The following is a 60948-nucleotide window of genomic DNA, read 5'->3' on the forward strand; positions in this document are numbered from 1 at the left end:
TTACTTAACACTAGTGATTCAGCTAGTATCAACTGGGTCTAACATTAATTTGAATCGAGTAACTGTTACATTTATTAAGAATCATTTCTCAGATATTCTCTTTTACTGGATGGATCTGTAAAATTAGCACTTTATGTGGTACAAAGTAAGTATACATACATTTAGCTGAACTTCCTTGGCTGTTGTTTTATTAAATGATCTCTGGGACCTGAGGAGGGATGATGGGCTCTGTGGGTATCCTAGACTCTCTAACAGTTTATCCTGCTGCCTCAGCTCTCCCCAGACCTTTGGTGTTTAATTTATTAAATTTGTTTTCCATACTGAGATTCCTTGTTTAGTTTTTATTTACTAATCTGCATCCTAAGAAGCATTTCAAAGCTTTATTGAAAGAATAATAAGACAATACAGAATAAAGGACAGTTAAAAAAAAAAAAAGAAATCAAAGAGGACACCAGGAAATGGAAAGACCTTCCATGTTCATAGATAGGTAGAATCAACATTGTAAAAATGGTCATACTGCCAAATATGATATACAAATTCAATGCAATCCCCATCAAAAACCCAATGATGTTCTTAATGAGATAGAGAAAATCCTTCAAAATTCATATGGAATAACAAAAGACCTAGAATAGCCATAAGAATTCTAACCAAGAGCTGGGAAGGTGGCTCAGTGGTAGAGCACTTGCCTTGCATGCCTGAAGCCCTGGGTTTGATTCCTCAGCACCACATAAGCCAAAAGAAAAAAGCTGGAAGTGGCACTGTGGCTCAAGAGGTAGAGCGCTAGCCTTGAGCTGAAGAGCTGAGGGACAGCGCCCAGGCCCAGAGTTCAGGCCCCATGACCAGACCCCCCCCCAAAAAAAAAAAAAAGAATTCTAACCGAAAAAAGCAATGTGGGTGGTATCATAATAACAGATTTCAAACTCTACTACAGAGCTATTATAACAAAAACAGTTTGGAATTGGCACAAAAATAGACCCGAAGATCAATGGAACAAATTAAAAGAACCAGAAATAAAACCACATCTTACAGTCATCTGATACTTGACCAAGGAGCCAAAGACATACAGTGGAAAAAAACATAACCTCTTCAACTATTGGTGTTGGGAAAACTGGGCAACCATATGTAGAAAACTAAAAATGGATCACTATGCACTAATATCAATTGAAAGTGGATCAAGGATCTCAATGTCACACCCAAAACTCTGAAACTACTGCAAGTGAGAGTAGGAGAAACATTAGAACTTATTAGGTATAGGCAGGAACTTCCTGAATGGTCTCAGGGGCACAACAGATAAGGACATAGTTAATAGACTACAAGGACAGCCAACCAACTGGGGAAAGATCTTTACCAACAATATATCAAACAAAAACCTAGCATCCAATATATACAAGGAGATCACAAAACTAACCCCTCCCAAACTTAATACGCCAATTACTAAATGTGCAAGGGAGCTAAGAGACTTCACAGAAGAAGAGATAAAAATGGCAAAGAAACACATGAGGAAATGCTCATCATCCCTGGCCATAAAGGAAATGCCAACCAAAACAATCCTGAGATACCATCTTATACCAGTTAGGTTGGCCAACATTTTGAATTTGAACAACAACAAATGCTGGTGGGGTTGTGGAGGAAAAGGAACCCTACTGGGAATGTAAACTAATACAACCACTCTGGACAGTAGTCTGGAGGTTCCTCAAAAACTAAACATAGACCTTCCCTACAACCCAACCATACTAATCCTTGGCATCTACCCTGAACTCCATGAGCCAGGATATGATAAAGACTCCTGCACATCCATGTTCATTGCCACACTATTCACAATAGCCAAGATAAGGAAACAACCCAGATGCCCCACAATAAATAACTGGATCCAAAAGATGTGGTACCTATATACAATGAAATTTTACACAGTCATTAGAAAGAAGAAAATAATGTCATTTGCAGGAAAATGGATAGAACTAGAACAAATCATGTTAAGTGAAGTAAGCCAAGATCAGAGAGACAAACAGCACATGTTCTCCCTGATATACAGAAATGCACTCGGATATGGCAAATTACACAGGATTCTAGATAGTTAGATTCAGTAAGACAAAAAGAGGATAGATAGTCTTAGGAGAGAATCACAAAGGTGCAATACCCAAGCACCTCTTCATATGTATATAAGATAATATACATACTGAAACAAATTCCAAAGATATGGAAAGAAAGGACATTTTTCTTAATTTATTTTTTTTTCATTTTCTGATGACTCTGTATTCCTTACTTTATATACAGTGTATTCACATACACATGTGGTAGGGTTGGGAAGAATGAAGAATCTGAGATAAAAAGGTGAAAAAGTGGAGCAGTGGAGCACACTGAACATTGGTGAAAGTAAACTATGCAACTCATGGGTGGAGATGGGAGAAAGGGAATAGGAGAGAATGAGGGAACAGATGACAGTATATGCAAGGAAATGTACTTATTCCCTGATGTATGTAAATGTAACCCTTCTGTATATCACCTCTAAAATAATAATAAAGTAAAATTTAAAAAATGTTTTCAAACAAGAACATATTTATGCAGACAATTTCCAATGTTTATAGTTTGTTTCCAAGTCAACAACAGTGAGTAGATTACCAGGGGCTGGGAAGGTGGCTCAGTGGTAGAGCACTTGCATGCATGAGGCCCTGGGTTTGATTCCTCAGCACCACATAAGCAAAAAGAAAAAAGCCAGAAGTGGCACTGTGGCTCTAGTGGTAGAGTGCTAGCCTTGAGCTGAAGAGCTGAGGGACAATACCCAGGCCCAGAGTTCAAGCTCCATGACCGGACCAAAAAAAAAAAAAAATGTGAGTAGATTACCAGTGTTTCTGTCAGGTTAGTTTTAGAACAGATCACATTTTACCCTTTTAGTCTTCCTCCCCTTCCATTCTTTCTGTGTTGTATGTCCTTTCAAACAGTTATTGATAGCTCCTGTAATTAGCATTTCTTTCTGAGTTTCTTTTTATACTTCTTAAGGCTTTTTATTTGGAGGGCTATAAGGAGACATAGTCTCACTATATAGCTCAGGCTGGCCTTGAACTCACTATCTTTCTACCTCAAGCTTCTAAGTGATGGTATTACAGGTGTATAAAATACTCGGCTATTTCTTGTAACTTTTAAGGCTTTAAAGAAAAGTATGATAGGGCAGCCCTAAAATCTTAGCACTCAGGAGGCTAATGCAGAAGGATCAAATATTTTCAAAGGAAAGGGAAGGAAAGAAGGAAGGAAGGAAGGGAGGAAGGGAGGAAGGAAGGGAAGGAGGGAGGGAGGGAGGGAAGAAGGGAGGGAAGGAGGAAGCAAGGAAGCAAGGAAGGAAGGAAGGAAGGAAGCGAGGGAGGGAGGGAGGGAGGAAGGAAGGAAGGAAGGGAAGGAAGAAGGAAGGAAGGGAGGGAGGAAGGAAGGAAGGGAGGGAGGGAGGAAGGAAGGAAGGAAGGAAGGAAGGAAGGAAGGAAGGAAGGAAGGAAGGAAGGAGGGAAGAAAGGAAGGAAGGGAGGAAGGAAGAAAGGAAGGAAGGAGGGAAGAAAGGAAGGAAGGGAGGAAGGAAGAAAGGAAGGAAGAAAGGAAGGAAGGAAGGCAGGTAGGGAGGGAGGAAGGGAGGAAGGAAGGGAGGAAGGAAGGGAGGGAGGGAGGGAGAACAAACGCTCTACCACTAAGCCAGCCAGGAATCTTATTGTAGATTTTAGTCAAGCCTACAGGTGGAAATGGTTGACTGACGCCTTGATGTCAGCCCTGTGAGACCCTGAGCAGAAAACTCCACTATACTTTGCCCAAATTTCTGACCTAAGAACAGGAGGTTCCATTTGCAGTAATTTTATGCAGAAATTTAAAAAATAGCTCATATTAAATCTACAAAAAATAGCATGTAGAAATTTTAGACTTAAATTTTAAAAGACTAATTTTCAGACAGGCACTAGTGGTGTATGCTTGGTAATCCTAACTAATCAGGAGGCTGAAATCTGAGCATCAGGTTTGAAGCCAACCTGGGCAAGAAAGTCTGTGAGACTCTTATCTCCAATTAGCCACCAAAAAAGCTGGAAGTGGAGCTGTGGCTCAAGTGATAAAGTACTAGCCTTGAGCAAAAAGCTTTGACACAGTATCTAGGCCCTGGGTTCAATCCCAGCACTGCACAAAAAAAGATGAATTTTTAATTTTTAATTTAAAGAAAAAGTAATTTCAGAAATTCATATTCTATAATAGATAAAGAATCACCAGGAGACAAGCACAGAAAATAATATATCAGGAATAACTATTGGTGTTGGAGGAACAGGAATCAGAAAGGAATAATGTAGAAATGTGGAGATGGAAAATGATTGCTTTCAACATTAACAACTGTAAAATAACATGATGGTTTTCATGGACTCACTGGATGATTAAAATCATAGTGGGTAGCCGGGTGCTGATGGCTTACGCCTGTAATCCTAGCTACTCAGAAGGCTGAAATCTGAGGATCATGGTTCAAAGCCAGCCTGGGCAGAAAAGTCCATGAGACTCTTATCTCCAATAAACCTCTCGAAAATCGGAAGTGGCGCTGTGGCTCAAGTGGTAGAGCATTTGCCTTGAGCTGAAGAGCACAAGGACAGTGCCCAAGCCCAGAGTTCAAGCCCCATGACCGACCAAAAAAATAAAATAAAAAAATCATAGTGGGTGGGCATAACTTAATCAGGTGAGTCCATAAAAGAAACTAACCATGATCAGTTGAACTTGGGAAAATCTACCATACCTTTCTATGTATAGATGTCATTGACTCTTATTTCAGGGTTGAGTATTCATTGAGTCTAGAAAATCCCTCTGAATTCACTTACCTAGTACAATACTGTCTTCTTTTCTATACCCATATCCTTTATTGATTTAGAACCCTGTGCCTTTCTTCTTATTGTCTTTATTCCTTTATTCTGTTTTCACCCATCAAACATACAAGAGATGTTTGTCATGTAATTATAGGACAGTGCAAACTGAACCAGAAACTTTAAAAGACTCTTGTAGAAAGTTCAGCATGACTGATCATCATTAGGTTTTCAGACATTCTACTAAGATTCCCTTAAATCTACAGTGGGCACAAAGAAAAGCAAAACTCATGTGTTCACAGTCTGCTTTTGTCAATCAAATCATATGAGAATCACATTACTTGCAATAGGATATCAAGTTCACTATACCAGCATCCCTAGAATTCATGTAGTGGAAGTAAGCAAGTTTCCAGAGGTAAAAACCATAAAGGAAAAGATTTGTCTACATAAAATTTGTAAATGTGTATTGTCAGGTCAAAATGAAACTCTCTTGTACAAAGGACAGTAATAAAAAATGTGCAAAAAACTTTTTTTTATTGTGAACACACCATATAGAGGGGTTACAGTTACATGGGCAAGATAATGAGTACATTTCTTATCAAGCATTGTTGCCTCCTCCTTTGTTTCCCCTTCCCATAAAACTTCCAAATGTGAAAAGATGAGAGGTTAGTATTGTAGCTCAGTGGTAGAGTCCCTTGCCTAGCATGAATGAGACCCTGAGTTTGAACTCCAGTATTGTAATTAATTAATAAAAAATTAATTAATTAAAGAAAATGAAAACAAACAAAATGAAAATGCAAGCTGGACATTAGTGGCTCTGCCTGTAATCTTAGCTGTTGAGGAGGCTAAGATCTGAGGATACCAGTTCAAAGCCAACCCCAGCAGACAATTTGTCAGATTCGTTCTTATCCACAGCTAATGCTGGAAGTGGAACTGTGCCTTAAGGGATCAAAAAAGGGATAAAAACTGAAGGCCCTGAATTCAAGCCCTAATACTGGTATGAGAGTGGGATGGGAGAAAAGAAATGGCAATAAATTGGTAAAGAAATTGTATAGGACAAACTGTTAGTATCTTTAATTATATATAATAACTCTTCAAACTCTGTAAGAAAAGATAGAACAAGCCGGGCACTGGTGGCTCATGCCTGTAATACTAGCTACTCAGGAGGCTGAGATGAGGATCACTGTTCAAAGCCAGCCCAGGAAGGAATGTTCATGAGACTCTTTTTTTTATTTTATTTTTTGTCGTGGGGCCTGAACTCTGGGCCTGGGTACTGTCCCTCAGCATTTCAGTTCAAGGCTAGTGCTCTACCACTTGAACCACAGCACTACTTCTGGCCTTTTCTGCTTATATGGTGCTGAGGAATCAAACCCAGGGCCTCATGTATGCAAGGCAAACACTCTACCAGTAAGCCACCTTCCCAGCCCTCCATGAGACTCTTATCTCAAATTAACCACCAGAAAACTGGAAGTGACATTGTGGCTCAAGTGGTAGAGCACTCACCTTGAGCTGAAGAGCTCAGGGTCAGTACCCAGGCCCAGAGTTCAAGACCCATGGCTAACAAAAGAAAGAAAGAAAGGAAGGAAGGAAGGAAGGAAGGAAGAGAGAGAGAGAGAGAGAGAGAGAGAGAGAGAGAGAGAGAGAGAAAGAAAGAAAGAAAGAAAGAAAGAAAGAAAGAAAGAAAGAAAGAAAGAAAAGAAAGAAAGAAAGAAAGAAAGAAAGAAAGAAGAAAAGAAAGAAAGAGAACAAGAAAATAGAAAGGGGCTGGGAAGGTGACTCAGTGGTAGAGCACTTGCCTTGCATGCCAGAGGCCCTGGGTTCGATTCCTCAGCACCACATAAGCAAAAAGAAAAAAGCCAGAAGTGGAGCTGTGGCTCAAGTGGTAGAGCGCTAGCCTTGAGCTGAATTGCTCAGGGACAGCGCCCAGGCCCAGAGTTCAGGCCCCATGACCGGACCCAAAAAAAAAAAAAAAAAAGAAAATAGAAAACAAATAGGCAAAAAGTATGAAAAAGTCATAAAAATAATTAACAAATTATTTTAACTTACATTAAAATAATGAAGTGCCATTTTCCTTTCCAAATTAATAAAAACTTGAAAAATGTATACATTACCAATTATTCCTGAGAATCTGGTAATGGCATTATTCTATACAATTAATGGTGGTGTAAACTGGCCCATTTGTAAAGAACAAAATTAGAACATATTTTAATTCTTGGATCTATTACTAGGAATTTATCCTAAAAGAATAATTGTGTAATATTTCAAATACTTAAACTAAATTATGTAAAGGCTAAATATGATAGCACACACCTATAATCCTGAAACTTAGGAGACTAAGGTAAGATTTTGAGTTCTAGCCCAATCTGGGTCACAGAGCAACATCCTGTCTCAAAAATAAATTAATTGCTGGGCACTGATGACTCACACTTATAACCCTAATACTCGGGAAGCTGAGTGTTGAAAGCCAACCTACTCAGAAAGTCCATGAGACTCTGGAAGTGTAACTGTGCCTCAAGTGCCACCCTTAAGAAAAAAGCTAAATGACAGTGCCTAGGCCCTGAGTTGAAGCCCCAGTACCAGCGCAAAAATAGATAAATGGATAGATAGACACTAAGGAAATTTTTTTAAAGGTTTGAATGGTAGCACTAATTATTCTAGTGAAACAGAAAAAAAAAACAATAAAGGATTTACTAAGTAAATTGTGAATCATCATCCAATGAAATATACTTCAAGTATAAAATACAAAAATGAGGACTGGGAAAAATTATATTAAGTGAAGTAAGCCAGGCCCAAAGAAACTTAGGTCCCATGGTTTCCCTTATTTGCAATATCTAGTATATGTCTGAGTCAAGCAGAAAAGGTCAGATAAGTTGATGTTAGGGAAATGAACCCTAAGATATGTATTCAAATGTTTTTTTTTCTTTCATGCAATTGTTTCTAACACATTTATAAGATTATTTCTTTGTTGCTTTGTATGTCCCTCCCCCACGGTATAATCCCTGCTTTCACTGTATTTGATTTCAGTATAATTTGTGGAGGGGAAGGCGAAAAACAAATCGTTTAAATAGAGATACAGATGGACCCATTGCAACAATGAGAGTACAAGTGGTTATGTTGAAAATGAACTTTACAACTTTGGTGCAGGGAGGGTGGGGAGGATGGGAAGGGATGGGAAGGGGAAACAAAGGAGGAGGCTACATGCTTAATAAGAAATGTACTCATTATCTTACCCATGTAATTGTAACCCCTCTGTACAGTATTGTCACAATAAAAAAAAAATGAGGGCTGGAGTGTTGGTTAGAGATGGAATGTTTGTCTAGCATGCATGAAGCCCTGGCTTCTGTTTCTAGCTCTGAAAAAAAAGAAAAAAAATTAGAAAGAGAAAGCCCCCTATGTTCTGATAAGAGCTCTAAAATCATTAAATTCAAAAAAAAAGCAAGACATATGACACTCACCTTTCATATCACAAAAGAAAAAATCAGAATATCAATATAAATACATATATATACATGTATACATAGTTTATATAGAATATGTATACTGTAAGCCCGGCACTGCTGGTTCACACATGTAATCCTAGCTACTCAGGAGTCTGAGATCTGAGGATCGGGATTAAAACTAGCCTGGGGAAGGAAAGTCCATGAGACCCTTATATCCAATTAATCACAGAAAAAGCCAGAAGTGGCACTGGCTCAAATGGTAGAGAGCTAGCCTTGCACAAAATGAGCCGAGAGACAGTGACCAGGCCCAGAGTTCAAGCCCCAGGAATGAAAAAAGAAGAATATTATATATATATATATATATATATATATATATATACAGATATATATACTATATATATAGAGAGAATATGTTTATATAGTATATATATGCATACATATACACATGTATAAGGAAACTCAAAAGTGTTTTGGAAATATAGAATGGGCTAAGGGTGAGACAGTGATGTTTGTTGTGTATTATTGCAAATATTTTAAATTCCTGTATATGTACGTGCATAGCCTATTCAAAATAAAACAAGCATATTTACAAATATAGAAAATATTCACTATAAATTAAGTAAAAATTTAAATTAAAAATACAAGTGGGCTGGGAAGGTGGCTCAGTGGCAGAGCACTTGCCTTGCATGCATGAGGCCCTGGGTTTGTTTCCTCAGCACCACATAAGCAAAAAGAAAAAAGGCAGAAGTGGCACTGTGGCTCAAGTGGTAGAGCGCTGCTGAGGAACAGCGCCAGGCCCAGAGTTCAGGCCCCACGACTGGAACACCCCTTCAAAAAAAAAAAAATATATATATATATATATATATATATATATATATATATATGTGCAATAGTGTAATTAACTTTTTGTTTTTGAAGGTCTATTTGAATATACTAATATTCCTATACTAATAGTTTAGAAATATGTATATATATATATATGATTATATTAAATGGACTTTTACATCAGACTTCTCCAAAGCTAATTTTTATCACTCTGAGGAAAAATAAGAAAAGCACAACAGCTTTGCTACCCAGGTAAAAAGAGGAAATTAAGGAGAGGAATCTAAGAGGGGTTCCAACTTGGCCAAATGCCATGGTCCAAATGTGCTACCCCAAATTCATGAGCTGCTGCTTAATGGGAAATGTGATAGTCTGAAGACATTTTTGAGCATGTTCCAGCCATGAAGTCTCTGCATACTCAAAACAATAGATGAGATTAAAAAATAGAGCTTGGGGAAAGGATTCTCTCTTCTGCATTCTGAATGGAATGATACTGTACTCTTTTCTGTGCCCTTCTGTCTCTTCCAACATAGAAGGATGCAGCAAAAAGGTCATCATTACACATTAATATCTTGGTTTAGACATCCCATCCTCCAAGGTGTAAGGAAAAGGTATCTGTTCTTTTTACTGTGTAGTATGATAGTGCTATAGCACATATTTCTCTTTCTATCAGGAGGTGCCACCATCAGAGAAATGTGCCTGGAGGTTGAGCTCTCTGTAAATGAAGCAGGGAGAGGGTGATGGAGTACCAGCTGAAGTATAAGTAAGTACCATCAAGGGGTACCAGCTGAGATATAAGTGAAGTCTACTGGCAGAGGTGTCCCTAGAAATTACATTCCTTCCTGCAGATGATAACAGTTGTATGCCACAAAGTAAAGCAACACAACTTCATTTTAACACATAACAATGTATGTTAAATATATAACCACTAAATATAACCACTATAATAATTATAGGACACAAACTTAATTTCAACATATTTTTTGTGAATAAAATAATTTGTCTAGTCCACTATTAGGTTGCTTTGAGAGCCTATAGTTTTATTTGTTTATTTTTCTTAAATATCTTTAGTACTGATAAATCTTTGTCCCTCAAAGAGAAAATTGGTGTGTGTGTGTGTGTGTGTGTGTGTGTGTGTGTGTGTGTGTGTGTGTGTGTGTGTGTGTGTGTGTGTGTTGGCATTGGGGCTTAAACTCAAAGCTTATATCTGACTTTTTTTTTTTTTTGTCGGTTGTGGGGCTTGAACTCTGGGCCTGGGTGCCATCCCTCAGCTCTTCAGCTCAAGGCTAGCATTCTACCACTTGAGCCACAGTGCCACTTCCAGTTTTCTGAGTAGTTTATTGGAGATAAGAGTCTCATGGGCTTTCCTGCCCAGGCTGGCTTTGAACCATGATCCTCAGATCTCAGCCTCCTGAGTAGCTAGGATTACAGGCATCAGCCACCAGTGCCCAGCTCTGTATCTTGATGTTTAAAACAACAACAAAATTGCAGGGTGCTGGTGGCATATGCCTGTAATTCTATAATACTCAGAAAACTGAGATCTGAGAATCATGATTTAAAGCCAACTCTGTCAGGAGCGTCTGTGAAGCTTTTATCTTCAATTAACCACCAAAAAGCTGGAAGTGGAGCTAAGGCTCAAGTGGTAGGACACTAGTCTTGAGAAAGAAAAAAAATTGAAAAAGCTCAGGGACAATGTCCAGGCCCTAAGTTCAAGCTACAGGACCAACACATAATATATATTTACTCATGAAAAATTTGAACTATATGGTGATATGCTGATTATCTATTGCTGTAAAACAAACTATCAGTATTATCCCCACCTTTGGTCCCCAGCTCTACCCAGAACCAAGCTCCTCCCAGCCCTAGAGTTCTCACCATACAGCTAGCCACTCCCTCTCTCCACCTACACCCACCTGCACACACATTTACCTCACTTCTGCCCTCTCTTCTTCCCCAGACTTGCCTGCCACCTGAATAGGGGCAGATGCTCTGTGCTTCCTCTCCCGAGAAGATATGGCCCCTCTAATAAACCTTATAATAATCTTTCTCCTGTGCCTGCCTGCCTCTGCATGGTCCACTGGGATGGTCATGAAGGATTCTTACACTAACCACCCTAGAATAACAGCTACATATTTATTGCATGATTATGTGAACTGGCAATTTGGGTTGTGTAGTGGGTGGTTATTCTTTTTTTTTTTTTTGGTCCGGTCGTGGGGCCTGAACTCTGGGCCTGGGCGCTATCCCTCAACTCTTCAGCTCAAGGCTAGCGCTCTACCACTTGAGCCACAGTGCCACTTCCGGCTTTTTTCTTTTTGCTTATGTGGTGCTGAGGAATCGAACCCAGGGCCTTGAGCATGCAAGGCAAGTGCTCTACCACTGAGCCACCTTCCCAGCCCGTGGGTGGTTATTCTTGTTTGTCATGGCTCACCCATTAGTCTGCAGAAGCTGCTAGTGTGCTGGTCAGGTAGTCTGAGGGCAGGCCTCACTGACATGCCTGGCAGTTGATTCAACCTTTGAGTTGACAGGGAAGACAGACCATGTGTCTCTGATAATTTAGTAGACTAGCCTGGGTTGTTTACATGGCAGTTCAACAGGTTCCAAGGAGAAGGCTGAAGCCTGCCAAGTTTTTTTGAGGGCCACACTCAGAACTGGAACTTTATTCTGCATACTCTATTGGCCAAAGCAGCATGCAGGACCAAACCAGACTCATCAGATGAAAAACAGAATATATGTGTGTGTATATGCCTGTGTGTACATGTATACACATGTATATATAGATATATACATGTGTGTATATATATAATGTGTTTGGGGTTTTGCTTACATGCTGAACTGAAATCAAGGTTATGCAGATTTGTAACTTTTTAGGTTGCCTGGTTTATTTCACAGTAAAGAATTTGATTCTTTGGACTGAGATGTAGTTCAGTGGCAGAGTGATTGCCTCTCATATACCAGCCCCTAGGATGTATCCTCAGCACTGGAAAGAAAAAGAAGAGTGACTATCTTTTATGTTTGAGTATGTATACATATATACATATGTGTGTGAGTGTGTGTGTGTGTGTGTGTGTGTGTGTGTGTGTGTATTTTCCCCCCTGGGTTTGAATTTTGTACCTGGATTCTGTGTCAGGTTTGTGCTTAAGGCTAGTGCTCTACCACTTGAACCACAGTACCACTTCTGGCTTTTTCTGAGTAGTCTCATGGACTTTGCTGCCCAGGCTGGCTTTGAAACATGATCCTCAGATATCAGCTTCCTGACTAGTTAGGATTACAGGCATGAGTCAGTGCCCAGCTTTGACTTCATACACACACACACACACACATACACACACACACACACACACATACATTTTACATCTTTTTTTGTCTGTCATGGGTCTTGAACTCTGGGCCTGGGCATTGTCCCTGAGCTCTTCAGCTCAAGGTGAGCACTCTACCACTTGAGCCACAGCCCCACTTCTGGTTTTCTGGTGGTTAAATGGAGATAAGAGTCTCATAGATGTTCCTGCCTGGGCTGGCTTTGAACTGCAGTTCTCAGATCTCAGCCTCTTGAGTAGCTAGGATTATAGGCGTGAGTCACTGGCACCCAGCTTGACTTTTTATTTTAATGAAGGTTGGGGGACACTGCAAAGTCACATTGTAAAAGGGTATGAGTATAGAAAGGGATGGGAAATTGTGCTTATTTTTATAAGCTGAAATAAGCATAGCAGCTGATTAATATTGCTTTGGGTTTTAGAAAACCTGAGTCTAAAATCTAATATTTGAGTTATAACTAGTGATTGAACACTTACCTAATAGTGTGAGACCAAGTATCATTTAAAATAATGATGATGATGATGATAAAATTAAATAAAAAGTTGAATACAGGAGTTCATGAATGCTAAGCCCACACTCTTAGCTCTTACCACTGAACTATATTCCTAGCCCCCTTTTTTCCTCTTCTTGAAACATTTTTTATTTTGCTTATGTGCCAAACTGAAATCAAGGTTATGCAGATTTGTAACTTTTTAGGTTGCTTGGTTTATTTTGTAGTAAAGAGTTTGATTTTTTTTTGTCGGTCATGGGGCTTGAGCTCTGGGCTTGGGCGCTGTCCCTCAGCTCTTCAGCTCAAGGTGAGTGCTCTACTGCTTGAGCTACAGCACCACTTCCGGTTTTCTAGTGCTCTAATGGAGATAAGAGTCTCACAGACTTTCCTGCCTGGGCCGGTTTTGAACCTTGGTCCTCAGATCACAGCCTCCTGAGTAGGTAAGATTATAGGCGTGAGCCACCAGTGCCCGGCTAAGAGTTTGATTCTTTGGGCTGAGATGTAGTTCAATGGCAGAGTACTTGCCTCTCATATACCAGCCCCTAGGATTGATCCTCAGCACTGGAAAGAAAAAGAAGAGTGACTAACTTTTATGTTTGAATACTGATACTTTCAAGCCTTTCCCTTTCTTTTCCCTTTCTGCCCCATGCCCCACACCTGGACAAACTTATAAGAAAAGAGACATGATCTCTATGGTTCATACTATTTAGAAAATGCTTCAACTCTGACCCATCCCCTAACCATTATAAAAGTCCCCAAGCCAATCCCCTTCTCTGATCTCTCAAGTCAGTATCAAACCAGCATGGAAATACTGCCCTGCTGTTTCCAGAAAAACTCATTAGATAAATAATAAAAATGTCATATTTTAGTTGGGTTCAGGTGGCTTATGCTCACTAACTTGTTCTTTAAACTATGATCCTCCTGTCTCTGCCTCTCACTGAGGAGGTATATATCACTATGCCTTAGCCCATAAGACCCTTTGATTGACAAAATCACCCCAGACTCAACGTCTATTTTTTTTTTTTTTTTTGGTCAGTCATGAACTGAACTCTGGGCCTGGGCGCTGTCTCTCAGCTCTTCAGTTCAAGGTGAGTACTCTACCACTTGAGCCACAGTGCCACTTCCTGTTTTCTGGTGGTTAAGTGGAGATAAGAGTCTCACAAACATTCCTGGCTGGGCTGGCTTTGAACCACAATCTTCAGATTTCAACCTCCTGAATAGTTAGGATTACAGGCATGAGCCACCAGCACCCAGCTAGACTAATGTCTTAAAGCTTGTGTGATAATACCTGTATTGCAACAACAGAATGATTGAAAGTTATCGGATAGCTAAAACACAAAGAAACCACGGATTTGGGGAGTAGGTAAGCTAAAGTACTTAATCTATTGTATCTAGTATAAACATCCCTAATAAATGCCCTCTGTACACCTATCTATGCGTGTAAGTGCTTCGTGCATTTCTCTCCTTTCTTGCTTCTCTTTGCCTATTAAAATTTACTTTGTGAATCATCTTGAAGTTCTTTTCTTTTTTTTTGGTCAGTTGTGGGGCTTGAACTCTGGGCCTGAGTGCTGTCCCTCAGCTCTTCAGCTCAAGGCGAGCGCTCTACCACTTGAACCACAGCTCCACTTCCAGTTTTTAGGTTGTTAATTGGAGATAAGAGTCTCCTGCCGGGGATGGCTTTGAACCTAGATCCTCCTGAGTAGCTAGGATTACAGGCATGAGCCACCGGCACCAGGCTGAAGTTCTTTTCTATAATGCATTCAAGAACCATGGGGGAAAAAGGTAATGAGACAAGAATTTTTTCTCTGTCATAAACCTCCTTAGGCTGAGGGTGTGGTTGAAGTGTAGAGCACTTTACTCCAAAGTCCGAGGTCTTGAGTTCAAACCCTCATTACTGCCTAGATAAATAGATAGATAGATAGATAGATAGATAGACAGACAGACAGACAGACAGACAGACAGACAGACAGACAGACAGACAGACAGACAGACAGACAGACAGACAGACAATTAGTGCCAGTCCTGAGCCTTAAACTCAGGGCCTGAGCACTGTCCCTAAACTTTTGTGCTCAAGGCTAGCATCCTACCACTGGAGCCACAGTTCTAATTCTGGCTTTAATGGTTAATTGGAGATAAGAATCTCACATACTTTCTTGCCCTTTCTGTCTTCAAACTGTGATCCTCAGATCTTAGCCTCCTAAAGAGCTGGGATTACAGTGATGAGCAGTCAGCAACTGGCCAAAAATAAACTTTTGTAAATACCTCCTAGTAGGCTGGTCACACCTACTGGTGTGGCTCACACCTGTAATTCTAGCTAGTCAGAAAGCTGATATCTGAGGATCACAGTTCAGAGCCAGCCCAAGCAGGAAAATCCATGAGACTCTTATCTCCGATTAACCATCAAAAATCCAGAAGTGGAGCTGTGGCTTAAGTGGTGGAATGCTAGCCTTAGTTCAAACTGAACAACTGACAAAACAAAACAAACCTCCAAGTAATAAAAAAAAAAAAAGAAAGAAAACAAAGGAAAACATCCTCAGTCTTCTTTCTAGTGATAATAACATATACAAAAAAGCACAAGAGCAGAGTTTCTGAGCAGAAGCTAGTATCATTCAACATATGTGTTTGTATGTATGTCATTCTTTCTGATGGAAGCATAGAACTCTATTGTGTATATATACTACGTCTTCTTGAGCCATTCATCTATGGAGGAGCAGCTGTGTTGGTTCCATAATTAGCTATGGTAAATAATACTGCAATGAATATGGCTGTGCTGGTAGCTTTAGTATGGCATTGTTTGTGGTTATATGGGTAAATGCCCAGGAGTGGGATTGCTGGGTCATAGGGAAGCTCTATGTTTAGTCTTTTGAGGAACCTCCATACTGCTTTCCAGAGGGGCTGAACCAGTTACATTCCCACCAACAGAGTAGTAGCATTTCCTTTTGGCTAAATACTGGGCAACATCTGTTATTAGATTTCTTGATAATGGCCATTTTAACTGGGGTAAGGGAGAATCTTTTTTTTTTTTTTTTTTTTGGGTCCGGTCGTGGGGCCTGAACTCTGGGTCTGGGTGGTGTCCCTCAGCTCTTCAGCTCAAGGCTAGCACTCTCCCACTTGAGCCACAGTACCACTTCTGGCTTTTTTTTATGCTTATATGGTGCTGAGGAATCGAACCCAGGGCCTCAAGCATGCAAGGCAAGCACTCTACCACTGAGCCACCTTCCCAGCCCTTGATCTTTTTTATTTGCATTTCTTTCATGGCCAGAGATGTTGAGCATGTCTTCATGTATCTATTGACCATTCTTATTTCCTCTCCAGAGAAATCTCTCTTTTAAGTCTTTAGCCCACTTGTTAATGAACACTTGTTTCTTTGGGGATTTGTGTTTGGGGGGTTAATTTTTTGAGCTCCAAGTATATGTTATATATAAGCCCCTTTTCTGTTGTATGACTAATGAAGATCTTCCAGTCTGTGGGCTTTCTGTTTATCTTGCTAGTTATGTCCTTGGAAGAAGCTCTGCAGTTTAATGCAAGCCATTTGTTCAACCTTTCTCTGATTTGTTGTTTCTGGGTTTTTTTTTAAGAAAGTTTTGACCTGTAACAAGGAGTCCTAGTGTTTCTCCTATTCCTTCCTGTAATATCTTCAGGGTAAAATATTTTCAGGTAAAACATTGAGGTCTTTGATCCATTTGGAATTGATGCTGGTGCAGGGTGATATATAAGGATCTAACTTTAGCTTTTACATATGTTTAGCCAATTCTGTCAGAACCATTTGTTGAAGAGGTGAGCACAGATTCTTATGCTTGCTAGGTAAGACCCTACCACTCAACTCCATCAGCCCTTTTGCTTTAGTCTTCCTAGTATTTTTAGGGTCCATCTAGCTTTGCCCAGGTTAGCTTCAAACTGTTGGTCCACTTACCTCCATTTCCCTAGTTGGAATTATAGTCATGCATCACCACACCCTGCTTTTCTTTAAAGAATTTTTACACTTGGGCTGGGTAGGTAGCTCAGTGGTAGAGTGCTTGCCTTGCATGCATGAGGCCCTGGGTTCGATTCCTCAGCACCACATAAGCAGAAAAATAAAGCCGGAAGTGGCACTGTGGCTCAAGTGGTAGACCACTAGCATTGAGCTGAAGAGCTGAGGGACAGCGCCCAGGCCCAGAGTTCAGGCTCCACAACCAAAAACAAAAACAAAAAAAAGAATTTTTACACTCAACTTATTGCACAATGAAGCTGTGTGTAGTGGTGCTTCTCCATACCCAGCTACTCAGAAGGCAGAGGCAGGAAAAAATCAGGAATTTCAGGCCAACCAGGACAAAATTAGCACAATGCTGTTTTATGGGTGCGTGCGCGCGCGCACACACACACACACACACACACAGATTAATTAGCTAATTAACTAATTAATTTAAAAGAACCAGGCACCAGTAGGTCACTCCTGTAATCTTAGCCTCTCAGGAGGCTGAAATCTGAGGATCATGCCTTAAGCCAGCCAGTCCAGGAAAATCTATGAAATTCTTATCTCCAATTAACCACAAAAAAGCCAGAAGTGGTGCTGTGGCTCAGTAGTAGAATGCTAGCTTTGAGCACAAACAAAAAGCTCAGTGGCAGTGCCCAGGCCTTGAGTTCAAGCCCCAGGACTAGCACAAAAAAAAAATAGCTGACAGTGTAACACAAGTGGAGAGCTGTATAAGGCCCTGGATGGAAGAAAGGGAAGGAAAGGAAAGTGGGAGGGACTGACTAACTTGACTGACTTACTGAGCAACAAAACATACCAACCATGGTTCTTGGTCTGTTGTACAGGTCTACACATGACATTTCCTTTAAGCTGGTAGAGCATAATAGTTATTGCATTGTTTATCTCCCATTTCTAAGCAAGGCAATTCTTGGTATTAGTGGTAAGCCACATTCATTTCTCAAGGTGTGGCTGTCCCATTCTGGAATCCAATGACTGGGAAACCCAGGCAGGGTTGAGCAAGCAGGCCTCCTGTAGTTGGGTCTTTGAAGGAAAATGTCATGTGTTTTCCACAGTGCCTGTACAGTAATATTCACTACACACTAGCTGTTACTGATGATCTCAGCAGGGGAGAACAGCCACAGCACGTGGCTTTTAGAGAAATAGTCACAATTAACATTTAGAACTTTATCCTGCTGAGAAGAAAGATAAAGGAGTTCTTGGGCTGGGTTTGTAGCCACTGCTCCAGCACCTATTTGGTACATGTGCATAAGGCCCTTGATTCATCCCCAATATCACAAAACAAAAGCCATCCTTTCAGAAAGGATGGCTTTCTAGACAAGGAAGGTTATTCACTCCTTGCCCTTCTCAAGAAAAGACTATCAAATAATCTTTGATTTGCTGAAAGAAGATTTCAAAGTGGGATCTGCTTTCATAGGTGAATCAAACTACAGTCATTTATCTCCTTATGGAGATCGGTCTAAAGTGTATTTTACTGCATTTTCTATTAGAGGAAAAGAGGTTTCCATCACGAAAGCCAAGAGTCTTCTAGAATTCTTCTGTGTATTTTCCCAGTCAGACCTGAGCAACTTGTTTCTTAGTAGGGAAAATGTGCCAACTAAGTTCACAGCTAAACCACAGCTAAAGTAATGTCTTCATTTCTTTGACCTAGAAACTGTAATTCAAAGCGACTCTTCTCACAATTTCTAGGTATCTTTTCCTGAATCATAGAAGAAAGCTAATGACTTCAATGCTGATGCTGCTTGCCAGCTGCTGGCTTCTGAGTCCCCTGTGAGCTCTTCAATTTCAGGATATTTTGAAATGAATTCTTTCTGTTCTAAAGAAAATTTACATTTCTTTTCTTCTCTCCTTTCTTCCTTCCTTCCTTCCCCTCTCTCTCTTTCTCTCTTTTCTTTTTTTCTTTCGTTCTTTCTCTTTCTCTTTCTTTCTTTCTTCCCTTTTGGTACTGCTCCTAAGACTTAAACTCAGGGCCTGGTGCTGTCCCTAAATTTTTTTTTCTCTCAAGTTTAGCACTAGTTGAGCCACAGCTCCACTTCTGGCTTTTTGTTGGTTAATTGGAGATAAGTTTCAAGGACTTCCCTGCCCAGGCTGACTTCGAACCATGATCCTCAGATCTCAGTGTCCTAAGTAGTTAGGACCATGATCCTCAGATCTCAGTCTCCTGAGTAGTTAGGAATATAGTCATGAGCTGCTAGTACCCAGCTTGAAATTTTCTTTTGATTTAACAACTTCTCTTAAAAATTAAATTCAAAACTTGATTCAGCTTTGTGGAATGTCTCCAAAGACTTTCTTAAAGTTAGGAGGTTAAAGAAAATAAGCTGGCTACTGGTGACTCACACCTGTACTAGCTACTCAGGATTCTGACATCTGAGGATCATACCTTCAAGCCACCCTAGGCAGTAAAGTTCTTGAGACTCTTATGTCCAAATAACCAACTAACCACTAAAATGCTAGAAGTAAAGCCGTGGCTCAAGTGGCAGACTGTTAGCCTTGAGCATAAAAGCTCATGGACAGCACTCAGGTCCTGAGTTCAAGCCATAGGACTGGCACATCCACACAAAAAAAAATTGATTCAGAAAGTGAATCAATTTTGTGAATTTTGTGAATATTTTTAAAGTAGATTGAACAAAAATCTTTGTTTTCTTTTCATTTAAAAAACTGATTGGGGCTGGGAAGGTGGCTCAGTGGTGGAGGGCTTGCCTCACATGCATGAGGCCCTGGGTTTGACTCCTCAGCACCACATAAGCAGAAAAAGCTAGAAGTGGCACTGTGGCTCAAGTGGTAGAGCACTAGCCTTGAGCTGAAAAACTGAGGGACAACCCCTAGACCCAGAGTTCAGACCTGAAAAAAAAAAGCTGATTATTCCTTCAAGAAGGGAAAGTTAGAGAGAAAACACTGGGCTCTTGATTTTTTAAAAATGGTGTATTTTAAATAAGTAAAGTTCTGTATTAAATTATATTTAGTATTTGTGCAGCCAAATATACTACACTAGAAACTAAACTATATCCAAAACTGTTTTAAACCAGCATTGAAGTCAAATACCAATGACTCACACCTGTAATTTCATCTACTCAGGAGGCTGAGATCAGAGGATTGCAGTTCAAAGCCAGCCTGGGCAGGAAATCCTATGAGACTCTTGTTACCACAAAAAGCCAGAAGTGAGGCTGTGGCTCAAATGGTAGAACAATAGCCTTAAGCAAAATAAGCTCAGGGACAGTGCCTAGACCCTAGACCCTCAGTGCCTAGGTGCTCTAGTTCAAGCTCCAGGACCACTACAAAATATATATGTATGTTTTCAAGCAGAAAAGGTCAGTCAGGTAAGTTGATGTTATGGAAATGAACCCTAAGATATGTATTCAGATGTTTTTTTTTTCTTTCATGCAATTGTTTCTAACACATTTATAAGATTATTTCTTTGTTGCTTTGTATGTCCCTCCCCCCCCCCCCCCCCCCGTATAACCCCTGCTTTCACTGTATTTGATGTTGGTATAATTTGTGGAGGGGAAGGGATAAAACAAATTGTTTAAATAGGGATACAGGTGGACCCATTGCAACAATGAGATGTTCAAGTCCTTATGTCAAAAATGAACTTTGGCTGGCGGGGGGGGGGGTGTTTAAGGAGGATTGGGGGGGCAGGGGGAGGATGGGAAGGGGTGGGAAGGGGAAACAAAGGAGGAGGCTACATGCTTGATAAGAAATGTACTCATTATCTTGCCCATGTAACCCCTCCGTACAATATTTTCACAATAAATAAAAATAAATAAATAAATGTTTAATTATTAAACATCTTATTGTTATTATAACAGTGATTACAGAAGTTTAGGATTTCATAAGTCAGGTAATAAGTACGTTTCTTTTTGAACAATGTCACTACTACCTTCAGTTTCTCTTAGTTTTTCTCTCCTGTCCCTGCCCACAAGTTGTTTAGTTCATTTTCAACAGAGTCTAGTGAGTACCAATGCTGCATTTGTTCACTCTTTGTCTCTCCATTTCTATGTCTCCCTTAACAGATAAACAGACAAGACAAATAAACAGACAAGACAAAAAGAAAAGAAAATATTATTGTTTCCATTTCCTGGACTTGATTTCAATAAATATTGCTTTATATGATCAGAGGCACAGAGGCATTGTGCCTTTGTGTTCCTCCCCTGAGAATATCTTCCTTTGTGTGATTGCCTAGAGTTCTGTATCATTTATCATGTCCTAATGTATTTTAGATCTGGCTTCTGCATATGAGAGAAAAAATGAACTGTTGGCTTACCTCACTTAATATGATTTGTTCTAGGTGCATCCATTTCCCTGAAAATGACATAATATTATTCTTTCTAATGGCTGTTTAAAATTTAACTGTGTCTAGGGGCTGGGAAGTTGGCTCAGTGGTAGAGTGCTTGCCTTGCATGCACAAGGCTCTGGGTTCGATTCCTCAGCACCACATACGCAAAAAAAAGCCGGAAGTGGTGCTGTGGCTAGAGTGCTAGCCTTGAGCTAAAAAGCTGAGGGATGGTGCCCAGGCCCAGAGTTCAAGCCCCATGAATGACAAAAAAATATTAACTATGTCTAGGTACCACTTTTCTTTAATCTACTCATCTATTGTCAGGCATCTGGGCCGTTTCTTGGCTATTGTGAATAGTGCAGCAATGAGCATGGAGGTTACAAATGTCTTTATGGTATCCTGGCTTGTGATGTTCTGGGTAGATGCCCAGGACAGGGGGGTATGGCTGGGTCATAAGGAATATCTATGTTTTTTTTTTTTTTTGAGGAATCTCCAGACTGGTGTCCAGAGTGGTTGTACTAGTTTACATTTCCCTAACAGTGCAATAGGGTTCCTTTTCCCCTACATTCCAGCCCCATCTGTTGTTCAAATTCATAATATTGGGGTGAGATGGAATTGCAGGATTGTTTTGATTTACATTTCCTTGATGGCCAGAGATGATAAGTATTTCCTCATGTGTTTCTTTGCCATTCTTACTTTTTCTGTGAAGTGTCTCCTTAGCTCCTTTGCCCATTTACTGATTGGTTTATTAGCTTTGGGAGAGGTTAATTTCTGAGCTCCTTGTATATTTTGGATATTAGGCCTTTGTCAGATGTACTGCTAGTACACATCTTCTCCCAGTCCATTTACTGTCTTTCTAGTTTAGTAACTCTGTCCTTTGCTCTGCAGAAAGTTTTTATTTTTATGTAATCCCGTTTGTCAAGTCTCTCTTCTGTCTCCTGTGCCTCTGGAACTCTTCTCAGAGTGTTTCTGCTTATGCCTAAATTCTAGTGTTTCTCTCATTCCTCTTGAAGTAATTTTAAAGTTTCAGGTTTGATGTTGAGGTATTTGATACACATTTTTATAAAAGCAATATTGGAACTGTATACAGGTAGCTCATGCCTCTCATCTACCTACTCAGAAAGTGTAGGTAGGATCTGAGGATAGCCGTTTGAAGCTAGCAGACCAGAAAGTCTGTGAGACTCATCTTTAATTAACCACCAAAAAGCTAGAAGTGCAGATGTGGTTTGAGTGGCAGAACACCAACCTTGAGTAAGAAAGCTAAAGGACAACACTGAAGCCCCGAGTTCAAGGGCAAATACTGGAGTACATACACATCCATGCACAGGCTGTACATGGATGATGGATGTGTGTGTGTGTGTGTGTGTGTGTGTGTGTGTGTGTGTGTGTGACAGAGAGAGAGAGAGAGAGAGAGAGAGAGAGAGAGAGAGAGAGAGAGAGAGAGAGAGAGAGAGAGTGCACATAGGCTGATAGGAATAGATGTTAGAATTATCTTAAAGCCTAAAATTCTCTGTGCTATTTGGGGTTCTCTGCCCATCAAATCCTGATACTCTCAAATTCTCTGAACAACTCTTCTGACTTGTTCAAATGTGAATTCATGTCTGTTTTCCTCTACAGGAAGCCAGGGATTCCAACCAGTCTCCAGGCTCTGAAGGTCACCACAGCATAATTACTACTAGTATAACTCCTAGTGTTCAGGAGGCTGAGATCTGAGGATCAAGGTTCTAAGCCAGCCTTTTCAGAAAATTCCAACTAACTACCAAAAATCTAATTAACTACCAAAAATGCCAGAAGTGGAGCTGTGGCTCAGGTGGTAGAACATTAGCCTTGAGCAAAAAAAAAAAAAAAAAAAAAAAAGTAAAAAAGAAAGAAAGAAAGAAAAAGAAAAAGCTCAGAGACAACAGGCAGGCCCTGAGTTCAGGCCCCAGGACCAGCACAAAAATAAAATAAAATAAAGGTAACTGCTCTTCCATGTTCACTTCAGTATTATTAACAACAGCCAAGATAGAGAATCAACCTAAGCCTCCATCAATGGACAAAATGTGATGCGTGGCTGGGCACCGGTGGCTCATGCCTGTAATCCTATCTGCTCAGGAGGCTGAGATCTGAGGATTGTGGTTCAAAGCCTGGGCTTTGAGACTCTTTTGGGGGACTCTTATCTCCGATTAACCACTAGAAAACCAAAAGTGAAGTTGTGGCTCAAGTGGAAGAACACTAGCCTTGAGCTGAAGAGCTCAGAGACAGTGCCCAGGCCCAAGCAAACAACAACAAAAAATGTGGTCTGTGTATATGTACACACAACGTACTTAAGTTTTTAACTCCAGTTTCCTGCATGAGGGACGATTTTATTAAACTCCTTCCTTTAAAAGAAGGAGGAGGAGGAGGGAGAAGAGGAAGAAGAAGAGAAAGAAGAGGAAGAGGAAGAGGAAAGGGTGCAAAAAGGGAGGAAAGAAGAGTGAACACATACAATCATACTATTCAGAATATACTATGTGGAAAATGAGCTGTATAACTTGCAGGCAGGGATGGAAGGGGCAGACTGGGAAAGTGCAAGAAGGGGTGACACTGTCCAAAAAAAAAAAAAAAAAGAAAGAAAGAAAGAAAGAAAAAGAAAAAAGAAATGTGCTCATTACCTGACTTCTGAAATGGTCATCTCTCTATCTCTCTACACATAACCTTAATAATAATAAAATTATATATTGAGGAAAAACTCCTTGCTTTGCCACTTTACTTTTGTATGTATGTCTTCAATTCTTTGTTGGAGATGCAAAAATGCCATAAACCAGGCACAAAGACAAACACAGCTCTAACCTTGGCTTTATTTAATCTATTTCTTTATTGTTCTTATTTTAAAACAAGGTATAGCCAGGCATCAGTAGCTCATGCCTGTAATCCTAGCTACTCAGGAAGCTATGATTTGAGAATCATTGTTCAAAGCCAGCCTGGACAGGAAATTCCATGAGATTCTTGTCTCCAATTAACCACCAAAAAGTCTGAGTGAAGCTGTGGCTCCTGTAATAGAGTGCCATCCTAGAGCAAAAAAGCAATTCAGGCCAGGCTGAGTTCTGGCTGAGTTCAAACACCAGGCCCAACACACACACACACACACACACACACACACACACACACACACACACACACACACACACACACACACACACACACACACACACACACACACACACTCTCTTTACTGGCTCCTGCTCATGGACTGCAATTCAGGCCAGGCTGAGTTCTGGCTGAGTTGAAACACCAGGCCCAACACACACACACACACACACACACACACACTCTCTTTACTGGCTCCTGCTCATGGACTGCAATTCAGGCCAGGCTGAGTTCTGGCTGAGTTGAAACACCAGGCCCAACACACACACACACACACACACACACACACACACACACACACACACACACACACACACACACTCTCTCTCTCTCTCTCTCTTTACTGGCTCCTGCTCATGGACTGCAATTCAGGCCAGGCTCAGTTCTGGCTGAGTTGAAACACCAGGCCCAACACACACACACACACACACACACACACACACACACACTCTCTTTACTGGCTCCTGCTCATGGACTGCAATTCAGGCCAGGCTGAGTTCTGGCTGAGTTGAAACACCAGGCCCAACACACACACACACACACACACACACACACACACACACACACACACACACTCTCTTTACTGGCTCCTGCTCATGGACTAATGTCAGTCTCCTATAACTTGACATGAGCTCTTTCTATAATCTCCCTGTTTCCTGGCCCTGATAGTTGCCTTTCTGTACTAAGCCAGGCATATTCTGCTTTAGGGCCTTTATGGGCCCCACTGCCTGAGAAATTCTTTTTTTTTTTTTTTTTTGTTGCCCATGGGGCTTGAACTCTGGGCCTGGCCCCTGTCCCTGAGCTCTTCAGCTCAAGATGAGCACTCTACCACTTGAGCTACAGCGCCACTTCCGGTTTTCTGGTGGTTTATTGGAGACAGGAGTCTCACGGTCTCTCCTTTGAACTCCTTTGAATCGCTTTGAACTGCGATCCTCAGATCTCAGCCTCCTGAGTAGCTAGGATTACTGTTAGGTTTTTAAAAGAGGTAGCCGAGTAAGAACAGCACCAGGACGCACGTGGTATTCAGGTAATGGGCAGGTTTATTCAGTAGACTTGCTGGGACCAGGCAAGGTTGGCCCTCCACATGGCTGGGAAAGAGAGAGAGCTAGGAAAGAGAGGAAAGAACTAGAAAAGAGCAGAGAGAGCAAGAAAAGAACAGAGAGAGAGCAGAGAGGAACAGACTGGTTCGCAAAAGGCCGTCAGAACTGTGGGTATTCCTCAGAGCAAAAAGGGAAAAACAAACAGAAAAAGAGGAAACAAAACAGAGAGGAATCCCAGCTATCCTGACTTTAAGCCCTTTATCTGAGTCACAGCACCATTTATGTTAGGTTTTTAAAAAGAGGTAGCCGAGTAAGAACCGCACCAGCACGCACGTGGTATTCAGTTAAGGGGTAGGTTTATTCAGTAGGCCTGCTGGGACCAGGCAAGGTTGGCACTCCACATGGCTGGGAATGAGAGAGAGCTGGAAAAGAGAGGAAAGAGCTAGAGCAGAGAGAGAGCAGAGAAAGCTAGAAAAGAACAGAGAGAGGTAAGAACAGAGAGAGAGCTAGAATAGAACAGAGAGAGAGAGAGCTAGAAATGAACAGAGAGAGCAAGAAAAGAGCAGCAAGAGAGCGCTAGGCCTTATGTAGGGTATGGGCGGGGAAAGGTGTGGCCACATCAGGTTAAGATGTGACCTCAGCGGATGCAGATGTGACCTCTTCCAGGTGTCCCAGTTGCCTAGGTAACGCAGGTACTGGGTGGAGACTTTGCTGAGAGGAGGGAGGAGTCTGCTAGACATCCAGGAGTGGACCTTACAATTACAGGCGTGAGCCACCAGTGCCCCGCTGCCTGAGAAATTCTTTTTCTTCTATGTCCACATAGCTAATTATCTCATTTTCTTTAGATCACTGTGAGGCAGGATAGACTAGGGAAAATGAAGCATGGTAAATGGCTGCCAGGAATTCAAAAAACTTAAGCTTACAGTAAATACAGGAGATATTCAACTACTTCCCTTAAGCTTAAGGGAAAGAAGTCATTTTAGGGGAAAATGAAGCCTGGTAAAGGCAATTCCGAAACAAGGTATTTAAAAATATAGCACTATCTTTGCTTCAAAGAGAGACAACAGGATGCACTCCTTCCTTAGAGATGCATTTCTCACACCAAGAATTAACATTTGATTGGTGGGATGTATGCCTTCCTGAGACAAATGCCCCCCCCCAAATGTAAGCACCTTCCTACCCAAAATGTAGACAACAGGATGCCTTCCTTATCTCAAGGACAAGCATCTGTTTTATGGCAGGATGCATTGTTACCTGGAAGAAATGCCCCAAACACCCAGGAACTCAGAAAGTGTAACATCAGGAGTGATTAAAGCAAAGAAAAACTCTTTTCCTATCTTTAAGTCAGACCCCCAGCCTTTACCATATAAATAATACCCCAAGAGCCAAAGAGCTGTGTTTCTCTCTTCCTTTGAGAGCACCTACACTCTATTGGAGTGAGCCTTCTCTTTCTTGCTTGTCTGTCTGCTTGCCTACTTACTTGCTTTCTCAATAAAGCAAGTTACCATTGTAACTTGTCCAGGAATTCTTACTATTATTGAAGTCAAGGACTCTACGTGAAAAATCCCTACTTTTAGAGGGAAACTTCACAAATCTTCACATGGTGTGGTGGAATTAGAAATACTAGAAACAACCCTGCTGCCCCCTCAGAGGTAATAGTTAACTACTGCTGGTTTAGTACTAGTTTAGTTACTGCTAGGAATTCAGTTTTATCCACTGATCCAAATTCTACATTTTTTCCTTTCCCCCAAGTACCAGCAATCATCAACTTTTGTGGTCCTGACATCTCATAAGAACCATCAGCACTTCTGTGAATCTCTGAACAATATATTATCTTACTTCACTTACTATGTAAATTCAAAACTGAAGACAGAGCACAGTGCTGGTGGCTCAAGTCTATAATCCTCATTGTATCAGGAGGCTAAAATTTGAAAATCATTGTGTGAAGCCAGCCTGGGCAGGAAAATCCTTGAGACTCTTATCTCCAATTAACCAACAAAAATCCAGAAGTGGAGCTGTGGACCAAGTGATAGAACATTAACTGTGAGCACAAAAGCTCAGGGACAATGCCCAGGCCCTGATTTGAAGTCTTAGGGCCAGCTTAAAAATTTTTTTAAAAATTAAAGGCAGGAAAAAAATTTTCTAAGCTTCTTGAGTGATCTATACTGGGTAAACATGTAATGGACTACATTACATGGAAACATGTAATGGATTACATGTTTCTATACTCAATTACTTGTGAACAGTAGGAATGGCCTTCAAAAATAAGGCAGTTAGGGCTAAGAATGTGGCTTAGTGGTAAAGTGCTTGCCTAGCATGCATAAAGCCCTTCATTTGATTCCCTAGTACCACATAAACAGAAAAGGCTGGAAGTGGTACTCTGGCTCAAGTGATAGAGTGCTAGCCTTGTATAAAAAGCAGTTCAGCGACAGTGCCCAGGCCCTGAGTTCAAGCCCTAGGACCTGTCAAATAAGTAAATAAATAAAAATAAGGCACTGTTATTTTATATAGTCTTTATCTCCCTTCTCATCCCACATAGTTTTGTAAATTATGAAAATATAGGAACTGAACATGTAAACCTGGAGACCTCTGAAATTACCATCCTAGTGAGAACAGCCCTCAGATGCCCTGTGACTCAGCATTTTATGGTGGCGTGAAATGAGATAAATGTCTTTTCTCCTTCATGGCCCTAGCTAAGTAATGAGCTTTTAAGTTTAAAAAATGCTAAATGAGTTACCCCCAAAACACAATCAGTGGCACTGAAGTGTTACAATTCTCACACTGACATAGGTTTAATTCAAATCTGTGAAGACAAAGAGGAGAGCCTGTGTCACGGGAAGCACAGAGCTGTTCTGAAATAACTCGCTGGCCTACAAAATTAGCAAATAACTACAGTTTGGAAATGTGTAAAGTATTGTAAATAAATGAGAGAAAGATTTTAAAATAGAAACTGGTTACTGGTTTATAATTAATATTAAGAAATAGGGCTGGGAATGCTTAGTGGTAGAGTGCTTGCCTAGCATGCATGTAGCCTTGGGTTCAATTCCTCTGTGCCACATAAACAGAAAAGAGCTGGGAAGTGGCCCTGTGGCTCAAGTCATACAGTGCTAGCCTTGAGCCAAAGAAACTCAGGGACAGTGCCCAGGACTGGAGTTCAAGCCCCAGGACTGGCAAAATTAAAAATTAAAAAATAATAACTTTTAGAGCTAAGGAGTAAATCTATCCAGATACTGTTCACTAGATTATCAGAAACTAAAATTAAATCAATTGAGGGGTTTTCCTTTTGGGGGGGGGGAAACTAAAAAGGAAACAAAGAAAAATTCAGCTCTTTCAACAGTTTATCAACAGAATATAACAATATGAAAGTTGTAACAGAGTCTTCAGTTCATACTTCCTCCAGCAGAAACTGTAGAAGAAATGAGAAAATTATATTGCCAAGCAGGGAGATATAAGAAGACTGAGGGACATTCCATACAGAGAATGGATGTATTTGGGGAATCCTAGGAGTTAAGCCAGAAATGTAAGAAAATTAAGAGAATGGGAAAAACCCAATGATGTTCTTTACTAAAATAGAGAAAATAATCCAAAAATTCATATGGAACAACAAAAGACTTACAACTGCCAAAGCATTCTTAGGCAAAAGAAACAACACAGGACAGATCACGATACCAAATTTTAAGCTCTAGAATAGAGCCATAATAACAAAAACAGCTTGGTATTGGCACAAAAACAACCTGAAGACCAATGGAATAGATTAGAAGATCCAGAAATGAAGTCACACACATTATAGTCAGCTGATACTTGACAAAGGAACCAAAGACATACAGTGAAAGAAACACAGCCTCTTCAACTATGCAGGGGGGAAAATGGGCAGCCACATTCAGAAAACTGAAAGGGGACCCCAGCCTATCACCATGCACTAACATTAACTCAAAATGGATTAAAGATCTTAACATCAAACCTGAATCTCTGAAACTACTGCAGGACAGAGTAGGAGAGACTATAGGCACTATACTATTCCTAGAGGCACAGGCAGGAACTTTCTGAACAGAGTCCCAGGGTCACTACAAATTGGAGAGAGACTCGATAAATGGGACTACCTTAAAATAAACCCAACTAGAAAGACAGCCAACTAACTGGGAAAAGATATTTACCAGCAAAATATCAGACAAAGGGCTAATATCCACTATATACAGGGAACTCAAGAAACTAATCCCCCCCAAATCTAACAAACCAATCATTAAATGGGCAAGGGAGCTAAAGAGAGACTTCTCAGAAGAAGAGATAAAAATGGCAAAGAAACACATGGCTGTAAAGGAAATGCAACTATGGATCTGAGGGCGATCTGGCTGCGACATCTGTCACCCCATTGATTGCCAGGGTTGATCTGCGCACTCGGTCGAAGAGGATGACCATCCCCGATAGAGGAGGACCGGTTTTTGGTCAAGGGTATACGAGTAGCTGCGCTCCCCTGCTAGAACCTCCAAACAAGCTCTCAAGGAAATGCAAATAAAAACAACACTGAGATACCACCTTACCCCAGTCAGAATGACCCATATCCTAAATTCAGCCAACAATAAATGCTGGTGGGGATGTGGAGAAAAAAGAACCCTATTGCATGGCTGGTGGGAATGTATACTAATATAATCAGTCTGGAAAGTAGTCTGGAAGTATCTCAGAAAGCTAAATATAGACCTCTCTCATGACCCAGCCATACTACTCCTAAGCATCTAGCCTGAGCAACAGAGACCAGGATACAAGGTGTGAAGCCTGAACAAAATATAAGATAGCCATTTTAGGTTTAGATTCCATCCTGTTAAGGCACTATAACTGAAACTCCAGGAACTGTATCAGCAACTCCCCTTGAGCCCAAACTCAAGGAACTATATCAGCAACTCCCCTTGAGCCCAAATTCCAGGAACAACCTTCTTTACAGTAAATTCCACTAACTACAGCTAAGTTCCAAAAGCTCCTGCAAGATAAAGACCACTTGGTCACAGCTCAGATCATCTGCTTTAGCCAATCATTTTGAAAAGCATCAGCCCCATGAACCAGCCAACCCCCAGTCCCTGGTTGGGTAAGAGGATCATCTTTTAAAATTACTTTATGAATTTCCCGAGGTATGATATGATTTGCTAAGTGATGCTATGGTGTATAGAATGCCCCTGAAACCCTATAAAAACCCTGCTGAAGGAAGGGTCTTGGCTCTCCACTCTGACCTGCTGCATTGGTGATGGCTGTGAGTCCAGGCTCGAGCTTGTAATAAATGACTTTCATGTGCTTATATCGGAATCGCCTCCTTGGTGGTCTTTGGGATCCTTATCTGGGCATAAGATCTGGGGGCTCGTCTGGAATCCCTCAGACCCCAGGATTCACGAACCGGAGAGTTGGACCCCGATCGGTGAGTTGTGTCTGTCTGCTTTTGCTTCTGTGTGGTTGTATTTCATTTTTGGGACCCGAATCTGAGAATTGGAAAATCTGTTCAGGTTGACATAAGACCTAGGCGGATGCACTGGAGGGTCATCAGTCAGGGGTCCTCGAAGACGCTTCAGGCCCTTCTGAGAGGGCATGGAAGCCTTCTATACCTTTGGAAATTCTGATTGGATGAGGCGGTCGCTCCTGTGGACTGGCCTAGGGCCGGCATTCTGGTTTCGTTTCTGCCTCAGGTCCACAGGAGGGATTTGGTTTGTTTGTCAGTTTTGCTTTTGTGTTTGTCAGTTGCTTTGTATTTCTGTGTGACTGACAGTATGGAACAGACTCAAACCACTCCCCTTTCACGTTTTTTTTTGGGGGGGGGGGCCCGTTCGTGGTGCCTGAACTCTGGGCCTGGGAGCTGTCTCTCAGCTCTTCAGCTCAAGGCTAGCGCTCTACCACTTGAGCCACAGCGCCACTTCCGGCTTTTTACTTTTTTTTGTTTATGTGGTGCTGAGGAATCGAACCCAGGACCTTATGTATGCAAGGCAAGCGCTCTACCTCTGAGCCACCTTCCCAGTCCCTCCCCTTTCACTTTTGACTGACCATTTTAAAGAGGTTAAAAGGAGAGGACAGGACTTAAGTGTGGAAGTCAGAAAAGGGAAACTATATTCTGTAGTGCAGAGTGGCTCCAACAGGATCTTAGCCTTAGGCCTTGGCCCAGGGTGGGGTCTGAGCATGGGGGAGAATCTGCCAGTCTGAAGGGAGGGCCGCTAGGGACTTATTTCCCTTGCCCCAAGATGCCTTGGATGGTCCCTGGGTCAATGTTTGCAGGAATCTAAAAGAAAAATCCTCCGGAGGTAAGTAGAGGGGGTTGATGGGATTTGAGTCCCACTTGTAAATGATAGCGAGATGTTGCCCCATTCACTGAGACCTGATTTTATCTTTGTGGTCTCTTGTCTGTCTTGTTTACTTTGGTGTGTTTTCTGTTCTATTTTCAGAGGTAGAAGTTCTGGATAAGTGTGGCAGGCTCACTCAGCCTACTCTGGATTCAGCTTGCTGAGTGAGAACTGCGCAGAGTTCTGGTAGGGATGAGCTGGGGGCCCATTAGTCCCCAACTCAGCCTTTGGTTGTTGTCTTGTCTTGTTCTGTTTTAGAATTGGTACCAATTTTAAATGTGGATCCTTGGTTTTTGTGTTGATTTGGTTTTTTGTTATTTATTTGAACATCTTTGGGGGAATAAAAGTTCCAGCCTCCCCCTGGGACCAGTCAGAGACCTGCTATCTCCCCCTCCCTGTGGGGCATGGAAAGTTACTGGACTAGTTTGGTCCTCTTCAAGCCTCAGGCTCTCCTTGTGGAGGCTGAGAGAGGGGAGGGTATAGAAGGCTGTGTGCCTGGTTCTGACTTTTCAGCTGGTCCTGACAATGTAACATTTTGTAAAGTGCTCTTGTCTAAAATTGGGTAAAACACAGAATCAGGCCAGTTTAGTTTCAGGTGACTTCCCGCCCTCCCCCCCCCCGCCCTCCCCCCCCCGCCCCCCCAGCCTTTCTCCAACTGAAGGTATTCAATTGGTAAAATGCATGGCTAAACAAGCAAGCCCTGAGAAAATACAGCCTAGAAGAAGTGCTTTGTTAAAGTCTTGTCTTAAATTTTTGTCATCTGCAAGAGTAAAATTGTCAAAAAGAAAAAAAAATTCTCTTGCCACTGAATTTTAGAAAATGTACATTTTTATTTATTTTCATTTTTACATGCTTTAAGATCTGTGTGAATGTGTTTTGTATGTGTTTGTGAACATGTTCAAGATAAAAATTGTCAGCATGCTGTAACAATTGGGTGAGTTTAAGTTTAAAATTAAAAAGGTTATGAGGTTTGGACATTACCAAAAATTTTAAAAGAATTTTCACATTATTTTAAAAGGCTTTTAAAGGATTCTTTTAGTTGAAAATTAGAAAATCTGATATTTTACAATCTGGTATTTTAGAATGTGTAAGACTGTTTACACTGTAACCAAGTTATCTGGCTTAACAAAAAGGCATTGGCTATTTGGGATTTCGTTTCTTCTGCTAAAATTTGGGGTAAATAATAGAAATTTGAGGTTTGTTTAACACTGTCAAAGACTTTACCTGTTTTGTCTGTCTAAAATTGTGTATTTCACTCAAGAACCAAGAGAAAAGAAAAGGAAAAAACTTAGAAGCCAACAGAAGACCTATCTTTAGGGGTGAGGGTGAACAGGCAGAAGTGCAGTTCAGCTGATCATGCATGGTGGGGACAGACCCTGGGAGGAGTCCACGCAAGGTGAAAGAGGGCACAAACGCAGTTTATCTAACCCTAAAGAGTCGGACTGGGTGAGTGCCCATTCCATAGGAGGGGCTGAGTGGCCCATCTTTGTTCTGTCCCTTTTCCCTGCAGATAACTGGAAACATGATGTAAAAATTAATGATGTGATGATCTAGTATTGCTAAAACTGCCCCTTGGATGTGTTAAAATTAAAATTAAGGATGTTGTGCTGTAGCTCAAGTGGTAGAGTGCTAACCTTGAGCTGAAGAGCTGAGGGACAGTGCCCAGACCCAGAGTTCAAACCCCATGACCGACAAAAAATAAATAAATAAAAATTAAAAGGCCTTAAAAAGAGGGTTAAAAAGTTTATTTGTATAATGTGACTTGCTTTCAATGATATTCTACAATTAGGATATGTTTTTAAAAGTCATAAAGGTGTTAAGTCTAGCTTCTTGATACAGTGATGGTGATTGTAACTCTCACATTAAGGAAAAATTGTCATTTGAGTTTAAAAGTTTTTTGTTTTTTTGGGGGGGGGTCCAGTCATGGGGCCTAAACTCTGGGCCTGGGCGCTGTCCCTCAGCTCTTCAGCTCAAGGTTAGCACTCTACTGCTTGAGCCACAGCACCACTTCCAGCTTTTTTCTTATTGCTTATGTGGTGCTGAGGAATTGAACCCAGGGCCTCATGCATGCAAGGCAAGTGCTCTATCACTGAGCCACCTTCCCAGCCCGAGTCTAAAAGTTTTTAATGTCTATCTGTTTAAAAAAAAAAAAAAAAAGGCAGCCAAGAGGCAATGAGTGACACTTGGCCTCAAGATTTCAAGGGATCTTTTTAAAACACAAATGAAAACTAAAGTATAAAATATTGAATCAGAGATTAATAAGAGGCTTAAAAAATTGGGAATGGATTTCTGGATATAAAGTTTAAAAGTAAAATTGTTTTTAACATTTGCCTCAAAGTACAAAAAGGAAAAATTAGGATTACCAAAATAATTGCTATTTTAGTTTGCTCTTATAGGTTTTTGTAACTGTTCCCAGCAGGCCCACAAAAAGGAGTGAGAATTCTTATAAGTTTGTCAGATGTAACTGGCTCTTAATAAGTTCCAGGTAAGAGCATGCTTTAAAGCTACTACTATGTTGACCACCTTGTTGCTTTTAATTGGAGTAAAGTCACCATTTGTAAAGATTCATTGATCTTCAAACTGCAAACTGCAGTTTGAAGCCAGCCCAGGCAGAAAAAGGTCCCTGTGAAACTGTTACCTCTAATCAGCCAGCAGAGTGCTGAAAGAGCAAGCAGAGTTGCTTTGGGACTCAAAGTGTCAGAGTGCTAAGCCTTGAGCTGGAGAGCTGAGGGGCAGCACTCAGGCCCCAAGTTCAAGTGTAGTGACCAACTAAGGGAAATGCTAATGAGGCATTTATCCCAGTGTGGAGAAGACACTCCTGGGACAAAAGCAATGGTGGAGCATCCAGAGGCAGTAAGCGACTGCTTGGATGGCAGAAATAAAGTCAGATCCTAGAGTTATTTGTGCATAGCCCTTCAAAATTGGTCAGAGCCAGGAAGTCATGGGAAGATAGTTTGTAAGCATGCCTAATGTCCATGACTATCTACCTTGTAAGGGACAGGAACATGCCAGTCTTCTGTGATAGTAGTAAAAAGAAAGTTACAAAATCTGGGGGATAGTTTAAATCCCAGGCCCTGTATGTGCCAAAAGCCCTAATTGGTAGAAACTTTTGAGCTGACACCAGCTACATTAAATTCATCTGTTCAGGAAAATGTTTGTAAACCTGAGAGTGTGTTTCTGTTGATATCTTCCTGAAGGCCTGCACAGGTAACTTAGGTATTGGTAGGGTCACTAGATATCAGGTTCCTAAGCCATCCAGAAAGATGCTTTTGTAAACCAGAGTGCTAAACAAGCTACACTGCTGTAGCTGGAGAAAAGGTCTGCAGTTGCCAAAAGTTAAAATATTGTTCTTAATGACATCTAACCCTGGTAACCTCTTTGTAAAATAGGTTAAGGTTATAGGTTCCTGGATAGGTAGGATCAACACCCCTGACTGAGTCAGCTTGAAGTTACAGATGAATTTTTGCCCATCATCCACTTTTAAGATCAAGAGTCCAGAGTCAGTTTTAGAAAAAATGAGGCAAAATAGAATAGTCTTAACAGGTGTGCAAGTGTGGACTGCATCTGTTGGAGATGGTTACAAAACCAAGCCTTCTGTTTACAAAAATATCTGGTTAGTAAAAAGTTGTCTTAATAAATTGTCCTGGGCTATTGTCTAAACAGTCTTAAAAACCAGTTGGGCCACAGCCTGCCAAACCTATGTACAGTCTGTGTAGGAATTTGCAGCCCAGCATGAGGTATGACAGTCCCTTGGAGCCACTAAGAGACCCTGCTGCTGCTGCTGCTGCACACCCTAATGGGTAAAGTTCAACGACAGCCTGACCTGGAGGAAATCTACATTGTCACCCAGACCACCTCCACCATGGTAAACGTAGACTGACCTCCTGCCTGATTCAATCACCTGAGACTGCTTCCCAGTGGAGAACTGCTTTGAGTCTGCTAAAACTAAGATCTTATGGGACATCCTTTTGGTGATATACAGTAACCCTCTCTACTCCCACAGTAGATATTGGGGGTAAGGATGCCACTGGCTTGCCTTTGGCACTTCAGGGCATAAGGACTGGAAATCCACTCTACCGTCACAGCCTACTTTGGCTCTGGTATGTTAATAACCTGCTTCCTCCCAGGTGAGTGTTAAAGATAAAGGAGAGATTTTTATCAAGGGAGGTAGTAAGAGGAATGAGACCCAGCCCTGCAGTTAGCCTTAAAATCTAGCAAGCTTCTCCACCCCAGTGGTGCCTTGAGGCTGTTCTGAGATAACTTGGTTCCACAAGCCAAAGGAAAAAATGGGCAGTTTTACATTCAAGCTGCAAAAGAAACTCAGGGGAAAAAGAGGGTAGTAAAGAAAGCCTTGGGAAAGAAATTGGGGAAAAAATTAGTCCCCTTTGGATAAGAAAGGATTTAAAAAGTAAGGATTGTCTTAAAGTGTTTGTATCAGAGTGAAAAAGGGAAGACAACAAACTCCAGAAAGTTTATGTAGCAAATGGTATGAGTGTGTCTTAAAAATGGAGCTTATGAGGGCTGGGAAGGTAGCTCAGTGGTAGAGCGCTTCCTCAGCACCACATAAGCAAAAAGAAAAAACCTGGAAGTGGCGCTGTGGCTCAAGGGGTAGAGCGCTAGCCTTGAGCTGAAGAGCTGAGGGACAGAGCCCAGGCCCAGAGTTCAGCCCCCATGACCAGACCAAAAAAAAAAAAAAAAAAATGGAGCTTATGAGTACAGCTGGTGTAAGTTATATACAGAGTGATATACAGAGTCAGGACTGGTGGAAAGAAAAAAGAAAACATGAGGGGCTTTGCAAACATCCCACTACCAACCTGGACATTGGATGGCTTTACAACCCTTTGGTCCAATAGGTAATGCCTCTGGCTGGACCCCTGATATTGTTAATTCTGATACTCACAATTGGTCATTGATTAACAGGCTAAGCAATGTTTGTAAAAGAGCAGGTTAATGCAGTCTGGGTACCAGTTCTCAGATCTCAATATCAGCCCATAGATGAAGTTAACATAGAGCTAGATATCAAGGGACCATGACTGGTCCCCTTAGTCACTAGTAGAGGGGGGAATGTGAAGCCTGAACAAAATATAAGATAGCCATTTTAGGTTTAGATTCCATCCTGTTAAGGCACTATAACTGAAACTCCAGGAACTGTATCAGCAACTCCCCTTGAGCCCAAACTCAAGGAACTATATCAGCAACTCCCCTTGAGCCCAAATTCCAGGAACAACCTTCTTTACAGTAAATTCCACTAACTACAGCTAAGTTCCAAAAGCTCCTGCAAGATAAAGACCACTTGGTCACAGCTCAGATCATCTGCTTTAGCCAATCATTTTGAAAAGCATCAGCCCCATGAACCAGCCAACCCCCAGTCCCTGGTTGGGTAAGCGGATCATCTTTTAGAATTATTTTATGAATTTCCCGTGGTATGATATGATTTGCTAAATGATGCTATGGTGTATAGAATGCCCCTGAAACCCTATAATACCCTACTGAAAGAAGGGTCTTGGCTCTCCACTCTGACCTGCTGCATTGGTGATGGTTGTGAGTCCAGGCTCTCGTGTGCTTACATCAGAATTGCCTCCTTGATGGTCTTTGGGGATCCTTATCTGGGCATAAGAAAGGACACATACACCTCCATGTTCATTGCAGCACTGTTCACAACAGCCAAGATATGGAAACAACCCAGATACTCCAATACACATAAATATATCCCCAAATTGTGGTACCTATATACAATGACATATTATGCAGCCATTAGAAAGGACAAAAGAATGGCATTCACAGGGAAATAGATGGAACTAGAACAAATCATGTTGAGAGAGGTAAGCCAAGAGTTGAGAGAAACAGAACAGTCTCCCTGATATGTGGATGTTAAATTCAAAATGCAAGGAGATATTACAAAGTAAACAGGACTCAAGAAACAAAGGACCTCTACTTAATTTGTTGTATCACTTCTAAATAACTCCATGTTGTTGACCACATATAGTGTGTGTGTGTGCACGTGTGCACATGTGGGCACATGGACATGTATCAGAGGAAAGCTAGGAGGACACAGAATCAGAGGGAAACAGGAGAAAACATACTTCAAAGGGGCCCATCAGCTGCACTGGACATTGATGAAAATGAACTAAGCAATTCAAGGGCATGGATGGGAGGGCAGGAATGAGAGGGAAACAGGGAACAGCTTACACTAAGCAAAAAGAATGTACTTATCATCCTATTTGGAAGAAATAGTTGTATGTTCAAAACTTATAGAATTCACAAACTTTAATTTGCCTTGTGAAGGTTAAAATGTGTTTGTGACTTTAAGTATTACTATACCATAATACTGTGTAATTTATGTAATCACTTAATGTGTTTTTTGTTTTGCTTTTTTTTGTTGTTGTTGTTGGTCATGGGGCTTGAACTCTGGGCCTGGGTGCTATCCATGAGCTCTTCAGCTCAAGGCGAGCGCTCTACCGCTTGAGCCACAGTGCCACATCCAGTTTTCTAGTGGTTTATTGGAGATAAGAGTCTCACAAGACTTTTCTGCCCAGGCTGGCTTTGAACCGTGATCCTCAGATCTCAGCCTCCTCAGTAGCTAGGATTACAGACATGAGCCTGGCTTTTTGTCAGTCGTGGGGCTTGAACTTTGGTCCTGGGCGCTGTCCCTCAGCTCTTCAGCTCAAGGGTAGAGCTCTATCATTTGGGCCACTGCATCACTTCCGTCTTAATCTCAATAATTATTAAAAAAAAAAAAAGACAACGGGAGCTGATGCTCAAGGTTCACACACATACAAAAAAATAAGAGCTGAGAATCAAGGTTCAAAGCCAGCCATGGCAGAAAAGTCTGTGAGAGTCTTATCACCAATTAGCCATCAAAAAGCCAAAAGTGGAATGGTGGTATCAGGCTTGAGTGATAAAGCTAAGGGACAGAGCTCAGGCTCTGAGTTTAAGCCCCAAGACTAACACACACAGGTCACCAGGAAACCAGAAACAGTCTGTAAGCAAATGGATCCAAAGGATAGGTATCTAATACAGTACCTAGTTGCTTTTGGCTCCTAAGTATGCTGCACATGCTCTTTTAAACAAACAAGGCAACATACTAACATAAATGAGTCAGCAATGTTCGCCAGGTTGTGAGAACAAGGAAAACTTCACAGAGGTAGTAGCATTTCATGAATAGCTTCATCACCTGTCATCAGATTCCCCCTCCCCCCCCCCCCCCCAGGTTTTCAGGCTGAATTTCCAAGTCCTTGACTTGGCACTGAAGCTCTCCACAACTAGGCCAGAGAGAATGTGAAGGAAGAAAGAGTATCCTGAGTGTCAAGCTTATGCTGAAGTCTCAGGTTCCAATAGATCAGAAAATGTTGTATTTCTGTAAGTGGTGCCAGGTTTGAAGGCAAGGGTACATCCTAGCACGTGATAAACACACAGTAAGCATTTTCTGGGCTAAATTACCACCTCCAGGTGCCTCATGCCATCTAGACCTCTGGTCTAATTTTAAAAGGTATGTTGATACTTGATCCAGGTGAAATGGGCTGACCTTGGTTTGAATCTGAATGCCAGGAACCAACAGTAAAAGGCAAGACCCTGGGGAAACCTAAGTATGGGCTAGTAACTAGTTTAAGAAATGGTTGGAGCTAGGCAGCTATAATCCTACTAAGAAGGTTGAGATCTGATGATCCAAGTTCGAAGCTAGGGAGAGCAGAAACGTCCACCTCCAATTAGCCAGCAAAAAGCTGTAAGTAGAGGTGAGACTCAGTGCCAGCCTTGAGCAAAAGAAACTAAGCGACAGCGCCAAGGTCCTCAGTTCAAGCCCCACCCCAGTACCGGCACATACACTCACGTTAAATTTATTAAATGTCTTATTTGTCTTAGTAAATCCTCTCAAACACCAGAGGCGTGAAGTGGGCTAAATGGGTGAAATACGCGGGTATAACGTGGTTAATGATGTCCAGGGGTGTAATGCACTACTTTGGGGATGTTGGGGGATTCTCAAAGGAACAAGTACCCACGTATCCCACGCGCGCTCGTTTCCAGCGGAACCCGACCCTCAGGTCGGCCGGCGTCCAGGTGCTGTGAAGCGCAGAGCCTCCGCGAAAGTAACACCCGCGCTCGCGGGTAACTGAGGAGGCAGCCGCCGGCCACCGCACTTCCTCAGTGCCCGCGGCGACCTCACTCGCACGGGGCCCGCCGGGTTCCGGAAGAGCGCCGGGCAGCGTTCCTCCCCATAATCCTCAGTCCCGCCTCCCGGCCCAGATACCCAGGAGAAGCGAGCATCCCGGCCGACCGCCTCGGAACCCAACCGCGGCGCCCGAGCGAGAGGGCGAGCTCTGCGCAGCGACGTCACGGCGCGTCGTGCGTCGGGTCAAAGTTCGGCCCCACCTTCCCCCCCTCGCAGTCTCCCTCGGCCTGCGCTGCCGCCGACGCCGCTTGTGTGGGCCCGGCTCCGCTCCGCCGCTTTCCTTTCCGAGCGCTGCCCGGCTGGTCGCCATGGCTAACGTGGCTGACACGAAGCTGTACGACATCCTGGGAGTCCCTCCTGGCGCCAGCGAGAACGAGCTGAAGAAGGTATTGGGTGGGGGTCGACCCGGCAGGGTGTGCGGGGCGCGGGGCCTGCGCGACCGGGACCTCCAGGCCGCGCTGTGAGGCGGCCCGCGAGCCGGCGCCGGCCGCGGTGAGCACAGGACGCCGGGTGGCGGCCGCGGCGGCGGAGGCGCCAGCAGCGCCCGAGCCTGCAATCCGGCCTCGGCTGACCTTGGGCTGCCGGCCCCGCCCGCCCGCCGATGCCTCTAATACAGCCCACTTTGCTCTCACACGGCGGAGCCCTTTCCTTCCTCCTTGGCCCAGCGAGCGCCGGAGCCGGACGCCCCCTGGCCGCGGCCACTCGCTCGGTCCTCCCCTCCCCGTGCCGAGGTCACTACCCCGGAAAAACAGGTTAGACCGAGGTGCCTGGCACTTCTCGACTTCGCGCCGCGGACTTCGGTGCCGGCTCTCGGGCGCCCCGGGGCGGCGCGGCGGGAAGGCCGGGGGCGCTCCTTCGGCGCCTCCGGGCTGATGGGGTTTGTTTCCGGGGAGCGGCGGGTCTTCGGAGCTCCTCCCTCCGCCCTCGCCCGGGAGCCGGAGGAAGTTGGGTCTGTTTGGATGCATTGTTCTATGGGCAGGTGATCTGAATGTTGGGTGCCGGCTCCGGGAATACGTCGTGGGTCCCAGCCAACACCTGAGTGTAGGCTCACAATAAACGGCCCAATTGTCATCCTTTGAGGTGGTACAGTCTTTGATCTTAGGATTTCAAAGCGTGTGAGACATTTAAGTCATCTCCCATGTAAGCATCTCCACGATCCTAGGATTGCAGATAAGGATTTCTGAGCTGGGAAAAATGAGAATGCTCTTTACGCACTGTGTCAAAAGTAAAATGGACTTCCTGTTACTCTACCGGAAATGCTCGTCTGGATTACATAATTCATGAGTTTTGTGTGTGTGTGTGTGTGTGTGTATGTATATGTATATGTATGTGAACACTTAAATGCTGTATGTGCAGACCGCCTGGTTGAGAGCGCTGCCACCCAGGCTACCATTCGCCCCAGTTAATTCCACCGTGTGCCGATAAAACCATTACTACCTAGGACCATTCAGCTTATCCCTCCCTGACTTTACAGTTAAGAGGGAAGACAGGAGCCATCATGGGTCGTGTGATTTTTAGCTTAATGATTTGGTGTCTGTAAGGCTTCATAATTTATCTGTTTGCTGGAGTTTTGGTCTTCGTCTGGTTGCTTCCTGGCAATAAAAGGCATTTGACACTAGTGAAAATTATGTTTCAGTATTTTGGATTTTTTTATAATATTGTTATATTGCTTGTATCTGGATCTTACTTGAGTATCATCTATTTTCAGCTGTGACTATTATTCTTTGTTATAACACATGAGCAAGTAAAAAACATTAGCATGGAAAATGTCAAATGATCCGGATAAATAGCTAATACTTCTGGAATATTTTAACTTTGGGACATTCCTTCTCAGAATATTGCATATTAGTTATCATGTCTTTAAACTGATGTTTGTTATAACTCTTCTTTAAAATCTTTTTTTAAAGGCATACAGAAAGTTAGCCAAAGAATACCATCCTGATAAGAATCCAAATGCTGGAGACAAAGTAAGTGATTTGAAACTTTCATTCCTGGGGTTTTAGGTATAAACTAAATTTCCCTTGAAAAAATAATTTAGGAAAAACCCATCTATGCCCACAGCCAAATTTTCATGTTAAGAATATTTTAGGTCAGGTGTTGGTCAGGCCTGTAATTCTAGCTAATAGAGAGATTTAAGATCTAAGGATTGTTGTTTAAAGCCAACTGGGCAGGGAAGTTCATGAGACTGTTACCTCCAGTTAACAACCATAAAAGCCAAAAGTGGAGCCATGGTTCAAGTGGTAGAGCTCTAGCCTTGAGCAAAAAAGCTCAGGGACAGCCTCTAGGCACTGAATTGAATTCAAGCTTCAAGCCCTGGGACCCCCACAGCCACTCCCCATCTTCCCCCCCCCCCACACACACATTTTAGTTTTGGCTTACGTGATAGAGCATTTGCCTAGCAAGTGTAGAGCCCTGAGTTTAAGCTCCAATGAAACTAAAAGAACATTTTAGTTTTGTAATAGAAATATTAACATTTTGAGCACTCATATTTAGTAACTAGGACCAAAATCAAAGCAAAGGTAACTTGAAGCGTTTATTAATATTAAGTGGTCTTCTACTTGAAAATCCAATTGTTTTCATTTTTTACTTTTTCTTTATAGTTTAAAGAAATAAGCTTTGCTTATGAAGTATTATCTAATCCAGAGAAGCGAGAGTTGTATGACAGATATGGAGAACAAGGTCTTCGGGAAGGTAGTGGCGGAGGTGGTGGCATGGATGATATTTTCTCTCACATTTTTGGTGGAGGATTGTTTGGCTTCATGGGCAATCAGAGTAGAAGTCGAAATGGCAGAAGAAGAGGAGAGGACATGATGCATCCACTGAAGTAAATACCTTTTTTGTGTGTTTATAAAAAATATTAAGTTCCTTTTTCAAATGGTAATACTCAGGAAAATTGTCACAGAATGTTCTTGGGGGGGAATGAATCTTCCTGTTTTCATTATACACAATTTTATTGTAGATTTTGTAATTGCATGTTTGTATTTTGCTTTAGATCATAAAAAATGGCTATTTACTGAATAGGAAGATGGTCTCTTAGGCTACTGAGGGTTGCTTTGGTTTGTTTTATATGCACCTACATCAGTTGTATAAAAGGGCTTTCATTGGAACATTTCCAAAAATGCATACAACCTCCCTAGTCAAATTCACCTACTCTGTCATCCTCTCTTACCCCTCCCCAAGTTACTTTTTATTTACAAACAAAGTTAGTGATTGCCTAGTATGAGTACATGCTAAAGTCATTTACTGCTTGTTCTTCAGTGTGAACTCTTAAAATGGTTTCTGTGGAGCTTACTGGCTTTCAGCCTGGCATTAACCTGCCAGCATAAGAATGGTATTGACCTTGATCTTACACTAGGAATCAGCTCACAGCTCTCTATAATATGAAAATAGCGATTACACTTTGCAAAATTTGAGAAATCTTCTTTAACTGATAGTTTTTGACAGATTAATAATGGTTTTACTAGCAAATATGAGAGACTGAATTTAGCTCAAGTGATTAAAATATTTCATTTCTTTAAAAAAAAATTTCATGTGGAGTGCAGTAGCTTGCACCTATAATTCTAACTATTCAGGGGGCTGAGATTTGAATATAGCAGTTTGAAGCCTGTTCAGGCAGGAAAGTCCTTGAGAATCACACTTCCAATAAACTACTCAAAAAGCTGAAAGTGGAGCTGTGGCTCAAGTGTGAGAGTGCTTCTCTTTAACAAAAAACTTAGGAACAGTGCCTAGACTCTGAGTTCAAGCCCTAAGACTGGCACACAAAAATTCATTAAGTTTTAAAAAGTCTGTATGTGCTGGGTGCTGGTGGCTAGCACATATAATCCTAGCTACTTGCGGTTGAGGAAAATCATGTAACTGTTGTGAGGTTTCAACCCAGGGCCTGGGCACTGTCCCTGAGCTTTTTGCTCAAGGAGAGTGCTCTACCACATTGACCCCACACAGCTCCACTTACGATTTTCTGTTTGTTAATTGGAGAGAAGAGTCTCTTGGACTATCCTCAGGATGGCTTTAGATTGTGATCCTAAGATATCTCAGGATTACAGGTGTGAGCCACTGGTGCCTGGCTCATCAGTTCAAGGCCCAGGACTGGCATAAAAAAAATTTGTGAAGCCGTGTACCGGTGGCTCACGCCTGTTATCCTAGCTACTCAGGAGGCTGAGATCTGAGGTTTGTGGTTCAAAGCCAGCCTGGGCAGGAAAGTCCATAAAACTTATTCAGTAAACCACCAGAAAACTGGAAGTGGCGCTATTGCTTAAGTGGTAGAGCTCTAGCCTTGAGCTGAAGGACAGTGCCCATGCCCAGAGTTCAAGCCCCATAACCGACAAAAAAAAAAAAAAAATTAAAGAAAAAAATTCCATGTATAATTCAAATTATAATCTTGTTGCAGTTCTTATTTTTAAAAAAGCCCTCAGAAGCATTATTTGAATGCCATTTCAAGAGCAATGTATATGTTCTATTTTAAAAGATTTCATAGTATACAGTAAAAATGATTTTTTGCATGAATTAAAATTGTCTTTCTGTTATGAACATTCTCTTGGGGGTGGCTTCAAACTATTTCATTTTATGAAGTACTGCTGTGTAAATCATCAATAAGGTCTTGGCAGTGTTTGTTTAAGTAGTTATATAAAGGAGTTACTAGTCAACAAATCAGTTTATAAATATACTGCATCTTGATTGATACTAATCCTTACTGACTTGGAGGGAGGTAGTAATGTTTTTGTGTGTGTGTGTCTGCTGGTCCTGGAGCTTGAACTCAAGGCTTGAGTGCTGATCCTGAGCTTCAAAGCTAGTGATCTAACACTTTAACTACAGCTCACTTCTGGCTTTTTGGTGGTTAATTGGAGATAAGAGTCACATGAACTTTCCTGCCCAGGCAGCTTCAAACAATGATTCTCAGATCTCAGCTCCTAAGTAACTAGGATTATGGGTGTGAGCCACTGGCACTTGACATCTTTATACTTTTGTCTCTTTAACAGATTATCAGGCATATATCAGTATTTGGGGTCTGATTAACGTATGTCTTGTAAAGGGATTGTATATTGAAGAGTGCCAGTTGAAACAAAATTAACTGCAGTAAAAGGTCACTAGGTTTATGTGTGTGTGCGCGCGTGTGTGCGCGCGCGTGCGCACACATGCACACATGTGTCAGTACCAAGGCTTGAACTCAGAATTTCCTCTGCATGCTGGCTTTGAATCACTATCCTCAGATCTCAGCCTCCTGAGTAGCTAGGATTACAGGCATAAACCACCAACACTGGCAGAGTTTTAGATTTTTTTTTAAATTAGTTTGGAAGTTGTCCCTGTAATTGACATATGAATAAAAATAAATTTGAAGTTTACTACTTTATACAATTCATGTACAAAAATGTACATCAAGTGTATTTAACTTGATACTTTGGAAAATGAAATTCCTTTTTATGCAACCTTTGGGGTCATTGGCCCCTTTGAAAACTTAGTTTAAAAAAGTTGCTCAAGCATAGTGTTGGTTATATTTCAGAGAGTTCTTCAAATCTAAAACTTGGAAAGTCTCAACTCTTTTCCTCCCTCCCTTCCTCCCCCCCCCTCTTTTTTTCTTCCTTCCTTCCTTCCTTCCTTTCTTTCTTTCTTTCTTTCTTTCTTTCTTTCTTTCTTTCTTTCTTTCTTTCTTTCTTCCTCTTTCCTTTCTTTCCTTTCTTTCCTTTCTTTCTTTGTCAGTCTCAGGGGCTGAACTCTGGGCCTGGATGCTGTCCCTCAGCTCTTCAGCTCAAGGCTAGCGCCTTATCACTTGAGCCACAGTACCACTTCCAGCTTTTTTCTGCTTATGTGGTGCTGAGGAATCAAACCCAGGGCCTCACGCATAGGAGACATGCACTCTACCCCTGAACCACCTTCCCAGCACCTAGAAACATTTTCTTTCTGTCACAATGTAGCTGAGGCAACTTTTTTTGGGGGGGGGGGCATAATATTAAGTTGTACTTTCAGCCTTTCTAATTATCTTGCAGTACAGCTGATTTTAAGTCATGCTTAAAGGATCTTGGACAAATTAATATATTAGTGCCTCAGTTTAATTGTATAAAGTGGGGATAACAATTGTGATTAGAATTAGATTGAGATAGGAGTTAGTTAGGTTGTTGCCTGAGGTTAGAAAAAGTGATGTTGGGGGCTGGGAAGGTGGTTCAGTGGTAGAGTGTTTGCCTCGCATGCATGAGGCCCTGGGTTCAATTCCTTAGCACCACATAAGCAGAAAAAGCCTGAAGTGGCGCTGTGGCTCAAGTGATAGAGCATTTGCCTTGAGCTGAAGAGCTGAGGAACAGCGCCCAGGCCCAGAGTTCAGGCCCCAGGACCACCGCCATCACCATCACCACCACCACCACCACCGCAGAAAAAGATGCTGTATAGTTATCAGCTCTTTGAAAAATTATGTCACAACAGATGTGTTGTACACTGTTTTTGAACATAATACATGTTGTCCATGGTCATAGAATTGTTCTTAAATTCTGAGTTACAGATATAAGACCTTGGTCGGTTGGATTGGTTTAAATCAAGTCTTTCCTGAATTACTTCTTTTAAAAAGTTACAGTGGAAGGCTGGGAAGGTGGCTCAGTGGTAGAGCGCTTGCCTTGCATGCATGAGGCCCAGGGTTCGATTCTTCAGCACCACATAAGCAAAAAGAAAAAAGCCGGAAGTGGTGCTGTGGCTCAAGTGATAGAGGGCTAGCCTTGAGCTGAAGAGCTGAGGGAGAGTGCCCAGGCCCAGAGTTCAGGCCCCATGACTGGACCCCCTCCCCCCCCAAAAAAGTTACAGTAGAATTTGATGTATCAGCTGATTTTATTATATATTAAGAAATTGGTGGGCAAAATTAGTTTGAACCTGATTTTTTTCCTTCTTAGAGTATCTTTAGAAGATCTGTATAATGGCAAGACAACCAAACTACAACTTAGCAAGAATGTACTCTGTAGTGCATGCAGTGGGTAAGTGTGCATTTTGTTTGTTTATGAATGGGGTATTGAAAATCTATATCTGGTAAAAATTTTCATAATTTAAAACTCACTACACAACAACACTTTTTGATTCCACTGTTAATTTAAAAATTAGATGATTGAAAATTGAAAATGAAAGTGAAATGCACAATTTTCTTTGTTAAAATTGAACATGAAAGTGAAATGCACAATTTTCTTTGTAAAGACTGGTTGGAATTGTTTGTGGGCAAAAATATGATTTATAAAATTGCTTGCTTTAGTCAAGGTGGGAAGTCTGGAGCTGTTCAGAAGTGTAGTGCTTGTCGGGGTCGAGGTGTGCGCATCATGATCCGACAGTTGGCTCCAGGAATGGTACAACAGATGCAGTCTGTGTGCTCTGATTGTAATGGAGAAGGTATGTCTGTGGTTTTATATTGGAATGGGTTAGGAATGCAAAAGCTAGACTACAATCTTCCTTTTGCTAATTGTATTTATATTCATCATTTATATTCAGTGGGATTCTAAAAGTATAAGAATATTCGATGTATTGGTCTAGTGTATACAGTTAAACAGTAAGTTGTGTTGTATATAGTGAAAAGTTGTGTCTTTAATTATTTTAGCTATACAATATATTTCATTGTAACATTTCTTGTCAGATACACAATATATTCCAATCTCATATCTCTTGTTGCCTTCCTTTCCTCCTTCCTTCCCTTGTGCTGGTATTAGGCTTGAACTCAGGACCTCCAGCTTTCATACAATTCTGTTATGGCTGATGCTCTACCATTTGAATCACACCTGCAGTTCTAGCTTTTTTGCTGATGAATTAGAGATGAGAGACTCTCATGTCTGGGCTGGCTTTGGACCACAGTCCTCAGATCTCAGCCTCCTGAGTAGCTTGGATTATAGATGGGAGCCACTGGTGCCCAGCAGTATCTTCTTTTTTGAGTTTGACTTACCTTGCTCAATATTACACCTCCAATTCCGTTCGTTTCTCTGCAAGTAATATTTGAATATATTTTATTATATATATTTTTAAATCTTTTAAATTTGTTTTTGGGCATATCTTGGGCTGATTACCTCATTTGGCTAGTGTTGGGGATTGAACTCAGTGCCTGGCTCACGCTCAGCATGCACTGTATCTCTTATCTGAATCCCTATTCCTGCATGAGTTTTTAGTCAAGTTAATTTCAAGGAGATGGATGAGATGGTTATCCATCCCTTTGTTATTTGTTTTTTTTGTTTGTGCTTATTCTGGGATTAGAACTCATGGCCTGGGCCCTGTCCCTTTTTCACTCAAGGCTAGCACTTTGCCATGAGCCACAGCTCTAGCTTTTTTGCTGGTTAATTGGAGATAAGAGTCTTTATTATCTTTTTTTTTTTGGCAATTGTGAGGCTTGAACTCAGAGCTTGGGTATGGTCCCTGAGCTCTTTTGCTCAAGGCAAGAGCCACAGCTCCACTTTTGGTGTTCTGGTGGTTAATTAGAGATGAGATTCTCACAACTTTTCTTGCCTGTGCTGGCTTTGAACTGTGATCCTCAGATCTCAGCATCCTGCATAGCTAGGATTATAGGCATGAGCCACTAGCACCCAGTCCACGTGTCTTTTAAAAGATTGTATTTGATAACTAATGAGATACTAATAGTGTTTAGCTATTCTAATTAGTGTAAACATGGTTAGCTTTTGGAATTAAGCTGTTCTCACAGAAGTAAATGTTTTAGACTTACTAGACCAAGTAGTTTGTGTCCATCTACTTACCTCTGTTCTCCACAAGACAGTATGTAAACAAAAGGGTATGGCTGTTTTATTTTATTTATGTTTTTTGCTGACTTTAAAATATTCTTTAAAAAATTAGTTGTTTTTTATACAGCTATACAAAGTTCTTAACGTTTCTTTGGCAATGGAATATAATGGAATTTTACAACAATATAAAAAAGTTACCTTTGCCTAAGAAACAGTATTCTGTGTATACATAGTTGACTGACAAAATTCTCTACCATCCAGCACCCTAATTAATCGACGAAATAAGGTACCTCATTATAGAATTTCCCGAACGACAGACAGACAGACACACACACACACACACACGCGCACACACGCATGCACACACACACGCACGCACGCACGCACGCACACAACCCTTCGGTGGCTCCAAACACAGTATCATGGCCCTGTCTTCAGGCAGCTCGCAATAATTGCCAAATACAATTCAGTGATAAGAAAAATCTTTTCAGTGATGAAAAACAAACAAAAACTTGTAAATCCCACTGAAGTACAGCTTTAGTTTAACTATACATAAAAAGTTCCTTAACATTTTCCTGTTTCAAATATATTTAACGCTCATTTTTTTAAAAAGATGAGCTGCCCGCTATGTTTTAAAATATAGCTTTATCAAAATAAATGTATTTCCCAATTTGGCCTGTGGAATATTTCTGGAACACTATTATCCACCAGGTTTTTCTTGTGTGTTTTGTGGGTTTTCTTATTTGTTGTTGTTTGACAAGTGTTAGGAAGGAACCTAACCTAAGGATTGTTACATGCTGGACAAGCCCTGTGCCCCTGCCTACATACCCCAGCCCTGGTAGAATTTTTTTATGTGATAATGGAATTGTTTATCTGCAGTTGCTCTGTGCAATGGCCACTAGTCACTTGGAGAACTTGAAATGTGGCTTGAAGAGGAGTTGGGGTATATATATAACTTAGTGGTAGAGCACTTAAACGGTATACTCAAGAACCTGAGTTGGATCTTCAGCACTGCAGAAAAAGAAGAGAAGTGGCTGGTTTGTCTCAGGGATTCAGTTTTTAATTTTCATTATCTCTCACACTGCAGAGCCACATTTCCAGCCTCATTTTCTGAAGCTAGATATTTTACGAGGCAAGAGTTTTAAGAGTTGGAAGCCCAACTGACTTAAATTTTAGTCTTTAGTATTTCTATTAAATCATGCATTAGGAAACCGTGTTGATTTTCCACCTTACACTATGTACAATTTCAGTTTTGCTTCATATTATAATGATTCAGAAGAACATAGAGAAAAGGCTGTGTTGTCCTGAAGTAGAGATAGTACCAGTTAAACTAAGACATTTCTGAGAAATTCTTAGTAGCAGTATAAGTAAATAAAAGGAAGAGCCAGAGCCAAGCACTAGTGGCTCACACTTGTAATCCTAGCTACTTGGAAGGCTGAGATCTGAAGATAGGAATTTGAAGCCAGTTTGGGCAGGAAAGTTTGTGAGATTCTTCCCTTGAGTTAAGCACCAAAACAGCCCAAAGTGGAGCTGTAGCTCAAGTGGTAGAATGCTAGCAAGAAAGCTCAGTCCCTGAGTGCAAGCCCCAGGACTGGCACCAAAAAAAGTAAGATCCAGAGTTGGGAGGTAGAGCATAGTAGTGGAGTGTGTGCTTTCCATACTCAAAACCTTGGGTTTTATCCTCTGATCCAATGAAGAAAAAAGAAAAATGTAGTAAGCAGTCTTTAATCTGAAATAAACCTTACTAACAACTATACAGTTTAGTAATGAGCCACAAAGAATATTTAGAATTAGAACTGAAAGTAAACTTTTTCTGAAGAAGCGTTTGTAGAAGCTCTAGCATTTGACTTCACAAATGTTTGGTCGTTTTAGGTTTTGTTTTTAACTTTCAGAATAAGATTCGAAGAAAGAATGTGTTGAAAAGCATAGTACTTGGAAATAGTGTGTAGCTGGATCCTCTAGGAAATGTATTTAACAAGATTAAGGACATTATCAAGACATACTTAAAGAGTGCAACACATAGTACTTTTGCTGGAAGTTTATGTCTAATGCTCTATCTTTGCAGGAGAGGTAATTAATGAAAAAGACCGCTGTAAAAAGTGTGAAGGGAAGAAAGTGATTAAAGAAGTGAAGATTCTTGAAGTCCATGTAGACAAAGGCATGAAACATGGACAAAGGATTACCTTCACTGGGGAAGCAGATCAGGCCCCAGGAGTGGAACCAGGAGACATTGTTCTTTTGCTACAAGAGAAAGAACATGAGGTAACTTCGTTTCTTTTATTTATTTATTTATTTAGTCTATTGTGGGTTGAACTCAGGGCTTGCTGCTGTCCCTGAGCTCTTTTGTTCAATGCTAGCAATCTACCACTTGGAGCCATAGAGCCACTTCTGGATTTCTGGTGGTTAATTGGAGATAAGACTCATGGACTTTTCTGCTTCAGCTGGCTTTGAACTGCAATCTTCAGATCTTAGCCTCCTGAGTAGCTAGAATTACAGGTGTGAGCCATCTGTACCTGGCAATTTTTTTTTTTCCTGATGGGACTAGGGTTTGAACTCAGGGCTTTTTTGCTTGATAGGCAGGCACTCTGCCACTTGTGCCACACCCCCAGTTGCATTTTATTTTAATCTGAATTTGGACTTGCTTTTATGGAATAGATCTATTTGGGTACCCTGGAATAACACTGAGTATAAATGAACTTCTTAAGGACTTCAGATTCACTTCACTCAGCACAGCTTAACACAAGAACTGACTTGTGTAAGACCAACAAGGGGTGGCTGGAGGAGTGGCACAATGACAGAGTGTTTGCCTAGTAAGCACAATACCCTGGTTAAAACCCTGTATCAACCAAAAACAAAAAGAAGAGTTCCTCTGAAAATTTGCATTTTACTTGGTAGACAGGTGCTGGGGTTGAACAAACATTTTGCCTCCAAACCCACACCGGTATTTTTAATTTCCTTTAATTTATTTTGTGCCGGTCCTGGGGCTTGAGTTCTCAGCCTGGGCACTCTCCCTGAGGTTTGTGCTCAAGGCCAGTCCTCTACTACCTAAACCACAGCTTCTTCTTGCTTTTTGGTAATTAATTTGAGATATAAGTTTCATGAACTTTGCTATCCAGCCTGGCTTTGGACTGTGATCCTCAGATCTCAGCCTTCTAAATAGGTAGGATTATAGTGAGCCACAGGTAGTTGGCTTGTTTTTGTCTTTTTATTCTTTCACTTGTTTTACAAATAGAGAATCTCAGTCCTCCTTGCTCTGCTTCACAAGTAGCAGGGATTACAGACATGGACCTCCACACCTGGCCTGCGTTTACATTTTGAAAATAAATTTAAAAGATGGTTAACCTTTTAAAATTTTTTCCCAATTTGATGCATTTAGTTTTAAAGATCAAAAAAGCTGGGCATTGGTGACTCACTCCTATAATCCCAGCTAGTTTGGAGGCTGAGATCTGGGAATCTGTTAGAAGCCAACATGGGCAGAGAAGGTCTGTGAGTCTCTTATTTCCAGCTAACTACCTAAAAAACTGTAGCTCAAGTAGTAGTGTTCTAGCCTTGAACAAAAAGCTCAGGGATAGGGCCCAGGACCTGAGTTCAAGCTTAGGATCTGTACCACCCCCACCCCATCCCCCCAAAAAAGGAAAGAAAAGAAAAGAAAGTTTAAGTCCCTCAAGACAGAGCATATTGTGGAACAGATTATGAGAAAGTGATTGCATTCACTCACAAGATTGTGACTATTCAATGTTCAGGGACCTGAGCTCAAGCTTAGGATCTGTACCACCAACACCCACCCCACCCCACAAAAAAGGAAAGAAAAGAAAGTTTAAATCCCTTCAAGACAGAGCATATTGTGGGGCAGATTATGAAAATTTGATTGTATTAACTCACAAGATTGTGACTAGGATTCAGTACACTAGTCACATTTTATCCTTTAGAATTCTGACTCAGGATCGTACAATTGAAAGATTTGCCTGCCACCGCACCCCCCCCCCCATACATTCTTTTTTGAGGGAGTGATAATGGGCATTAACGTTGGCTTTACAGTTACTGGATGAGGAGTCAACAACACCTGCTTTTCTTTTGATTTAGTTTTGAGGTAAAGTCTAATATTCTTGTCTTGTACTATCATGCATGAGCTGAGATCCTTCTATTTATGCTTCCTATATAACTGAGATGACAGGTATGTAGCACTATACCCAGTTATTTGTTGGAAGATTTTAGTAACTTTTTGCCTGGTTTGCTCTCATCTTGAGTCTCTCAGTCTTCACCTCCCAAGTAGCTAGGATTATAGATATGAGCCTCTTTTATTTTGTGCATAACACCATACAACCATACAAAACATGAGAGGTAGACAGCCAAAAATTTAGTTTTTATTTTTTTTAACATTCTGGTGTCAGACCTGGGGCTTTAACTCAGGACCTAGGTGGTGTCCCTGAACTTTTTTGATCAGGGTTAGTGTTCTACCATTTGAGCTTCACTTGCTGCTTTTAGCTGGTTAATTGGAGTTAAAAAGTTTTTCAGACTTTCCTTCCCAGACTGGCTTTGAACTGTGATGCTTAGATCTCAGCCTCCTAAGCAGCTAGGATTATAGGCATAAGCCATCAGGGCCTGGCCAAAAATTGAATTTTTTCATCAGCTTGGGTATAGATAATGGTACAGACAACACCAGAGTAGTTTTATTAACAGTGCAGCAGCTTGAGAATCATGAGGAAGCTAAGAAAGAGCACTTTTTCTTGGATTTTTTTTTTTTTCAGTCGGGAATGTTAACTGATGGTGAAACCTTTTTCTGCCCTAACTTGTCCTTAACATGTAATTAGGATTTACAGGCAAAAGACTTAAGTTCTTCCATTTATTACCTTTGGTGTCTCTGGGCTTTTGCTTACTGGAGATAGTCTATCTGTTTCAGCAGGAGTATTGGAAAATTACATGAGACCATGAATGAATGAAGTTACTCTCATCAAAGCAGGAGGCATTTGGAAGTTACTTTAAATAGTTGGGATCAGTAAAATTGCACGAAATTGCTAACCAACATCAGAATGTAGCTAATTGACTGTGGGTTAGAAAGTAAAAGATGGTAAAGGTTAGAAAAGAAACTGTAGTTTTTTCTGGTTTCATTATGACTAGTAAAGTTAAATCTGAGGCAAAGATAAGATTTAAGTATTTTAGTTAACATGTTAGTGAAATGAGTCCCTTCCCATAGTTTAGTCTACTCCTTCCTTTCTCCATAGCTTAGCCCCCTTCCTAGGCAACACCAGTCCCATGTAGTAATGGCAATAAATAATAAACTTCTAGCCCCCTTTACCTTGGGATGGTATTTCTCTGGAGCAGCTACCATCATATAAGGCAACAAGAGCCCCTTAGAGTGACTTTCTGGTCTCGGCAGTTACAGGACCCCTTATCTACTAGTCTGCCATGATGAAGCCCCTGGCCCACATGTCCACACTAGGGTCTCTGCTCCTAGCCCCTCCTAAATCCCCTAGATTATATAGGTCATCCCAGACAATAGCTAGTGCTTCTTCTCACTTCTCCCTTGTGAGAAGGAGTCTTGCCAGCCCCCTTTCCCTACAATAAACCTTTCTTTGTTCTCTGTACCTGGATGTCTGTGTGGTTCTCTGGCAAAGTCTAATTAATCTTTTTTTAAGCTAACAACATACCTCTGAAAATGAGTTATGTACAGAAAACTAGAATAGTTCAGACTAGAACATGGAACTACTTGTTTTGTTCAAGAAAAACTTTGGTTTTTGGCTAAGCCCCCCCATTCCCAACACTGCTAAAGGAATTGAACCCATGATAACATGGGGATAGATTAAGAAACACACTAGCATTTTAAGTTATTTTCTCTATTTGAATTTTTAGCATCAACTTGTCAAATCTTCCTACCTCAACCAAAATACAGATTACCCAGATACTTTTAACTGAAATCACTTCAAATCAAACTCTCCTATATGGTACTCCTTCCTGCCCCTACATATAGCTTCAACCAAAGACTGATGAATGATGATTCTTGGAATATTGTTAGCATTTTGCTGTATATCAGCATGTATTATATTACAACTTAACAGCATTGAAAAGTTTTCCTTAAGACTTACTGATTTCATTGTGAGGAATGTACATAGATAGTATACACTTATTGATTCTCAAACCTTAGTATTATATTGCAGTTCCCCTGGAGGTCTTTTTAAAACTAGTTTGCTAGGCTCCACCTCCATTGTTTCTGGCAGAACGTGGAATAGGGGTCAAGAGTATGTACTTGCTATTCAAGCTATTACCCATGACTACACTTGAGAATCATTGCTTATGATTATAGTTTTGTTTATATCATAGGTTAATTTAGGGGGGAAGTATATTTTTCAGATTCTAACAAACCAGCCAAGACTGCTTATTTTTGTGGCTTTGTTGATTCTGGGTTTTTTTTGTTTGTTTGGTTGGTTGGTTTTGGTGTTACTGGGGTATAGAACTGAGAGCCTCCCTCCCTGCCCCTTTTTTTTTTGTTGGCAATGGGGCTTGAACTCCAGGCAGGGATGCTGTCCCTGAACTCTTTGGTTTAAGGCTAGTACTCTAACACTTTGAGCTATAGCTCCACATCTGGTATTCTGGGGGTTAACTGAGGATAGTGTCTCATGAACTTTCCTACCCAGACTGGCTTTCAACCAGGATCTTCAAATATCAGCCTTCACATTATCTAGGATTACAGGTGTGAGCCACCAGTGCCTGGCTCTAAGGGTCATCTTGTGTTTGCTAGGCACATGCTATACCAATTGTGCCTTGCCTTAGCCTTTTGACTTTTTTCAGGTAGTGTCTAACCTTCTTTGCCAGGCCAGCCTACTCCCACAGTGGAGATGTGCCTGGCCCAAGATTCTTCTTTAGAACCAATGTTAACCAGTTTCCTGCCCCCACACCTGGTTATTTTTCTGTCTGGGAATTGTGGAATCCGTAACCTGACTTAAATTGAGCAGTGAAGGAGACATGTTCTCAACTTTTAGGTCTTGGGAAATAAGAATAGGTTACTATAGAGGAGGAATATGCATGTCTTTTGTGTATGGGTAGTGACTTTCTGGTAATTCTGGTGCCTCCTTTTCAATTCTGTGGTTCTAGTTGTAGCATAGCAATTTGTCAACTGTCGTGGCACTGGGAAGTAATGTGTCCTTTAGCATGCTGTGGGGATTATAATGAGGTGTTACAGAATTTTCTGGCAGTCACTTTGGCATCTGTCCTAGATCCAACAGGTTTCACCTGCATTGAGACATCTGGCTTGTAGGCCTCTTTGTCCTTAAGCAAGATGAAGCTGGGCACCAGTGGCTTATAATAATCATACTTGTAATAGTAACTATGCAGGAGGTTGACATCTGAGGAAAGGCCATGAGACTCCTTATCTCCAATTAAGCATATCCCCTCCCCCCTTAAAAGAAAAAACTCGAAGTGGAGCTGTGGCTCAAGTGGTAGAGCACAAGTGTTAAGCAAAACAGAAAAACAGGATAGCTCCCAGGCCCTAAAAGTACCAGGACCAGCACAAAAAAAAAAAGATGAAGCTTGGCACTGGTGTCTCACTCCTGTAATGCTAGGTACTCAGGATCTCAGTTCAAAGCCAGCCTGGGCAGGAAAGTCCATGAAGCTTTTATCTCCAACTAACCACCAAACAGCTAGAAGTAGAGCTGTGGCTTACATACAAAAATAAAAATAGGTCAGGAACAGTGCCCAGGCCCTGAGTTTAAGCCTCAGAACTGGCAACAAAAAAGATAAGGGGATAAGAATTCTGCTAGGTCACTTATGCAGTAAGTATACTAAGTAGTAGCAGATATTTACATTGAAAACCCAGGTGACCTTGCTGGGTGCTAGTGGCTCTTAGGCTGAGATCTAAGGATTTCAATTCAAAGCCAGTTGGAGCAGGAAAGTCCATGAAACTCTAAACCACCATTTTGGTTAGAGAGCTGTGACTCAAGTGGTAATATGTCAGCCTTGAGTGAAAAAGCTAAAGGAAGTTCCCAGACGCTGAGTTTAAGCCCTAGTCAGTTCACATACATACATCACATACACACACATACACAACATACTATGTGACCTTCTACCACAGTTTTGTTTTTTGGGTGCTGGTCCTTAGGCTTGAACTCAGGGCCAGGTTACTGTTTCTGAGCTTCTTTTGCTCTCTACTTGAGCCACAGTTCCACTTCCAGTCTTTGGTAATTAGTTAGACATTGGCTTTTGAACCAAGACCCTCAGATTCCAGCCTCTTGAAGTAGCTAGGATTGATTAGGTAATCCTATGTAGATATAGGCTACCGGCACCTGGTTATAACTGAACTTGGTGTGTGTGTGTTAGTAGTGGGACTTGAATTCAGGGCCTTGGGCACTATCCCTTAGCTTTTTCTGCTCACAGCTGTTTCTGGCTATTAGTGGTTAATTAAAGATAAGATTCTCTTGGACTTTTCTATGACCCTCAGATCTCAATCTCTTGAGAAGCTAGGATTTACAGGCTTGAGCCACTAGTTTTCAGTTTGGCTGAATTTTTTAGTATTGACCATCCTTTGTTAGTATCGTGTCTGGGAATACTCCAGGTTGACCTGTTTGGTTTTCTATGTAGGCCATAGGTTTTTCAGCCCAGGGACATAATTAGAAAATGGGCCAATATTGCAAAGTAAACCTGTTGTTAGTTTTTGGTGCCTCAGCTTTGTTCTCTTCCTAGTGTTTTTTAAATTCCAGAGCCACCTTCATAGAAGCTTATATCATTCTGCTTAGGATAGTGACACTTGTCCTTGGTGTTGAATGGTAGAATTAAGATTTTGAAATTGACTGAAAGATGTACAACAGGTTAATTTCTTGAAAGTAAGTGTGTGTATTTTGTCTTAGGTGTTCCAGAGAGATGGGAATGACTTGCACATGACATATAAGATAGGACTTGTTGAAGCTTTATGTGGCTTTCAGTTCACATTTAAGCACCTTGATGCACGTCAGATTGTGGTGAGATACCCTCCCGGCAAAGTAATTGAACCGGGTAAGTCTTAACTTTTGTTTGGTATAGGATTCTCTATACTATAACTTTTAGGTTTTATATTCCTTTCAGAGGAATATTATTGAACTCATTTCTTGGGTAAGATTTTTACCTTTTTCCTTTTCATAGGATGTGTTCGTGTAGTTCGAGGTGAAGGAATGCCTCAGTATCGTAATCCCTTTGAAAAAGGTGATCTTTACATAAAATTTGATGTGCAGTTTCCTGAAAACAACTGGATCAACCCAGACAAGCTTTCTGTAAGTAGTTTTTTGTTTTGTTTTGTTTTCAGTTTAAGCAACTAGAACATTTGTGTTCTTGTTTGAGACAGTGTCTTCCTATTTAGCCCAGGCTGGTGTTGGATTTAGATTCAGGTGCTAAGCAACTTGAACCTCTTCATTAAAGTGTATTGTTTCTTCAATATTTTCAATTTAGTTTAAGTGCTAAGATTAGATCCCATAATTTGAGTTTTTAGTTTTTTGAGACAGACTGGATTTCTAGTCTAGGATAGTCTTGAATTGAAAATCCTCCTGCTGGGCCTCCCAAATTCTGAGATTATATGTATAGGCAACCAGGAGATGAATTTTACCTTTTTGTCTGTCTGTGAGTACTAGTTCTTGACTTGAACTCAAGAGTTTTGTGCTTGGGTGCTTATTTAGTCACAGCTAACACTCTGCCACTTGAGCCATGCCTTAGGTCTGTATTTTGCTAATTAATTGGAGATAGAGTTTCACAGCTTTTCTGCCCAGGCTAGCTTGGATTCTAATCCTTCAGTAGCTAGGATTACAGGTATAAACCACAGGCACCCAGGTACTTTTAAAACATTTGTATTAACTGATGGATTTGCCTGGTTATTATGAAAATGCAGACTGCTAATGTAAATGTTCATGGGGCTAACCAAAGAAATTGTAAGTGGTGGTTGGGATTCTTGGGAATCCCTGGAGAGCAAATCCCTTACTTAAAAGGGAAGAAACCTCTCCCTTACTTAAAAGGGAAGAAACCTCCCTCCTGCCCCCCCAATACTCTGTATTAGAGATTCAGGAGGGCATGTCTGCAGTGAAAATTTCCAGGTTTTCCCTCCCTCCCCTTCTCCCTTTCTTTCTTTCTCTTTCTCTCTTTCTTTCTCTCTTCCTTTCTCTCTTCCTTTTCCTTTCTCTTTCTCTTTCTTTCTGTCTCTCTTTCTGTCTCTGTTTCTTTCTTTCTTTCTTTCTCGTTCTTTCTTTCTCTCTTTCTTTCTCTCTCTCTCTCTCTTTCTCTTTCTCTCTTTCTTTCTCTCTTTCTTTCTCTCTTTCTTTCTCTCTTTCTTTCTCTCTTTCTTTCTCTCTTTCTTTCTCTCTTTCTTTCTCTCTTTCTTTCTCTCTTTCTTTCTCTCTTTCTTTCTCTCTTTCTCTCTTTCTTTCTCTCTTTCTTTCTCTCTTTCTTTCTCTCTTTCTTTCTCTCTTTCTTTCTTTCTTTCTTTCTCTTTCTTTTTCTTTCTTTCCTAAAAAGATATGCAGGTTTGGCCTATGGGTGATCAGTTTGTGATTTCTGACTAGAAGTGCAAGGACCAGTCACTTTTTTGTTTGGGCTCTCAAACATACCTGGATTGTATCAAAAGGGAAGTGGATGATAATGCTGTAGCTAACAGTCATTTTGTCTGTTTCTGTGAAGGAATTAGAAGATCTTTTGCCATCTAGGCCAGAAGTTCCTAATGTAATTGGAGAAACAGAGGAAGTAGAGCTTCAGGAATTTGATAGCACTCGAGGCTCGGGAAGTGGTCAGCGCCGTGAAGCCTATAATGATAGCTCTGATGAAGAAAGCAGCAGCCATCATGGACCTGGAGTGCAGTGTGCCCATCAGTAAACTCTGCAAACATTTGCACAGGTGGATTTTCTTTCCACATTTGTCTGATTTGTTCTCAGTAATCCAGCTATTGGAGTGTCTGATCAATCCAGATGAACTGATGGACATCTGTTGGTCTATGTGTAACTTTTAAATTGGTATAGTATCTACAGAGTGTATAATTTAAACTAACCACAAAGCTTTACATCTTCATTTCGACTGTTCTTTAGCAGAATAAAGCACTTGAAAGGAAACAAGACTCCCTTTCACACATGGGTTATAAGTTTCAGTCCTGGTATCTATGCTTGATTTTTATCAGTTTTGTGTAGATTTTATGTTTCATACTTTAAATTCAAATCCCACATTGTAAAGTTTGTACAATTCGTCCTGAAGCTTTGTGTTTGGCTGCACCTGCATAAGCTGCTACAAATAGAATAAAGAATTTCATAGCCTGTGTCTATCATTTAGATGCATGGAAAAAATGGGCCTTGCACACAATGGGTTTGGAGCTGACTGGGAACAATGGGAAGAAATTACATTAGTGGTGGTTGTAAATTTTTTTTAACCATCTTGTGAAAGGTTTCAGTAAATAATAAAAAGCAGTTGGTGTAAATTATTCTGTGTCACATTTCTAGAAGGAAGAATATTTTGAAGTGTAGAATGTATCATTAAACTGAAGAATGTATCTTTAGTTGTGTTATTAAACAGCCCTTAAGAAACCCATTGACCTGAAGCTTATGTTCAGGCACCTGCCCATTTTGTAGGTTTTAAAAGATGCTAGAAACAGGCTTTATTGACTTCAGTTGATGCTTGATAGGGTCAAGGATATCATCTTAAGTTATGATTCAGAACTTTGGGGCTAGCCCAGGTCTGCATCTCTCGTATGCCTCTTTTTAAAAATAAAGCAAATCAGTAGTAGAACCATGTTTGCATAGAACCTGTCAACATGCTGTTTTCATTAAATGTTAAGTTTAAAAAGCTCTGTCTCCATTAAATTGAATATTTAAAGTTGGGGGGGACATTTTGATTTAAAAAAATAATGTTTTATAGAATAGGCTCAGGCTGGTATGAGGAATAAATCAGGTAAAACTATGAAAGGTTGTTCCTCATCCTTCCATCTTACTACCTTTTTATTCCTGAAGTAGATCATTTTAGAACTTATTACTTGAGGGAAAAGGGGCATAAGATACCCTTTACATGTGTAAAGGCACAAATGTGGAAAACTGAAAACTCGTTTTAAAACTTATGCCATCTCTGAGCCTCAATACATTACTGTTAATTTCTAAGTCTGTTAGAACCTAATTAACAGAAGATGTACTGACTTAATCAAGACCTGTGAGGTTTAAATTATTGCCCTTATCCACTCTACCTCCATTGTACAAAAACTTCTGCAACAAGCCTGGGCAAGAGTGAACAGCATAATACTTTTGTATCCAAGGTTATCTCCCCACAGCACTTTAAGCAGTAAGCAATGCAGTGGCAATATAAACTGTAGCCTTTCCAATAAAGGTTTATGAAACAGTTGTTCAGTGAAGTGTTTCTTTCAGTTCTCAGGTTTTGTTTTTTTTTTCTTTTTAACTACCCAAGTTCTTTGTTGTAACCTTAGCAAAAAAATATGTTTGGAAGAAAGGGAGACCCTATTAGTTGCATTTACTTTCCTCAATCTATCTGTTGTGCACCTGTCAAAAAAGTAAGTGTATATAGCCATTTTTTAAACTTTTGCGGTATAACT

The 60948-nt window shown here is 41.1% G+C and overlaps 1 protein-coding gene across 1 annotated transcript; it reads left to right on the forward strand.

Annotated features, from left to right (window-relative positions):
* The first annotated feature begins 39930 nt into the window (after window positions 1–39930).
* Dnaja2 (DnaJ heat shock protein family (Hsp40) member A2) lies at window positions 39931–60740 on the forward strand. The gene is made up of 9 exons (XM_070011910.1): window positions 39931–40124; window positions 41646–41705; window positions 42339–42562; window positions 46608–46688; window positions 46958–47091; window positions 50485–50681; window positions 57257–57401; window positions 57528–57655; window positions 59046–60740. Exons 1-9 carry the CDS (start codon window positions 40047–40049, stop codon window positions 59235–59237), a joined length of 1239 nt encoding a protein of 412 aa, XP_069868011.1. The 5' UTR covers window positions 39931–40046; the 3' UTR covers window positions 59238–60740.
* The last annotated feature ends 208 nt before the right edge of the window (window positions 60741–60948 follow it).

This window comes from Dipodomys merriami, unplaced genomic scaffold (genome assembly GCF_024711535.1).
Source record: "Dipodomys merriami isolate MVZ:Mamm:240054 unplaced genomic scaffold, mDipMer1.0.p SCAF_85, whole genome shotgun sequence".
Lineage (NCBI taxonomy): Eukaryota > Metazoa > Chordata > Mammalia > Rodentia > Heteromyidae > Dipodomys > Dipodomys merriami.

Coding starts and splice junctions, on each gene's coding strand:
- Dnaja2 (XM_070011910.1), top strand. CDS start 40,047: ATGGCTAACGTGGCTGACACGAAGCTGTACGACATCCTGGGAGTCCCT. Junction 41,706..42,338: donor ATCCAAATGCTGGAGACAAA/GTAAGTGATTTG, acceptor TTTTCTTTATAG/TTTAAAGAAATAAGCTTTGC. Junction 42,563..46,607: donor GACATGATGCATCCACTGAA/GTAAATACCTTT, acceptor TTTCCTTCTTAG/AGTATCTTTAGAAGATCTGT.